The 72,089-nt window shown below is 37.4% G+C and overlaps 1 protein-coding gene and 1 pseudogene across 1 annotated transcript; one reads left to right on the top strand and one right to left on the bottom strand.

The window, feature by feature from the left end:
* Nucleotides 1–15,001: 15,001 nt before the first annotated feature.
* LOC101529783 (ubiquitin-conjugating enzyme E2 variant 1-like) lies at nucleotides 15,002–17,289 on the bottom strand (annotated as a pseudogene).
* A 27,491-nt stretch (nucleotides 17,290–44,780) lies between these two features.
* SLITRK4 (SLIT and NTRK like family member 4) lies at nucleotides 44,781–48,963 on the top strand. The gene has a single exon (XM_004587758.4). It carries the CDS (start codon nucleotides 44,847–44,849, stop codon nucleotides 47,358–47,360), a length of 2,514 nt encoding a protein of 837 aa, XP_004587815.2. The 5' UTR covers nucleotides 44,781–44,846; the 3' UTR covers nucleotides 47,361–48,963.
* Nucleotides 48,964–72,089: the final 23,126 nt, after the last annotated feature.

The following is a 72,089-nucleotide window of genomic DNA, read 5'->3' as shown; positions in this document are numbered from 1 at the left end:
AGAACATATATGTAAAGTGAATGCAAGACTCTGTTCAAGGTTCGATCATGTCGGTGAGGAAATACACAATAAGAAGAGATGAATATATATTTTTCAAGGTAGAAAATATACAGATGGAAAGGAAAGTCACATGAGCACTAATGTCATCTAAAACAGAGAAGTTTGGTATTTCTTAAGTAGGCCAGTAAGATAAAGAAAGGTGCTAGATAATGAATCAACTGGTAGGAAAATATGAGTGTGTACAAATAACAACAACAACAACAACAAAAAACCACTAACCTTCCCTCATCTCATTTCCTTGTCGCCCTGTATCATTTATTTTTCTGCCTAACCATGATAGGCTACAACTACACATTACTCATTTCTCAATCCCTCTTATCCTTTACTTTCCATTCTTCACTGGACACCCCATTCATGCCTTTGGCTGCAATTAATATGCACTCACAGTTGAATTTCATATATACAGCACCATCTCAGATACATATCCTGAAATCTGTAAGTTTCCACTTGTGGGTACCGAAAATGTATGCACCCAAAGCTAAGTTCAGGATTGTCATTGCCTAATCTGCTGCCCTAATAACACTATTTCAGTAAATGTCACCACAAACCATCAACTTGCAGAAGTCAGAAATTGAAAGCTCATCTTCAATATCCCCATATCTTTCATATCTTGTAAGGCATTCATTGGTGTCAGAAGCACACTTTGGAACAATCCGAGGATTTCTAGCCTAAATTTCTACGGTAGTCCATTTTCTCTGTATTAGTAATCAGTACCTGTTCATGATATATTGCCTAAATGGAGTGGCAGGTGACTTCCATACAAGTGGAATTTTGTGCACTATTCCAAGATGAATAACTTTTAAAACACGCTAAAAGTTCTTAACTACTTCGTCTCAAGTTCCTGCATTCCATATTGGAGCTAGTTCATGTCCTGATACTCCATTTCCCATTCACTTCCTTGTCTGTGGCCTGAAAAAAAACAGAGGAGAATGGCCCACAGCCTTAGGATCTTGCAACTACGTGGGAGACCAAGAAGAGGCTCCTGGCTTCTGGCTTCAGATCTGCTCAGCTACAGCTGCTGAAGCTACATAGGGACTGATCCTGCGGATGGTATATCTTTGTCTCCCTTTCTGTGCATCTGCTTTTCAAACAAAAATAAATCATTAAAAATGTTTATAGAAAATGGAATTTTAAGATAAGCTTATTTTGTCAAAATGCTTTTGAAATCTAGGCATTTTTTTTTTCAAAATAAGTACCTTTTGTGAACATTCTGAAGTTCCCTTGTATGTATGGGTTTCAAATATTTTATGTCAAAATAAATATATCTTTTAATTTCATTCCCATAAATTTTTTATGTGCTCTCATATTGAAAGAATCATAACATACCTGGAGAGGAGGGACTGAGGTGAATCCTTACAAAAGAGCACTGAAGGGAGTAGGAGTATGGTGTTAAAATAGTGGCTAATTGCCAGAAAATATGGCAGTATTTCAATATTTCATCAGTGATTCTCAATGGAGGTAAGCCCTTGGCACTGTGCTTCAGTGGCTATCCAGAATGGCAGAATATTTGATATCACTGCTCGTTGGCCAGTGAAAGCTGTTTAAGTCAATCTGATCATCAGTAATATTTTAATGCATTTTAAAAGGTTCGCTTAATATTAGGGCTTCTTTACCCCACCCTGCCACACACACATACTAGAGATCTGTGTAAATAATAAATTCACGGAGTTTTTGTAGTCCCAAAATAGAACTCCCCTGGGAGTCGGTAATTGGATGACTCCATTACCAAGAATGTGGATGACCGGAGAATCTGCATATCCCCCTTGATTACATGCTTTGTCACCTCAGTACACTGGAAATGTTAAGACTTGGAAAAAGAGGAGAGAAATATCTGTATCAAACACTGTGATGTCTAAACTGCTCACCTCCAGTTTAAGCCTGTGATGAGGGAAGAGGATAAGGAATACAAGTAAAACAAAGATTGAGATAGAAAACACAGACTGGATTGAAGCTCAATAACAAAACCATGCCACAGAGTTAGTAAAACTGTCCAAGACTTCATTAAAGGACAGGAAGGGAAGATTCCATAACGATAATGGAAGACAATGACTAGATACAGATTTTATCTAAAAACATTCATGTTTGTATCCCACTGAGTCCAAATTCCTCAATAAACTGATTGTGATTCACCCATACCAGTTTATGTATACCTTTTAGTTGGCTCCTTCTCTTAATGTTTGAGTACACAGTTGGTCTGCTAAAATCTGATTGAAGCGAAAGATGTACAAGTGAGAGATGACCATTTTCCTTTCTCTCAGTCGTTAAGTTTGCAAGATTTATGAAGCAGCATTTTTGATTCTCTTCTTTTCTCTCATTTTATTAGCTAGTAAATACAAAATAAAACGCATACACAACACCCAAATAACTGCCTAATAGACCCTGATGCTCATTAAGAATTACAACATTACTCAAATTTGAACTGTGGTGTAACTGGAGGTACCCCTATGCAATAGCTCAAAATAGTGTAATTATCAATTCTTAGCTGTTTTGCATCAACTCAGAATTTGAAGTATGGTAGACACGTTAGGTATTTAAGTGTATAATGTGATGAAGTGTGAACTAGGCAAAGACTGGCCTATGAAACTTGAATGTCTTAGGTTTTTATTAATAACCTATCTGGTGTGATATTAGGGAGGATAAAACGGCCCCAGCAGAAATCTCCACCATGTTACTTGATTATTGAAAATCCACTTGAATTACTTTATAGTTTAACATGCAAATTATCTTAATATAACATCCCCATCCTTCAATAAATTAGCATTTAATTATTAATCTTTATATTGTAAGTATTTCATTCACATATAACTGCTCATAATTATGGAGTACAGTATTGTTGCCAAAAGAATACCCTAAACCGGTAAGAGACAGTGTTGTAGAACCCATAAACAGAATCGGCACTCCCAAAGTGCAGAAAGTAGATCACTGAGATGGAGGTGATGGAAGAAAGCAGGGTTTTATTGCAAAGTGAAGACCAGGAAGCCAGGCAGCTGTTTCTGAATTATTGGACACTGGAGAAGTCAAGAGTGAATATCCTTACAGACAGAATATTAGGGCTGAGAACTGCAAATCTGCAAGGTTCCTGATTGGTCAGCACTGCTGTGAGCTTTATGAAGTTTGTGATGCTAGTGGGCTCTAACTCAGGGACAGCGGAGGATATTTAAAAGAAGTTATAGGCTTTCCTTTCAGACAATATTGGCCATTAAAAGTCTCCTTTATTGGACAAGCAAGTGAATCATTCCCTTAAGTCAGTGGATTCCTTTTGATAGAAGGCAGACCAGGACACTTTGTGCTAAGGCAGACAAAGACACCTGGGACTGGGGGGAAAAGGCATGGGGCTGGACCACACTCTTACATTGTACGGATTCAGCTTCAATAGGTATTTTATACCCCTAACTTCCAACATTTATCATTTGTTTATGTTGAGAATATTAAAAATCCTCTCTACTACATTAAATTAGTGAATTAATTGTTGTTAAGTATAAGTATAATGATTTAAACTGTAAGTTTTCAAAGTTTTAACAAATGGAGCTCATAAACCTCATTACGGGTCTGGTTATACTTACAGATCCTCTACTGAAAAGATTGAACATATGCAGTTAAATATACACAATTTTGATTACAGCTGCAAGTTATGGACCAGATTCCATATTATTTATTCAATAACCTTGGGTAGGACAAGTGTGTTTTACAAATGTGAAAAAACTGATATTTATCTCATTCTATATATTGCTCTTACAATTTTGAATTGATATTCTGACACTGTTAGATAGACCTATGGACCTTTCTTTAAATCTTGGTCGATTTGTAATGGTTTTGACCAAAGATTAATTACATCTGGATAATTTAAATGGATCAAAATGCTAAATATATAATATAATAACAAAAACTGTAAGACACCAAGATGGAAAAATATATGTGAAGATCTGCAACAATGGATTAAGAAAAGTAAAGCATAAATAGGCCAAAAGGAAGTCACATAAGTAGAACTTTATCAAAATTAATTGCTTTCCTACTTTCAAGAATACCATCAGGGAATGAAAAAAGAAATCTATATGATGGGAAAAAATTATTCAACATAAATTAATGAAAGACAAATATTTCAACTCTTTTTCATGTGGCTATCATAATTTAGATACCAAATTCTAACAAGAAGAGAAGAAGACAAAAAATGTCAATTTGACTTACTAGCACAGCATAAAATTATGAACAAAATAATAGTGAAATTAATAAAGCATGCTACAGTTATTGGAATGCAAAATTGTTCTGTCATTAGAGGAGCAAACATAATGCAAGTCAGCATATTAATAATCAGCAGATAAAAGAAGCAATCATTTTTACAGACAAAAATGTAATTGATAAAATTCAGCATCAGTTTATGATTTTAATAATGAAACCTTCAACAAATCAAAAATAAAAAAAACATTCTCTTAGTCTGACAAAGAGACATATATGAAGACAATCAGAGCAAGAATACATTTACTTATCGCTGGAAAATTGAACTTATTTTCTATGAGCACTGGAGTTAGATAAGGCCATACTCAATAATACAGCAGATATTCTAAGTGATGTAGAAAGCTATCAAAAGGAAATAAGAGACACATAGTGTAATAAGAGATGAGGAGTGTGTGATGAAGAATGATATTGGCTTATCTCCTGTTTAGTGAATCCTGATGAATCTACAAACAAATTATTAAAATTGATAAAACTATTACAAAATTGTACAAAATAGTATTCAAAAATTAATTGTAGTCTTCCCTTCACTCCCATTCTGTTCTCTTTCTTTTCCTCTGTGCAAATAGTAGGATGCTGCACAAACCAAAGCCACATATCAAAGTTAATGAATCATTTCACAAACCAAATGGAGAATGAAAACAGTAAGATATAATACACACTGTTCTATTTAAATAAAGTATAAAATCTGCCAAAGCTAAACTATATATTTCTGAAAGGCAAATATAGAAGGTTACCCTAAGAACAAAAATTCACAAATACATATTTTTTATTCATTTTTTCTAAATGTGTTATGCACCACAAAAACAGAAAATCCACTTCCAAAGAGTGCATGCCTGAAACAACACAGCAGGATAAAAAGAAAGCCTTTTCATAATCGGTTCTGTATATTCGTATTGCTTGAATATATTACAAAGGGAATATTCATTTTTCTCTATCACATACATAGTTTATTTTTAAATATCATTATGGATTTTAAAAATAACTACAAAAATACCCCAAAAGTATTTTGCGCAGAAAGGAGTCTTTCAGATTAACATAGGTTGCATAGCAAATAGAGGTAGAACGAATAAGCAATTCTGAAACCTTTGGGGACCTTCAGGTGTTTTAAGGTAACTGATTCAAATAATACATATAAAGGGATAAATCTGGGTCTCTGGAATGGAATCCAACCTTTAAATGTGGTTTGAGTGCACGTTGAATTGCACAGCAGTGTTCTTTTTACTTTGACCCTATCTGCGCTGGTAATAAATTCCACAATTATTAGCAATTCTAACTACAGAGTGCCGAAGAATTGATGAGGCTAGAGGAAAGGTCTGCCCTTTAACCAGAAGCTATACATTCAGGTCACCTTCAAGGCAATTCTCAGGGGCAAACCACTGCCCAAGCATTTATATGTGGTTAATGAGTAGTGAAAAGACCTTTGGAATGCTCAGAGATCCTTGTTAATGAAATGTGCAGATTAACATTGAATGACATTCGTTGTTATTTTTTTTTCTATCACCTCATGCATGAAAACCAAAGGTCTCTGGAATAATAGGGTCTAAAATTGTTTAATCCATGAATTTATAAACCAGTATTACTTCCCCAAATAGAATTTGTCATGATTTTTTGAGTTCTTGAAACATATATACACATGTGTTCTCATAGATGAACTTTATAGAGGAAAGTGACAATACATTGCAGTATGCATTTCTACTCTTGAATAAAAAGAGGAATATGAATGAAACTTAGATACACCTTGACATTTGGATACCAGATTTTGTACAATTACCTATACCTCCGATGCCATGATACACTTAAATAGCAGACTATTATACTTTTGGCTGTTGCTGAAAGACGATGCTATTTTAATAATATGGGGGAAATAATCTGAGTGTACATGGGGAGAGAGCAAGTGGAGGAAGAGTGGAGAATCTCTATACCTACAAAATTGTATCATGGAAAATAATGCTAATAAAAAATTCCAAAAGGCGTTAACACCATACATTGTTCACATAAGCTCATAATTCGTAGCAGAAGAAAGGTGGGAAAATTTAAGTTCGGAGGATAACGGATGAAAGAAAGTGGCAAATGATTGATTTTTCAGTTGAACTTTAAAGATCAATATAGCCAAGTGTATTGTGGGTATGCATTCTGTGTAGGTTATTATCATCAACATTTAAACCTACATCATCACATACAAGATAAAAAACTAAATTGAAAATAGGATTAAAATATTTCTTAAATCTGAATTCATATGTGATTCTACTTAATACAATGGTTAGTGGTTTCTGTTTGCTTTACATGTGCCCTTTGCAAATCCTTGCAATTCACCTATTTTAAGGTCAAGGGTTTGATATGCAAAATTCCATGGCTTACTCAGAGTTCCTGGACATCTCTATCCTCTGTGTTCCTGTTTTGCTTTTTGGAGCACTTAATAGAGTCTCAGTCTGCTTTTCACTGACAATGGACTTTACCTGCCAATCTCCAGGTGGAAGTCTTTGAGATATACTTTTTCTCAGCTACTTATGCCATAAAGTTAGTATGCAAATCCTTACCCTGCACGGAGTCCAGTATCAAAAGGACATAACACATCCAGGCATCTCCCCAACTTTTGGTCTCCAGCCCCAGAGGACTGCAATTCCTTAAGACAATCATTGTCTTCTAAAATGGAGATTCCCAAAGTACAGCCCTTTTATTGTACAACCCTTTGCGTATTTATATATAGTCTCTGCAAGAATAGATTTCTCTATTTTAAAGGATGGAAAGGAAGGGGCAAGAGAATTGAAGAAAGAGGATGGGGTGAGTAGGATAAGGAAGAAATGCAAAGAAGCATATTCAATAGAGACCAGATTTGTCCTGCAAAATCTGTAACGTTTATTATGTGGCCCTTATAGGAAAAAAGTGTCCTGATTCCTGTTCTAAACCACAAATTTCATCTTTCCAAGCCCTGGCCTAAAATCCTTCTGTAAAGCATAAAATCTACTGTCCAAATTTTATCCTGTTTACTATTTGACAATTATCAAATTGGACTCTCTATTAATACAACCTAAACTACCTAGACTTATGAATACAGATTGAACATTCGTACTGCTGTCTCTTTTTTGATACCCTCGTGACTCCATGAAATTCTATCTCACTTGGCAAATCCCTTCTTGGAGATTTAGCTAATCTTACCTCCTCTCTGATCCGTTTCTTGATTCTCCCAAGCACAATTCTTAATGTCTTCTTCTGTACACTCACAGCATATGGTTATGATGTCTATTGCTGCACTTAATATAAATCTGTGTGAGCCACTATCCTCAGCTGGAAATGGAAAGGTTTTTAATTTCCATCTATTTATTTATATCATGTGCACAATCTAAAATGAAATCATATGTTTGAGTTTACACCTATTTATTGGTTAATTTTGGAAAAAAAATGACCAACACTCAAAATTAGAACAACTGTTAGAAAATGGACAGTGATACAACACAGGTTCAGGAAATGTCTTGAGAAGTCATTGAAATAAAGTCTACACAGTCCAAATTCCCTAAAGTGTTTCTTGGGAGAGAGTACGCTTTATACTTATCTGAAGCACTCCGTTTCAATAAAATTGACAATATGCTAAGAGCTCTTCTAACTGAAATCCCTACATAATTTAAGGGGTAAACTGGCAAATAAGTAAAGATTAAGTAAATATCTGGTTAATAATGTAAAATGAAAAATTTGAGATCAGTATCTACAGTGCACTATATGACATGATCATTCAGTTATGAAATCAATTAAATAATCAAATTGATTATAGTGCACACATACCACTGAATTTCACAGAAGCATTTAATAAGATGAGTCATTAATTTAGATAAAGGCTAAAAATATATATAAACCATGAACTTTGTGTACATTCACTCAAAATGAAAGACAAAACACTCATTGTGTATATATGAACGCATGTATTGAAGCATAAAAATGTGAAAGGTATGCCTGGTTAGTGAAATATTTCTTCTCTTAGTAAGTGAGGGAGTAACAGATAGAAAAAGAGAGCTAGGTGGGCCCAGCACGGTGGCCTAGCGGCTTAAGTCCTTGCCTTGAACTCGCCGCGAATCCCATATGGGCGCCGGTTCTGATCCTGGCAGCTTCACTTCCCATCCAGCTCCCTGCTTGTGGCCTGGGAAAACAGTCGAGGACAGCCCAAAGCCTTGGGGCCCTGCACCCGCATGAGAGACCTGGAGGAAGCTCCTGGCTCCTGGCTTTGGATCGGCACAGCACCGGCCGTTGTGGACACTTGGGGAATGAATCATCGGACAGGAGATCTTCCTCTCTGTCTCTCCTCCTCTCTGTATATCTGACTTTCCAATAAAAATAAACAAATCTTAAAAAAAAAGAAAGAAAAACAGAGCTGGGGGGGGGGGGCTAAAATCCAAGGCAGTCAAAGGGCGTTTTCCTGCCACATTTACATATGTGAATTGTTTCATGTTTTAGAATAAGCACATTTCTTCTTTCATCAGTTTAAATTTAAAGCAACAGTATTTTTCAATTTAAAGTTAAATCTGCAAATTATCCATCAAATCACAATTCCATTTTTCAATAGTACAACAAAGAATGTCTCCATAGGGCCTAAAAATGTAGATGATATGATATATCAAGCACATACATTCATGCATTTAATATAAATATATGTTTTGTGGGTGTGTGAATATGTGAGTTGAAAAAATTACTCCAGGCCTCAAAAAAAAAAAAAGCTGATAAATTTAAGATTAAAACCATAGAGATTAAAGTAGGTTCCGTTGACAGTTCGTAAGACAGAAGATAAAAGGTGGGTAATCATGGAAGCAACAGACATGAGCATGTGTTTGAAAAAAAAGGAGGAAATTTTATGACATATCACAACTAGTGATTTCAACTCGGGATGAATTTGCAGAACCCACATGTCTTTTACCTTTGAGACTTAATAAATCTGAATGGTTAACTTCAGTGTAGATAAACTGTATTATACAGGCATTTTCTCCTCCTTGATTCATTAATTCAAATATTCATTCATCTGTAACAGATTCATTAAGTTCCTTTGATGGTCAGATCCTATGATATGTGTAGATGATACAGAAGAAATATAATTCATGCCCTTTCTTGAACTTGCAATGCTCAGAGCCTTTGTCAGTGTTGATACTGAGGCATGACCTGTAATGCATGCACTAGATATAGATACTGTATCTTTTTACTTTTACAATTGGAAGAGATAAGCATACCACAGCTTAAACTCCCTTTCTGTAACTAGAACTAGCAAGGAGGAAAGTTCCTTTCTACCATTGGTTTATCATCTCTGTTTTCTAAGCTTCTGCATAGGGATTTTCTTTAAAGTTCCAGAAAATAAAAATTTGACATTTTCCAGGTAAAGCACATAATGCTTCATGTAGGCTTCTGCTTAACCATTTCAAATATAAAAATCATTCTCAGCTCTGAGCCATGTGAAATTGTGGCCAGATGTGACGCATAATTTGCCAAATCTCATTCTATCTGAAACATCTGGGGAAAGGGGAAAGGCAGCAAAGTTGTTCTTCCTGTCATCTATAGCCAGGCAGTAGCTAAGCTCTGGTAAGACAAAGGAGAACAAAACAGACATGGTCCTTGCCTTTCACAGAGTTTATAAATTAGGCACACACCTGGTGCATAAGAAAATCATTATATCTAGCAGCAACTGTAACCCCATGAGAATCTATGTTTATCTTATTTTCTCTGAATGTCATAAACCCAGCAACTCTTTGAAAGTATTTCTTATACTTATTCCATTATACTAAAATGAACTGTTTTCATTCTTGTGTCTGCTAGGCCAAAACAAAAACAAAAACAAAAACAACAACAACAAAAAAACAAACCTGATCCATGACGCATATTTTATTTATATTAGCATTCTTAGAGCCTAGCTCTTTCTGCTCCATGTTCATATTCTGTGCTTAATAATTGCTTGTCAGATGACGGGGATCAAAGTGATTTTTATCAGGTTGTTTGTGTGCCTTTTTTGGCGGCCCATTTTCCTTTTACATTTAAAATGTAACTTAGCTGTGTTGTAAGAAAGACTGAGTTCAAAGCCTCCAGGGCTGAAGATGGAAAAGGGTGTATTTTCACTGCACTTGACATCATTATAACACCTAAAAAATCTTAGTGGCATCCTATATTTTCAGCTGGGATTTGCAGAGAACTATTGTTTTTATTTCCCCCAAGAAAAATTCTACCTAGCCATATTTTCCTTGTGGGTTTCACCAGGAGGCTGTTTGTGTACTCACCCCTCTGGTGAGATTGAGTATGTCTGACATTTTTTTTTTTTCATTGTGATTTCCTAAAGTGAGGGGTCAGCTTTTCCTCTTATTGAGTATTCTGACTTTGCTTTCTCTGTGTAAAATGGCACATACATGCACTGACTTCACAAAAACTAATGGAGGTAGCTGAGCCTGACATTTGTCTTCTAGCTGAGGAGATGTTAAACTCAATGTGTGCACCTGTCAGAAGCAAAGGTGCAAACACCCTAAAAGCATGCTATTTTAATAATATAAAAAATGTGTGTTCATTGTAGAAACGTTGAAAAACAAAGTGAAAATTGGGAGGGCACAAACTGCTTTTAGCCTGCCCATATGATCTATTAACCTGCTTGCTCAAGTTTATGCTTACTGCACTTCAGTTTCTTCAGCTACAAAATGGAGTTGATAATAGTACCTACTTAGTGGTGCTGTTTATTTAAAGTAATATTACCTTTAACACCACAACTATTTATTTTACAGTGCTATATAAAACATTCAATTATTGCACATTTCATAAATTTCTCACTCTAACAGTTCCTTAAATATTAACACTGTTTGAAATTTTAAGTGATTAAACCCCATTGTCAGTATAGCCTAGAAACATTTATTCATTAAATATTTACAGTCAACTTCCATGTTTCCAATTATATCTAACTGATTATAATTTCTAACGAAAGAGGACTTTGATATAATTTAAATAAAAAATCTGGAGAATTGGTAAAGCGATATTTCTACGTGTGTTTCTAAGGGTGCTTTTTGAAAAAATTGGCATGGGAGTTAGTGGACTAAGTGGAACAGCTCCACCCTTGGTGTTCATGACCACCACTCAATCAATCATCTGCCAGTTTGCATATAGCAAAAAAAAAAAAAAAAAAAAAAAAGCAGAGAGAGAGAGACAAACTTTCTAATTCTGAAATCTGTGCATCCTTCCTTTGGACATCAGATCTTTATGCTCTCTGGATTTGGGACACAGGATCATTAGAGCATCACTGCATATGTCAACTTACGTGTGTGTGTGTGCGTGTGTGTGTGTGTGCAAACAATATGTTGTATACCAAAAACAGATAATACAACTTACATTTTTCTATTAAATGTTTCAAAACGCACATGCTTTGTTGTTTCGTAAATAAAATAAATATTTTGAAATTAGCAAAATCCATTATCTTTTTTTTCCACTCTGATTTCTCAGGTCTTCTCAGAATCAGAATTGTAACTTGAATTTCCCTATTTTGGATGCTTTTGAACTTGATTTAAACCACACTTTGGACATCCCTGGTCTTCTGGTTGCTGATTGGCCGTATATGACTTCTTAGGTAACTTGATCTATGCATTGATCTATTTATAATGTATCTGTCCATCTATCTTGCCGAAAAATAACATGGTGGGAAAAGGGCAGTCTCTTCAATAAACAGCATTAATAAAACCAGATAAGATGTGTAGAAGAGTGAAGCTACACCACTCCCCTGGATGTTAGAATGTTTTCAAGAACAGCTTGAAATGTAACATTTTCTGTCCTGGTTACTTTACTCGTGGTTCAGCTTCCTACTGATGTGCTCTGGAAGGAAGAGAAGATAACCCAAGTACCTACTGCACACCTGTGAGCCCCAGATGGAGTTGTTGGCTCTTGGCTTTGATCTGCCCAATCCCTGACCATTCAAACAATTACAGGAGTAAAGCAAAATAATCAATGATCTCTTTATATCTCTCCTTCTCTTTCAATGTTTCAATCACTATTTTTCAAATACATAAACAAATCTTCCAAAACAAACTCTGAAATTTAAGATTTGAAGTTTTTAAACTGCCAGGATAAACATTGAAGACAAATTCATCGACACTGACATGAGAAATTGTATTTTGCAAATAAGCCCTGAAAGACAAACATAAATGAAGATAACTAATTGGGATTATGTCAAACCAAAACGCCTCAATACAGTAAAGGAGATAACTTAAATAAAGTTTTTAAAAAATGTGAGTAAGATAAGTATCTAAAATATACAAGGAATTTGAATAGCTCTAGAGCTAAACGTAAATAATCCCATTTTAAAATAAGTGGAGCAATATTTCCCCAGTGGGTTAGGCAGCTGCCAGGGACATCAGCATCCCACATCAAGATGCTGGTTCAGTTCTGTTTCTTCCTTTTCCAATCCAGCTACTTCCTGATGCATACAAGGAGGTAGAAGATGATAGCTTCAGTGGTTGGCACCTAGCAAACACACAGGAGAATCAAACAGAGTTCTGATTAAGCCTGTCCCACTTGTGGCTGTGACAAGCATTCGAGAAATGAACCAGCATTGGAAGACTCTCTCTCTCTCTCTCTCTCTTCCCCCTCTATCCTCTCTCCTCTCTTCTCTCTCTCCTTCACTTACTCTTTCTCTAGGCCTTTAAAGTAGATAAAATAAATAAATGAAGGGAATAACAAATGTAAAAAGAACTGTAAGTGTCCAACGGACATAAGAGACACTGCCTAATATCACTGATCATTAGAAAAAGACAAATAGGAACAATTAAAGCTTATCCCCCAGCTGTTAGACTTGGTATTATTTAAAAAGAAAAGTGACAGGTGCTGCTGAGGATGTGGAGAAATCGGGACCCTATCATATTGTTGGCAGGCTTGCTAATGTTAGAGCCATTGTGGCAAACAGTAAAGGGAGAAATGGAAGATAAAGAGTCTTCCATCCACTGGGCTATCTTCCATTGCTTTTCTCAGGCCATTTGCAGGGAGCTGGATGGGAATTGGAGTAGCCAGGCGGGAGATGGTGCACACATGGAATGTTGGCATCACAGAGAGTGCCTTTACCTTCTTCACTACAGTATCTCCAAGAATAAATATCGGAAAATAGTCATATCAAACCTAAGAATATTTTATTTTCTCTGCTTACTGTCTTGTCATATTACTATAGAGAATTGTGAGTCCAAAACCACTTAATTATTTGGATTTTGAAACAAAGATAGAAGGAGAAATATATTACCGCAAGAGAAGTAGGAAATGATTAGCAGTGTCTTGCCACGTGTCCAGTGACTTTGCTGGCCCCACAAGCTGCAACTTCATAGGTAACTAATCTTTTCTTTTGCATGAAAAGTGGAATAAAAACTGAAATATGCTAGAAAATCTACCTTTTAAAGCAGTACTGATGTCAACACTCTGTAGAATGATTATTTTTGCCAAAATGAGTAATTATCTTCTAATCGTTCTTAAGATTTGAGAAATTTCTTCAAATAAAAGCTATAGTTACCTTTATTTGGTCTAACACTTAGGTAGTAATTTGTAGATTTATTATCATTATTTTTGTTATTATCATTTATAACCAAGGATATAAATTACAATGGAATCGAGAAAACTGATTTTTTTTGCCTTTCATTTTGTGACACTACTTATTTAATGAAATGATTGCCTTAAGTTAGAAATTATCAATTTAAATAATTATGCTCACCAATTGAAAGTCAGTTATACTTTTTTATTTATTATATCTTTCATGGAACTAATGTCTATCCTAAAGCTCCTAACTTTGGGCAACATATTCCTAACTAATAAACCTATTAACATTTAACTATTCGTTTCATTAATTAAATTTATGACAAAACCGCTACAATTATTTTTCTGTTAAGTATGAAAAAACAAGATGCAATTAATCTCTTTAGGATACATCTTTATTATAGTTTAATTGTATATTTTAGCAGCAAAGCACATGCCATCTGGTGGTTGAAAGAAATATTAACATAATAGATTTCAAAAATACTGTGTGGAAAAACAAAGATTCCAAAACATCATTTTAGATATATTTTTAAGTCAGTAGCAAACATGTTTTTGGGGCAAGACACACCACATCAGAATATTTAACATGTCCAAAACTAGATATCTGATAAGTACTGTGTCCAATACATACATTTAATGGCAATTCTCCAATTGAGGATTTTTTTTTCTGAAATACTAAACAACAGGTAGTTTAACTGAAATTTATATGCAGAACTGATTGTTCTGGTACACACTGAGAAAAAGAAAAAAATAGAAAAAATGCTTGCTTTGTCTTCAATTAATTGTGATTGTGAAGATTCGAAACAGTGTTTTGGTAAAATTTTTATTTTTCAAAAAATTCATCATAATGTAAGCAAACAAAATAAAATTACCCTAGTGATTTTAAGTGTGCTCTTCAGCAGTATTGTAGTATAATAAATCTCTAGGACATTTTTGTCTTGTAAATCCTAAATTCTATACCCACTGAAGAACAGCTCTCTTCCTTCTCTTTAAGCCATTGCTAATCACTCAGTGATACTATGAGTTTGATTGCTCTAGAGATCTCATATAAGCAAAATCATGCAGCATTTGCATTCCTGTGAGTGATTAATTTCAATTATTACAATGTCGTCTAGGTTTCCTTTTATTTGGGCATGTGGCAAGATTTCCCTCTTTATCTGGACGGGATAATCTTTCATTATATGTATTCACAATGTTCTTTTTACCCAACTATCAATAGCCATTTGGTTGTTTCCACCTCTTCACTTGTGAATATTGCTGCAATGAGCATGCGACTCTCATACTCCTTCTTGATTATCTTGATTTCAATTCCTTTAGAAAAAGAATTCTAGAAGTGGTATCTTTTAGCAAAATTCTAGAAGTGGCATTGCTAGATCAAATAATGCTACTAGGGCCCGGCGGCATGGCCTAGCGGCTAAAGTCCTCACCTTGAAAGCCCCGGGATCCCAGCTGGGCACCGGTTCTAATCCCGGCAGCTCCACTTCCCATCCAGCTCCCTGCTTGTGGCCTGGGAAAGCAGGAGAGGACTGCCCAATGCATTGGGACCCTGCACCCTCGTGGGAGACCCGGAAGAGGTTCCTGGTCCCGGCATCGGATTGGCGCGTACGGGCCCGTTGCGGCTCACTTGGGGAGTGAAACATTGGATAGAAGATCTTCCTCTCTGTCTCTCCTCCTCTCTGTATATCCGGCTTTCCAATAATAATAAAATCTTTAAAAAAAATAATGCTGCTTGTTTATTCATGTATTTTCAGGAAACTTCACACAGTATTCTGCACAACAGTTCTAGTTTTACCACAACCTTGCTAGCACTTATTTTCTGTAGTTCTGTCAGTTTGTTTGTTTCTTGATACTATGACTTGCTTTTATTTCATTATCATCCATGCTACAGCCTCCAGTGGTCCTGCCAGGTGAAGGGAAAGTGTACCTGGAGCCAGGGACCGGGCTGCCCTTCTCTGGGCACTTCCACCTCTATGCCTCCATGCCTGTGCTGGCCCAGCCCCGCAGTGCAGCTCAGAGTTTCTCTCTGTTTCACTTGTCTGATTCCGAATTCAACCCAAGGCATCATGGATGCCCCAAGCGAAAGCACGGTCTGCAATGTCTTCCACATTGAAAAGCAGAGGCAATTATGGGAGAGGGTGATACATTGTGCTCCTGGGTACGAATGGGTGTCCTGGAGGCCTGTCCCCACATAGAAACACAAAGGGCTCCCGGAACTGGCAGGTCTGGGTCACCACTGCCCTCTAAGAATCTGAGCTGGGAGAGCGCCTCTGCAGCTGGGACCCAGCACAGGGCGGTGGGGAGGCACTTAATTGCGGGCCTGGTGCAGAGTGAATGCAGTTCCCCAGCTCCAGGAGGCCTTCTTGCTGGATGTGTTAGAAGTGTAGGGGTGACAGAGCACAAAGGGCCTGAGGGAGAGGGGAGCACACACCCCTCCATGGAGTAGGGGGGCAAGGTGTGGGCGAACCCTGGAGGCCACACTGAAGATCAACTTCAGAGGTGGCAATCTATGCTTTGGCCTTTGGTGGAGGAGGGAGGGAGGCAGGGGCAGCATGATGACTGGATTGGGCACCATATAAGACTTAAGAAAGAATCCAGGGTGAGAGGCACCCCACACCCCTGCAGTAGTCCCAAGGCCTCCCCTGAAACCTTCATGTCTCCTCTAGGGTGCCAAGTCAAGCTGCAGGGTTGGCGGGTGGTGTGGCAGTAGAGGGGAAGGGAGTCAGGGGCTTAGGCCTGGTCAGCAGCAGCAAAGTGACTGTGTGATGTGTCTTTTCACAGTTGAATTAGCTGTGTCCCACCAGTGAGGCTGGCAGTTGATTTAAATACGTTTTCTTGATCCCGGAAGTTCAACTACGTGGACAGTGGTTATACTTGACAGGATATTATAGCACAATTTATATATTTCAAATGGACAAAAAATTAGTACCATTCACAGTATCCTTGGATAAATTGCTTTTGAATGGAAGCTTCCTTTCCAGTACTTGGAGGTCGACAAGACAAGTACAGAAAATGGACTGCTGTGGAGCAGGTGGCCTGCCTGGCAGCCGGCTTCCTGCGGCCCTAGTTGCCATAGTGCTGTCCTTGGGGCACTGAGGAAGTTTCAGGTCCTCTTTTGCCATCAAGAGATGTCGCAGCTGCTGCAGCACTACTCTGATACAAGTTCTGCCACTTGGCCAGCACTAAATAGCCCTGGGGTCCACCACTCCGTTCATATCAATTTTTGTTACAAATCGTATAAAAGGGGTGGGCTGGGGGGCTTCTGGTTATTTGGGTTCAGGTTCTATTTTAAGGCTGCCTATTCGGTTTTCATAAATTGTTCGTGGAAGCCCAATTATCATCCCCAGCCATCCTGTTAATGTCATGTCTTCTGTGATCTTCTAGACTCTAGCTAACTGTGCCATCTCCTACTCCTTTTTAGCCGTCCTAGAGTTCTTCTAACAGTCGGAAATCACGAGCGACTTTTACTCCCAAGCCCGTGGTGGCGGCCATCTTGCATCGCCAGAGCTGCAAGGCTCGCCTGTGCTTCTGTTGGTTTGTTTTAATAGTGACCATAGTAATGGTTTTGGGGTGATATTTTGCCATTTTTTAATTTGTATTTCTGTAAAGTGACGTGATATTGAACATCATTTCCTATGCTTGTTCACCAAGTCTGTCAGGTTATCAGCCTATTTTCTAACCAAGCTCCTTTCCCTTGTTAAACTGTGAGAATGCTCCCTATGCTCTGCTTACTAACTCCTTTTCAGATACATAATTATTTTCCTCCATTTTGGAGATTTTTTTTCTTTTCTTATATTCTTTCCTTTATTGTAAAGTAGTGTTTATGTTCGACGTAGGCACATCCATGCATATTTGCTTTTGGTGTCTGTGATTCTGGTGTATAAACCAAAAAGTTTGTTTAAAAATGTGATGCAGCTTTTCACTCGTGTTCTGTTCTAGAGGTGCTAGGTGTCTTGTCTTACATTTAGTTATTCAATCCATTTTGAACTATTTCCATATGTAGTGTAAAGTGGAGTCTAGCTTAATTCCTTTGCATGTGGTGATCCATTTTTCCAACACCATTATTTGAAGCAATGGTCCTTTCTCCTTATGTAGTTTTAGCATCCCAGTTGAAGGCCATGTGAGCTTATTTCTGCACTCTCTATTCTGTTTCATAGATATAGATCTGTCTTTACATCAGTGGCAAGTGTTTTGATTTCTGTAACTTTGTAAAATGTTCAGGAATCAATGTGCCTTAACTCATACAACTACTTAGTGAGATGGGGACTCTTATTTATTAGGATTATGGAGGAAGGAGTTGAGGTTTAGGGAGATTAGATCACGGGTGGGCTATTCTGGAAACCTAGTCATCATCAATACCAGGTTGTATTCAATAATATATCACAAAATTAATTTAATGGGACACAACTAGGCTCTAATTGAATCGAAAAGCAATCAGTGCACTCACACAGTTTCAGTATCCTTCCTATTAATTTATAGTTATATGCAGTGATTATAATATAAAACAAAGGCAGCTGACATATAATACCTTGAATTATTGTTACCTGTTTTTGAACTTTGTATGAATAAAGTAATGCAATACTCATTCTTTTGTATCTGATTTCTTTTAGCATTTTTGGTTTTCAGAGATCCAAATGCATAAGTATGTCACATATCATGTGAACAGATTTGACTTTATAATCATTGTCCTGAATATGACATTAGGTTGATTCTGCTTTACAGTTTTCCATCAACAGTCTAGACTATCTCCTTTGGTAGATACATACACACCCCCTTACTGAGTATACATCTGTAGGAGAATCTAGGTCCCTGGGACTCTGAATGTTCAGCATCAGCAGATATCTAACTTTAAAAATTTAATTGTGATGTAGTTCACATATTTTTTCATTCTGGGAATTACCACCAAAGAAGTTTAAAACTAAAAAAAAAAAAAGTTCAGATTTTGGAAATGTGAAGTCTTCATTAATGCCATGCCTTTTTTATCTCAGGTGTGTATGTGTGTGTGTGTGTGTGTGTGTGTGTGTGTGTCTTTGGCATTTGCAATCCCCTGAGAGTCTGTGGACTTTTTGAAGAATTTTTCTTTTTGTTTGTGGAAACATGCATTTTACATAAAATCTATGCTTCAATATATGGAAGTAGGTGTTAAACCCTGGTTCATCATAGTACAGTGACTTGGTTACTTCACATTAATTCAACTTCCCTCACGTATAATTGAACTTTTTTTTCTCAGTTTAAAAGATTGCTCATCGTTCATTACTATCAAGGGAATGAGACAACAATTTGCGAAATGTAGCATTTTTATATTCCCCTTCAGCGACTTACACCCTAGACTCACATTGTATCATTTTGTTTTCTATTTGTGTCTTTTATTTTGACTAGATAGCTAATTTTTTGCCACTGTACTGGTTGTACATAATCTTCTGTTTTATTATCTATTTACCAAACTTTTACTAACAAACTTACCAACCACTAATCTAACCAAAACTTTTCTCATGGGCATCATGCCTTATCAATCTGACTTGAAGCTCATAGTCGCACTATGCTGCTTTCCCTTCCCAAGAATCTCAAGAAGTAGATCTGACTGAATACATTACACTTGCCGCTGGACTAAACAGTGCACTTTTTAAATGGATCATCAATTGAACTGAGAAAACCCCAGCTCTTGTCTCAATAGTCACCCGCGCTTTGTGCTACATACACATGTCTGGGCAGTCTCCAAGGCTGGCTATGTCTCCTCTTCTGTAGGATTCAATAGTGAATGACTACAGACTCAGCAATGAGACAAACACAGTGGCTTCCAAACATGACCAAGACAAGCAGAAGTTTGAATTTGCTTTGGTTTGTAAGGCAAGCCCATAAGTACTGGAAATTACATCTTAATTCATGTAAGTCTAAAGATATATCTTAGTTGATTGCTAATTGATTATTCTGTTATATTTCAATTATGCAATAAAATAAATGCCTAATTTGAAAGTGACAATATATTTACAAACTTAAACAAATTGTGATAATGTCTACTGGTGGGTGATGAGATTTGGTAAAGCAGTGTATTGATTAGTAGCACTAAAGTGATCTGAAGAGCAGTTATAGAAAAATTCAAGAAGAGGGATGGGCATTTTACACATAGTTAAGAATTTGCATAGGAGACCTGCATCCCACATTGAGCTGGAGTTTCAGATTTACTGCTTTCAGAGTCTCACTAATTCACACCATGGGACACTGCACACAATGGCTTGATATTTGGGTCCTTGCCACCATATGGAAGACTTGCATTGTCTTGTGAGCTATTGACTTCATCCTGGGCAAGTTCCAACAGTTGCAGACACTTGAAGAATGAAATCAACAAATGGAAGACTTTTCTATGTCTGCCTCTGTCCATCCTTATTTCAATAAATACTAAGTAAGCAAATTTTAAATAGTGGAAAACTAATGTGAATAGATATTAAAGTGATTGTTGACAAAAAGTTCTGGTAAAAGATTTAGAATTTTCACTATAAAACCCTTCTAGCCTCATATGAAAACAAGTTGTGATAGGATCCAATAAAAAATCTATAATGAGTAGGTGCTTTGCATATGTGATTTCGTTAATTATTACAATAATCCCATGGCATATGATATTAGTATCTCATTTCAAATGTGAAACCATTAAAACCCAAATAGATCTTGAGTCTGCAGTGGCATGACTGGTATAGAAAGAAGTTTCAAAATTATATATCAGGTCTGGATGATGACAAAATTACTTTTTGTTATGTGATAGCTTTAAACAAAAAGACACTGAAGAAACTTAGGCAAAAGATGGCTGAAAAACTTCCTATATGCTAGTCAGAAGATACTGAACAGGTTGATTATTTGTTTTGTAAATCTATATGCAAATATGATTAGTGTATTTGTATTACAAATGTATGCACATAGGCAGTTTATATTGAAGATATATATTATATACGATAGTATATAATTGTATCTATATTGTATTTATTGTATCTATATAGATAATTACATGTTATCATATATAATATATATCTATATAACTGCATGCAGACATAGAACAGATATAGTTATATCTGTTACTGAAGTGACTTCACATCTTTAAAAAACTGATGTGCATTTTCTCTTTCTTTAGATTAATAAGGACAAATTCTATGTTTAATTCATGGTGACCCTCATTTGTGGTTTTTGCAGAAATCTCTGCAAGCAACAGGAAAGCTCAAGTTCCTAAGGGGATAGAGAAAAATACAGTTATAGTCTGTGTACTCTACCCTATTTCCAGACAAACTGACAGATCTTCAACTCCGCAGACACATTTACACATTTTGTAAATTCTTGTTGACTACATATTATACAAATTGATCTAGTTCAGTGAGAGGTATGTAAAACTGAAAACGAAACAAAGAAAAAATCATGCCCTCTATCTGACACACTGATAATTCTGAAAAGGCCCTGTTTCTCTTAATGCTCATCAAACTTATTCTACGTAAATTCCAAAGTAACTTACTTGGTATAGTCATTCATTCACATAAAGCTTGTGGGCCCCACAACATCATCACTCACGCTGTATGATTCTGACTTCAATCAAATTTAAGTATTATTGCTATGACAAGTACATTTTAAAGTCTCTCGGTGCGTTATGAGTAGTAACAGCTTTATCCTTTAACAGTAAGCAGTTCAAAATCCTATTAGGTACGATTTTGTTTTAATACTGGCAATCTGTTTTAATACTAATTAGCTGATAAAGTTATTTAAAAAGTAAGAAATAGATTACTATTATCCTGTATTATGATTTAACTGCAATTGCATATGCTGATGCATAATGTGGAATTTCTAAAAAAATTACATTTAGAAAATTTAACAGTGTATTTAAAATATATCTTATTCACTGACAGCCAGCCGTGATGCAGAAAGCTGTATTTAAATAGTCAAAATTAAAGGTGCCAATATGTTTCAAACAGAACACAAGAAAAGGAACTCTTTATAAACTTTATTTTCCTTTTTGGCATGAAATCTCACAACATACCAAAATTGAGGTGCTAGGTTTATTTTAACCACCTATGTATATTTAAAGTTCTGCAGTGTACTGCTTTCTAAGTGCACCACACTCCGATAATATTCGCTGAAAATTCTCCATGTACCCGTATACCTGTGCCAGATCCTACTCTCCTGAGTGGTCATGAAATTAGAGCACACATCGCTGTGCATGTTGACACAGACACATGAAGGAGCTTCATACTGTTCATGGAAAATGTGCACAATCTTGTAATTCAGTTTTTCAAACTGTTTTGAAACCCTTCATTTACATCCATATTTCATATCTATATCTGTGCCCACTAGTTGCCTGCACCCATATTCATCTCTATATAGTTATATTTATATATTTCTTTGGGCAAGAATCTTGTTTTTACCACATGTAAACTATATTATATTACTGCACTGCTGAGACACCTATTATATTAAGTGTGCAGGCATTTTAGCATTAAAGCAGACATATAATGTGCAATATAATAAATCTATGAAGTTTTTCCTTCCTTTCCTGAAAAAGAAAAAAGACTCTTTAGGACAGTGAAACTATACTGCATAGTCCTAACTGCTTATATCCACCAACAGACGTTAAACTTTTCCTGTTCAAAAGGTACTATGTTATTGGGGGTCCAATTTTGTGTGGTTTTGTACAAAAAAAATCACAAAGATTGTGTCTTTTAACCCACAGATCTACGTCAGAAAAGAGCAACAATATAATGTATAAAAACAGGGCATGGCGTGATAGTATAGCGGTTAAGGTCCTCACCTTGAACATGCCGGGATCCCAGATGGGTGCTGGTTCTAATCCTGGCAGCCCCACTTCCCATCCAGCTCCCTGCTTGTTGCCTGGGAAAGCAGTGGAGGACAGCCTAAAACCTTGGGACCCTGCACCTGCGTGAGAGACCGGGAGAAAGTTCTTCCTCTCTGTCTTTCATCCTCTCTGTATATCTGGCTTTCCAATAAAAATAAATAAATCTTTTTAAAAAAACAAGAATGTATAAGAACAAAAGGGGGCAATTAAAGCATAAAACCAAGATGTGTACCAAGCGAAAGGAATACAAAAACAACACCATCTGATAGCTTTTTTACAAAGTACGTGTTTAGATGGATTATGAGATATGGAGAAAATTCAATGACCAAATGAGGATTAAGGGGTTAAAAAGGTTGGCTCTGGGCCCTAGCGGCTTAAGTCCTTGCCTTGAATGCCCCGGGATCCCATATGGGCGCCGGTTCTAACCCCAGCAGCTCCACTTCCCATCCAGCTCCTTGTTTGTGGCCTGGGAAAGCAGTTGAGGACGGCCCAAACCTTTGGAACCCTGCACCCGCATGGGAGACCTGGAAGAGGTTCCTGGTTCCTGGCTTCGGATCGGCACAGCACCGGCCATTGCGGTCACTTGGGGAGTGAATCATTGGACAGAAGATCTTCCTCTCTGTCTCTCCTCCTCTCTGTATATCTGACTTTGTAATAAAAATAAATCTTAAAAAAAAAAAAGTTGGCTCTTCTTGAGGCATTCTAAGAAAATCCTACAGAAATAGTTTGGCCCAGGATACAGGAAAGCATATAGCATTTAAGGGTGACGTTGAGAAGAAAACATAAATACAAATAGAATTTATTGAAAATAAGAATATGTTGTGCTTCATGATAGAACTAATTGTTGAACTTTCAAATAATTTGCTAAACACAACTGTAGCTGTAAACTAAACCGGTACACATAAATGAATATGACTGTAACCCATGACGTTAACTTTGTTCTCCTACCTATAATATTTTGTAATCTTTCCAGCTGGTCTTGCCTGGGTGATTATCACGAGCTTAAAATAGATGACACAACAAAAGCACCAAAAAATAAATTTGTAAGCCAAAAATATTTTAAAAGAAATGCTGAAACATAAAGATTTCCCAAACCACTATCCTTTTAGTTGCATACAAGATTGTGTAATGCTGGCTAATGAAAAACTATTTAAAATAAAAATGAATAAAGAACATTGAATTTACAACCAGGAATCTTCTACAGCAATTTTCTTGGAGTTACAGTGGGACTAATTTCAGGGGCAGCATGAATCAACATGAATCCTGAAAAATTCTGGTTTAGTTACTGTTATCACCATTATTCACAAATGACTTTGTAAGATATCTTGGAAGCAATTCTTAAATTGTTCTGTGAGGTACCTTCATTTAACACTGTGAATGGAAAGCTGTAATCACTCACTGATTGGCAAACAAAAAACAAGATAAAACTCCTGGAAGGTCACTGGCCAGTGCACAACACTTCAAAGACAAACAAGCTACTGCTTATACAATCGAACCATTCCAGTACAAAAGTCTAACCCAGCTCCACTTGTCTCACTTCAATTCCATATCCTTTACTGTGTCTTTATTATACATCTTGCAACATGTTTCCTAAAGAAAATCCTCCAAATATCCAACAACCACACCCCCCACAGGGGCATATGAGTCTAATGCTTCCTGACCACCTAGTAAGAATGACATGTAACCTTATCTTGAGACAATTCAGAAAACCAACACACACAAGATCAATAGCATGCTTCTGCACGAGAAATGCTCTGAGAAAGAACTTATCTGTCCCAATAAACTATCACGTTACTTCAGTTACAGTGGCTATTGTCCAAATATTTAAAAATATCAAATGCTGGTGATGTTAGGATAGAATCATAATGGAAAACACTATGGAAAACTAAAAATGGATGAACCGGGTAACCCAGCTATCCCACTTGTGGGAATATATCCAAAGGAAATCAAGTCAGCAAATGTAAGTTACCTGCAATTCCATACTTATTGCAGCCCAATTCACAGTAGAAAAGACACAATCACCTTAGATGTTCCTCATCTAATGACTGGGTAAACTAATGTGCATGAAGAGTGACAGCTGTTATGTACCTATGTGCTAGCTGCCTGCCATATATCATTGCATCTCATTGGAAATGTTTACCAGGCATTGTTCTACTTTCTGTAAGTATATGGAAGTTTAATATCTTTGTTTGTAAAACATCACTTTAAATTATTGAGAAGCTAATTTTCTAATTTTTAAACATCTTCAGCCTAATAATACAGCTGTTTTGAAATATTTTATGTTGGAATTTCTGCAACCCAAAGAAAACAAAGCTATCTTTTTTATTTCACAAATGGTGAATGTTTTATTAATAAAGTATATTTGCAATTGTGCTAACTCTACCCATTATTGACTCACAGCAGTCTAGTATTTACTTAATTCTTACAAGGAAAAAATCCATTATATTTGTGAGTTTTCTGATAAACTGTTAAAAAGAAGTCATTGAAACACTATGGCCAGCCACCAGGATCATACATACAACCTTTCTAGAACCTAGAGCATCACATTGCATTCCCCCAGGACCTCATTTCACCCTTCTAGAAATTAAGATAACAAAAGTGTCTTTTTCATCAGATTGTTGCCTCAGTTCAGTATCATCATACAAAATCACTGCAGAGTCAGAGGTGAAAGAGATCAAGCATGGGGACAAAGCTTCATTAACATGAAAGAATGACAGATTTTGTAATCAGTATTGAAGTAAGATTATTAAAAGATTTTTCATTATTTTAGGAAAACACTGAGGGCAGAAAACGAGAAGACTCCAAGACAGCTGCACTGTGTAGGTTTTCCAGGAAAGACAGAATGGAAGTCAGACAGGTAGCCATTTGCCCTATGTAAGATCACAAACACACACTTGATGTGGAAAATAGGTAAGTAACCGAAGAGCTCATGAAAAATAATACTGAAAGACATTGAAGCTTCTACAAAGTGAAATTGTAACATAACTTCCCAAGTATGATGATGGCACAAACCTGAATCTCCCTTGGATCTGAGCCTAAATAGTTAAGCTTAGCCATTGGTAGCACAGGACCATAATTTGCAGGTTTTGGGGACTAGTTCTGCTACAAAATTGCCTCCCTTAATACCAGACTGGGGGTGGACAACATTTTAATTAAAATCCAGAAACACCATCCCAGTCAAATAAGACAGTAAGAGCTATTGGCAAGGGATAATGACTGTAATACCTTTAAAACAGGAGTGGGGACCTTTTTTGCATCTGCCAAGGGCTACTTTGGATAGGCACATCATCCCTGGGCCAAAACTATTAAGCTAAAAATCAGCCTGCTATGGATTTACTGAAATTTTGAGTCCAGCATGCAGTTTCTTTGGCAGAGCCAGAGTGAATGATGACACAGGCTTATATTCCGCATCCATGCTTTTAAGGGTACTTTGACACTTTAGAACCAATATCGCAAAATTTCCTCTAACTGGAATCTCCATGAAGGTGGGACTCTGTAGGACCATTGCTGAAATTTTAACATACAACACAATTTCTTAAACAAACTAAGTGTTCAAAAGTAATTTGTTGAGTAAATAATGCAATGAAAGCTCTGTTCACCTCAATATTTTTCTTCACAGTGATTAAGACAGCACTTTCAGTAAGAATGATGTTTGGGAAGATAGAAATATAAAAACTGGTAAATCTTTCTCTGTAATCATTCTTACTGTGAAAAGGACCCTCAGGGGCTATGATGTATTTCAGAAATGGTAAGAATGAGATAAATACAGTTTAATGCATGAAGCTTTTGTTAAGAAAGAGGAGAGAATAAGAGAGCCTCTCTGGGCCAAAGACACTGAATTTGTGCACTGCAAGTGCATTTTCCTTCAATCTATCACGTAATGGAATTTTCAGATCCGCCTGCTGTAGTATGCTTAACTAACACAAACTTAGTTTCTTATTACCACAAAAGAAAGGTATCACAATTTCATAAATTATCATAATTATTTTAAATTTTAATTTAAAATGTAACAAAAATCAGTGCATTGAATTCTCCACATTTTCCACCAGGCTTCATACCACAAGCATCATCATGCTTCCTCTGACACATTCTTTGGCACATCAGGCAGAGAGATCTGGAAGATCAGCATCAATAAATGTCATAATTTAATAAACTAACTTGGGAGCCAGCAGTATGGCATAGCAGGCTGTGCCCCTGGCTGCAGAGTAGGCATCCTATACCTACACCAGTTCATGTCCCAGTGGCTCCACTTCCAGTCCTGCTCCTGCTTCTGGCCTGGGAAAGCCCATGCCTTTGGAACACTGCTCGAATGCAGAAGATTCCTGGCTTCGTAGTCATTTGGAGGGTGACTCTGCCTTTCAAATAAAAATGCATTGTTTTTTTTCTCTTTTTAAACTATAACTTCACTTATTTTAGCCAAAAGGACAAATAGCGATTTTAAACTTAATGGGGAAATGAGCTTATCAAAGTTCACTTGTCACTTACATTTTGCTATTTCAGGAGGTTAGTCCTTACTATCAAGAATGTTTTTAAGATTTGTTGGTTTAATTGGTTAAGTGAGAGGGAAATAAAAGAGAGAAAAAGAATCATGTGTGCACCTGTTCACTCCCTAAATAGCTGCAATAACCACAGTTGGGTCCGGCTGAAGCCAGGAAGCAAGAACTCCATTTAGATCTCTCAGGTATTTGTGCCCTATTCTGATGCCTTCCCAGGTGCTCTAGTAGTAATCTGCATCGAAAAATGGACTAACTGGGATTTGAGCCAGCCACTCAACAGGGGATAAGCGTTTCACAAGTGGCTTAGCCTGATACTTCACAATGTTAGTCCCTAGTTGGTACACCTTCTTAGTACTTCTATCATCAAGAGAAAAGATGAATACAAAACACACTCCAAAAAAAAAAAAAAAAGGCAGAGGGAGCAGGACTAAAAATCAGGTGTTTTAAAAGGACAATGTGTCAGGGAAAGAGCACCTGCCATGTGATTCCTGGCTTACATGAAAAGAAACATTGAAAAGCTGGTAGAAATAGGTAGTCATAAATATCATTTAAAGCTTTGTTGGAGCTGGCACGTTGGTATATCAGGCTAATTCTCTGCCTGCACTCCCAGCATTCCATATGGGAGCCAGTTCATGTCCCGGCTGCTCCATTTCCCATACAGCTCCCTGCTACTCTCCTGGAAAAACAGTGGAGGCTGGCCTAAAACCTTGCCCACTGCACCCATGTGGGAGACCTGGAAGAAGCTCCTGGCTTCAGATAAGCACAGCTCTGGCAGTTGCAGCCACTTGGAGAGTGAATCAGTAGATGGAAGATATTTATCTACATCTCTCTTTCTGTAAGTCGTTCACGGCCAAGCACGGTATCCTAGTGGCTCAAGTCCTCACCTTGCAAGAGCCAGGTTCTTATGTGGGCTTGTGGGTGCCAGTTCATGTCTGGCTGCTACACTTTCTATTCAGCTACCTGATTGTGGCCTGGGGAAGCGGTAGAAGATGACCCAATACTTGGGACCCTGAAGCCAAATGGGAGACCTGGAAGACGCTCCTGGTTCCTGACTTCGGATCAGTTCAGCTCTGGCTGTTGTGCCTACTTGGAAAGTTAACCAGTAGATGGAAGATCTCTCTGCCTTTCCTTCTTTCCGTAAAATCTAACTTTTCAATCAATCAATCAATCAATAATAAATAAATATTTAAAAATGTTGCCTTTCAAGTAAAAACATTTTTAAAAAGGTATTTTTTTTAAATGACAAAGCTTTGCAAACTAAAAAAGTGAAATAATAAATAACTTAAAAGGGTTATAATGGCTGTGCTTCTCTCGATTGTGACTATTGCATACACACAGACACACATAGTACTCATTTTACATAAAAATGTATTCAATTTTTCAAAAATTGTATGAAGTATATACATATATGTAATATATACATATATAAATACAGTTATACAATTCACACATGAGTTCTTTCAAATTTCGTAAGAAATGTATTATAAAAATGTATGAATGGATTTCAAAAATGGTTTATACCACGGTTCTCTTCATTCCATTTTCCATGAATTTCACCTTGCGAAATATTACTGTACGTATGTGTGAAATGAGCAATCTTTTTGTTTTTAATTCCTCTTCTTTACTGTTTTATACAAGAATTGTTGCATAATAATTGTTGTATAAATTGTTCAATTTCATATTTATATCAATATAGCATCTTAGTGGAAGTAAAACATATCTTCTAAAGATGGATGTCATGATTGTTGGGACTTTGGAGAGAAGAATGAAACCACAGAGTTTTGTTGTACAGTGGTTAAACGTGGGAGGAGAAATACGGATAGGAAGTAAGCAGACTGCGCTGTTACTAAGCTGTGATACTGCTACTCCAAATTGACGTTCTGCTGGCCTGTTCTTTGAGGCTGCCTCTCAGACCTGCACATAGCATTTTTCTGCTAGTTTCTGCCAGCGGAGGTGTTACACAGAGACTGTGACGTTGGAAGGGAAACAAGTGTTCGGATGATCCCTGGTTACTTGTATGACCTCTCAGGAGTATTCCAAACACTGTCCTTTAGCCTGGAAGTGGCAGGAGGTTTTGGTCCTCAGTTTCTTTTATAAAAGCATTTTGTTTATCCATGCTGACTATATTACAGTTATCTGCCTTAGGAAGCTGTAGAACAAATTTTTTGTGTGTTGAAACCAGACCACTCAGGGTTTTTGCTTTTAGTTTTTAATTGCTATTCTAATTTTTGCTTTGTTCCTAACTACTGACTTGCTAATGTAACATTAACAGAGTCAACTTTACGCTTCTTGTACAATAAACAGTGAGGATTTAATGTCTTATAACTAAACATATTTTCAGAATTAATAAGAAAATATCTGAAGGTTATTAGATATGGAATAATAATGCAATTCTGAGCTAAGATTCAATATGGTAGGGGCCCGGCGGCGTGGCCTAGCTGCTAAAGTCCTCGCCTTGAAAGCCCCAGGATCCCATATGGGCGCTGGTTCTAATCCCGGCAGCTCCACTTCCCAGCCAGCTCCCTGCTTGTGGCCTGGGAAAGCAGTTGAGGACGGCCCAATGCATTGGGTCACTGCACCCGCGTGGGAGACCCGGAAGAGGTTCCGGGTTCCCGGCTTCGGATCGGCGCGCATCGGTCCGTTGCGGCTCACTTGGGGAGTGAATCATCGGGTGGAAGATCTTCCTCTCTGTCTCTCCTCCTCTGTGTATATCTGGCTGTAATAAAATGAATAAATCTTAAAAAAAAAAGATTCAATATGGTAAGAGAAATACTTTTCCATATTTTTCCTTTTGGAAAATGTACAGACACCCACTCAGATGAATGACTAATACACTGAAAATCAGTCAAATAATAGGATAGCAGCAACAGCAGTAAAATCTCTTTCTTTTCTTTCCAAATAATCTATTTAAGGAAAAACTAAACTTCAAGAAGCTGAATTTCAGTGTAAGACACTGAGCAATGAACGATTCAGAGCAGCTACTTTTTTCTTGGTGTTCCTTCTTCCTTCCTTGTCGGAAAGGAGTGCAAGATGGAGTCAGAAGGAGGGATATTTACACAGTAAAGCAGTGCAGTGAGGAAGAGTAATGGCAAATTCTGACTACCAGAGGCCCTGTGAAACATTTACTCACACTCAAAGGTAAGATTTCCACAAGAACTGCTGTTGTTGGTGCTCTGAGGAGAAGTACAGATAAAATACCATGATAGAAACACAGAACTCAGAGCAAACAAAAATAAGCGTAAAATCTCTTGACATCCGTGAAGAACAATTGGAAAGCATCACTGCCAGACCAAGGCAGGAACCTCAAGGTTAAATGCCAAATGATGTACAGTTAACAACCCTCTTGACCTATTAAAACAGACAGAAAAATAAAAGAATCTATTTTTTCAATCCTGGTAAAATAATTTCAGTAAGAACCTTGTTTTGCAATAATTTCTGACGACCTATTTCAATGTTCTGGCACCATTTGGGTGTGTGTACTAAAAGTAAGGAATAGTGTAAAACTGGACCTGCTTTTCTTTAGGATACTCTGGCCAGGTGCTGGTGTTTTGTGAGGGTAAGTAGAAGTTTGCTGCTTTGTGCTTACTCTTTCGCTTGATACACATATCGATACACTAAGAATAAACGATTATTATTATTCTTTTTTCACATTCAGTTCTACTTGGGAAGCCAAGTCCTTAACAACTATAAAATGCTTACATTCTTAAAAACAGCACAAACTCCTCTTCATCGTCAAGTTACCCTTTTTGGAATTTTATAATTTGGACATCAAATTTGAGAAGATCCTGATTGTTTTGGTGCTTCCTTTACTGTTTTTCTTTTTGCTTATGTGAGTTATCTGAATTTCTGGCACTTGTGTATGAATTAATTTCTTATTTTTATAGAACATTTCCTGTTAATGTCCTTTCCAAATATGCCTGGCACACTGTAAATTTTGACTTTGCATGCTAGAGTAATATCAAAGCATTGGACTGTGTCATCTCCAAAAGGACATACAAGTTGTTGACCTTACCATTTGATGGAAGACAATGTTCTGATTTTCTTAATTTCCTTGAAAATGTGCCATGAAAGCCTACAATTATTGCTTGCAGCTGTAAGATTTCACAATACTTAATAAAAGTAAGAATTTTGGTAAATTTTAAAAATGAATAGTCAGTAGTTCAAGGACACTTTATTTCAGAGAATTAGAATCATATCTTATATCTTCTGGTTTATCAATGAAGCAAGAAATCTTGAAGGGCACAGGCAGTTCCTTCCACCCTACTATGCAAATCCTGATATGTTATAGACATTCACTGCAGATTGAGTATATTTAATGTTACGGTTGAGAAGATTATCTGAAGTCAGCTTACCTCAGGCTCCTATCTTCTTAAAATTCTGGATGTTCTTGGAGTTCCAAACGAAAAGCAGTTCTCTGTCCCTTGAAATGATGGAGCAAAACACAGTAGCTTGTTTCTAGTATGTGTGTGTATAAAGAAATAAATATATAAATAGATATTTACTTTTTCAAAGTGAAAATATGCAATCAACCACTGGGATGGGGATGAGAGTGACACGCGCCTTGGTTTCTTATGTCTTTGGAGTGCATTCATCTGTATGACACATGATGTAATGCAACTTTCCAGAAATTCTGAAAATTAAATGTACATCTATTTTTATTATTATTATTCCCAAGAAATACTCTGAGTATTTATACCTTCAACATAGAGTTTTCAGTCATTGGTAAGAAAAGAAAAAATGTATTGGTTGAACAAAGGTAATTACCTGAAGTACATGAAGATTTAAGTGGGGACAAAAGAGTTATAAGTAATTGACAAATTGTATGCGTGACTATAATAAAATGAGATTTGTTTCTTCTTTAGCCATTCTTACCCTCCAGGCTAGTCTGTTCTTGCCACTAGTCTTAGTACATGATAAAAGCAGAATCTCTAATGAATTGGAGTTGCCTTATGTAATAATTTTTAATAATGAACTAAAAAGTGATCCACACACATTCACCATTTAAGTAAAATCAACTTAACCAAAAATTGTCAGTAATTTGCTACTCTGAAAATAATTGGGAGATTTTCTCCTTATACAATTTCCTCTATGTTTACTAAATTCAACTTATTTTATAGCAACACACACCTTGCAAAGTTGCCACCCCATATGGGTGCCAGTCTGAGTCTTGGCTACTTCAGTTCCAGTACAGATCTCTGTCAATGGAGTAGAAGAATAGCCAAATGGCTCAAGACCTTGAGTCCCTGCACCCATGTGGGAGACCTGTAGAAAAAAGCTTCTGGCTCCCAAATTCAGACCTACTCAGCTCTGGCCATTGTGATCATTTAGGGAAGTGAAACAGCTGATGAAAAATTCATTCATCTTTCTCTCTCTCCTTCCTTCCCTCCTCTGAATTTCTAGTAAAATAAATGTTTTTAAAAATCTTTACATCTTCTACAACTTTTAACTAATGAGAAGCTTTTGTCTTTACTATGAACTTTAAATGTGAGTGATTAATGTAAAGATATCATAGAAGTCTTTCAGTTTGCTAGATATAGCTAGTCACCCAATCTGCATACATTTCCCGTGTGTTTGTACAGAATTCCTCATTATGGATATAAGAATGGATACAAATGAAAGAACATATTCATAGGACCATGCCCCCTCACACGGTTGCCTTGTCAAGTATTGTATAAGACAGCTTCTCAAGGAGAAAGTCAGAATGGCTATCAAAGGCACTTCTCCCTTTAAGACTCAGGAAGCTTCTCTCATGAAATATAGATAGATATATGAAAGGAGTCATCATTGCATGGTCCATTTGGAATTTCTTCTCACTGCAATGAGTACTTGGATCCTATAGTTTTGGTATTCTGAATATTTCTTCATCCATAAAGATAATAAAAATGAAATTGTATAGGATAGCTTCAGCTATAAACAGGAATAAAATGTACAACTTTACATTGTGGGGAGAAAAAGCTAACTGGAGGTCATTACTTGAACTTTTTTTTTAACCTTAAGATATTTTAATGGTAAGGAGGTAGACATAAAATATAGATAATAGAAGTTAAGTGTTAATATTGTCAATAATGAATATTCTATAAAGTGTAAATTAATGGTAGATATAGTAGACACCGTATTTGTTTGAATAGCTGTTACTTGATTTGATTAACTTTAGAAACTTTATGTCACTAATGTGCTGTTAGGTAGAATCGCATTACATGTATAAAGTTTTCTTAAAGCAGCATATACCACTTTTATGACAAAATAAGCATAGAAGAGTATTAGTTGTGTTAGTCAAGAAGTTTCTAAGAAGACAAATTTTCTGCAGATAAAATAATGAAACCAATGTCGCCAAAGCACTTGAACTGCCTTTCTTACATATGGGGAATCTTCAAAAAGTTTATGAAAAACATGTCAAGAAAAATGAAGCACTGATTTCAACATTCTTTGCAAAAAAAAAAATTATCTTTTAATGACATTTCCACAAACTTTTTGAGGTATCTTTATAGAGATTATAAATAATACTGATGCATGTATCCTGCTTCCTTTTTTCCTTTTTATCTCTCACTTCTTTTCCCCCCAAAATATAATCAGTGATTAGATTCAAAAATAAAATCTTTAGTATTATCTCTATCGCCATTAAGTAAAATTTGCTGAAAAAAATGATAGTGCCCACTTGTTTGGGGTCAGAAGTACAGAGGATGAGATTCTAAACTACCGTCTCGCAAAGAGGATTTTAAAAAGAAGAAGAAATGGATTTTGTAATGCTCACGCCTACAGAGGTTACTCGTGAAGTTCATTGTTAAAATTCATAATAGAAGAAATGAGAATGGAAAATATGTGAAGGACATCAGGAGGAATTCATGAATTTATTTAAAAAAATGGATCTGTTTTTTTGAAACTATTAAAAACAAGCAGAGAAAAAAATTAACCCAAACATACCCTTACTCATAATCCTTAGTCTCGGGTAAGAAATATAGTCTGAAGTCTTTGCTTTTTTGGTTGTCGTTGTTGTGTTTATGAGCAGAAACAATAATCTGGCAGAAGGACGTGGTGTTATGTGTTAACTCCACCAGACCATGGGAGGCTGGGCTCCTGACGTGTATCTTACAGATGAGGCAGGCAAAGGGCAGAGAAGTTAATTGATTAAATCATGTAACTATTAAATATGGAAACAAAATTTCAGTCTAAATCCACCTAATTTTAAATTACATGTTCCTGAAATGCTGGTAGATGTAATTTATGTGCCTTTCACATTTATCAAACAGCAATGATCTCAAAATAATATAATTCATCGTCTGGATGACTAAAGATTCAGGGATGTCCCTGTCATTGGATATGTTCAAGCACTGAGTGCTCATCTGATGAGAATTGATTACTTAAGCAAGAAGAACGTTAAGCTTCCTCCAAACCCTAAATTTCTGATAAAGAACAATACTGGGCTATAGGCAATACAGCTGACATTCTCTGTGATGACAATTGTTGCTATACCACCAACCCTTGGCACAGGAAATAAAATTGATTTTCCCCCATGTGGACAGGCATTACTCAATCCAAGTCAGAGTAGAAGATTTTAATCTCCAGTTTTGAACTTAAAAAAAAAAAATAGGTGACCAACTACAGATACATGACCCTAGCCTACATAGGTATTCTGCTTTTCCCTAACTCACTCTTTGAGTCTTGAGAATGGATCAATTATATTTTGATGTAATAATTAGGGTACTTCATGCCCTTGATCTTGACCCAAGTTTTGTGTTGTCCAAAAGGAGTCTGTGTAACTGAAGTTCTGGAGCTACTAAAGAGATCAATTGTGAAAGAAAGATTTAAGTTTGTATTTCTAAGCAAAATAATTGTTTTGCAAATGCATTGGAAGGAAAGGACTTCAATAGTTTTGCAAATATACATCTCGATAGATAATTCTGTTGGTGAGGCCAGCATCCTGGTTCCACAGACACAGTAGAGCATGAGAAAACAAAAGGGTTCGCATCAATGGTCTCTCTCTCTGACAAAGCTGTGCTTGGTGTTCTGGAAATTATACAGCCCATAAGAGCATTTCTCACAGTATAGTATTGAACTACCCATTTCCTCTTTCTTATTTCACAATCTTTATTTTCTTTCAGCAGTCTGAGGGCAATTGATTTCATTTTTGGCCCCCTAATCTATGATGGTGAATGAAAAAGATGATATTTATTCAGATTAAAGAATTTACAAAAAGAAAAAGAGTAAATAAAACAGTTACTATTATATTGGCATATGTGGCCTAGCAAAAGAATTGCTAGACAATATAGGTGCTACGAATGAGCTATCTACATAAACACTCCTCAGAAGACAAAAACTTCAGAGCGCCTTCAAAACAACACACTGCTTTTGATCACTCTTATGAATAACAATCTTGAAAAAATACATGAAAAATCAGAAAATGCCTACAGAACACAGATTTTAATTCACTGACAAGTAACTTCCTAGTTTCTTTTTTAAAAACTCATCAAACAAACTAGATTTTGAGGAAGTCGGTGGGAAAAGGAAAATTGATATGATAAGCTAATCGGATATCAATTTTTTGGTATCCTATTCAATAAAGATTCTTCTAATTCTTAAATAAGTGTAGCTATCGGACTCTTACATGGCTCCATTTGACATTAGCAAAAGCAATTCTCCCTAATAAGAGACATCACATATTCAGAGTCAGCTCAGGTTTAAGAGTCAGGAGAGAATGACAGATGGAACAAAATTATTACTGGCAGAGTGAAGCTAGCTGATTTAAGATACCTTGTTAGGCATAGGTGAGCAGGTTCTTAGGTTCTTTGCTGATCTATTCCTCTGCTGATTTTGAACATGTTAATACTTGCAAGCATTTATGTCCTATGCACTTATTTTTGGAAAATCCATTATGCTTTTGAATGTTTTTTGTTTGGGTTTTTGTTGTTGTTGTTTTGTTTTTTAATTGCTTCACTCTCCTGTAGAAAAAGAGGTATTGAGCTGTGGAAACATCTCAAAGCTCTATGGTCAGAGCTTCAGGATCTCACTCAATGGAGCGAATTATTTACCTTCCACAAATGTCGCTTTTGGAAGAAGTGTAATGATCCCTATCTTGTTGATAGAACTAAATAAAATATGTGTAAACAATATAGCCCAAAAGAGACCACATATATTAGCTACTGTTTGCCTGGTGAGCATACTGTTTGATTATGATCTGAAACCTACCTTCAAACTTATACATTTGATAAAAGTTGAAGAAAAATGTGTACTAAGCACAGGTTTCCCAAATTATAGTAAAACAAAGGATTTTGGGCCTGGTGCAGTGGCCTAGCAGCTACAGTTCTTGCCTTGCATGTACCAGGATCCCATATGGGTGCCGGTTCTAATCCCGGCAGCTCTAATACCCATCCAGCTCCCTGTTTGCGGCCTGGGAAAGTAGTCAAGGACAGCCCGAGGCCTTGGGACCCTGCACCCGTGTGGGAGACCTGGAAGAGGTTCCTGTTTCCTGGCTTTGGATCAGTACAGCTCCGGCTGTTAAGGCCACTTCAGGGAGTGAATCAATGGAAAGAAGTTCTTCCTCTCTGTCTCTCCTCCTCTCTTCATATCTGCTTTTCCAATAAAAATAAATCTTAGAAAAAGATTTCATGGTCAAATAAATTTAAGAAATTCTATGTCATGTCTCATTTCCCTTGCTTAACAAAAATTTAACACAAAGGCACTGAGAAATCTAAAATTGAAAAACACAAACAAAAAAAAAATGTTTGTGGTGTCAAGAGTCTTTTAAATTCATTTTGTCATAGGGATGTTTCTTCCCAGAAGACATATCAATATCCTAAAAACATTCTTGTATTGAATTTAGAGAAGCATAAGTTTGTAATTGTGAAAAGGCCAGAGTAAAAATGTAATTTCAGTATTAAAACAACTGAGTTATTTGTGATAATTCCTGGATACTGAAATTAAGACTAAGACCAACACATGTCAAAATAAATGAAAAAATACAGGGAAAGTAAAAGGCGATTGACTGGTGTGGAAACTTTATTTTGCGTTACACTCATTTGCTTAGCTGGTAGCACTTGCTATTATTATTTTTAAGATCTTATCTATCTATCCTGGGAAAGTTACATAAGGAGAGGGAGGGAGGATGGGAGAAAGAGAGTAAGGATAGCACGGGAGAAAGATTCTCTGTGTTTTCCATTCGCTAACGGGCCATACTGTCTAGAGCTGGGGCCATGCGCAAACCAGGAGCTCATCTTGGTCTTCCAAGTGGGCCCTGGGTCCAAGCACTTGGGTCATTTGTCCATTGCTTTACTCAAGCCAGAAGCAGGGAGCTGCATCAGAAGTGGAGCAGCCGGGACTTGAAACAGCACACATAAGGGATGTCTGGTCGTGACTACACCACAGTGCAAGCGCAGTTCAGAGCATCTTAAGGACTAAGGCTGCCCTCTTCTTAAAGGATACCGGAGATGTTGATATTCCTGGTACAGTAGCTTACTTGTACTGAGGGAAACACAGGTTCTCAGAGTAGTTCTAAGGTTTCGGGAGAATCTCTGCAAAGGCAAGAATAATTTCCATAGAGCATGTGAAAAAACTGTTGTAACTCACTAGATTTGCATTAATATATTGTAGGAAGAATGTCAACTCTGTTTTTCTTTTAATTCATAAATAGAGCTAAAATGTTAACACTTTCCAAAGGATTTATTTACTTACTGATCTCCTCTTAAAGTTAGCAATTTCGTTCAGCTTACTACTGCTCTCTATGGATGCCGTGTGTAGTTTCATGAAGTGGAAAATAGACTGCAGGCCTCAAGGACTGGAACTCTAAGTCACTTCAAAAGCGGAAGCAATATAAAGCATGAGAGCTGTTACTTATGTTTTATTTCATGAGTGTTGGCTTAATGTTTTTAAGCAGAAAAATACTTCATTTTAAAGCATTCATCTTAGTGAACTGAGTACTAATCACTGAGTTCTTGGCATTAGTATGACTTACAATTCACCAGTGTTCTTGTTACATTTGCTTTCAGATTTCTGTTTCCATACCCATATGAAAAAGAACATTCCACAGTTATTGCAGTTAAATATAGCCAAGTCTCAGAACAGTCTCTAAAGTTGAATAATGATATGTGTTTAAATCATCTGATATTTACTGTCCAAATCTGGCCTTTGCAGCTATCCCAGCATTTGGAATGTGTTTTATTTTTCAGGTAAAATGTTTCTGCTCACCCTATTGAATCTTGTTAACATTTATACTGAAGGACAAACAATTCACCTCTCCTGAAAGAATATAGTGTAGCTTCCTGAGTCTTTTGCATTTAGACTAAGTGTTCTTTTGTTTTGGTATCCATTACCAGTTTCAAATTGCATTATGCGATATAATGCAAATGTGAGTTCTTAATTAGCAGGATCTGTTTTGTTCCAATGTACAACAGTATAGGAATTCTTCAACATACTGCAGCTGTTACCTATGAAGGGAATACAGTTCCCCTTACTAAGAGAAGCTGCAGGAGCACATGTTGTTAGGGACAGGGCCTTCCGTGTTTTCTTAAGCAATCCTGTTTCATAATGGATTTCACATTGAATGCAGCCAATTTTACCACTGCTACCCACTCAGTTTCTGCCTCTATGTTGTTTTTCAAGGAGAAGATGCCGTTTTTCAAGGCAATGAGGAGTTGGGGGGTGAAAGAAGCGATCTTCATGAATGATGCAACATTTACCAAGGTCATAAAGAAATATGAATGTCTAAATATTCACTTAAACATTGCACGTGTATTTCTGCATACATGCTGTAGCCAACAAATATTTGCATGTGTATAAACTGAAAGTAGTTTCACAAAATGACAAAAAAAAGAAATTTACGTATATATGTACATGAATAAACACTACAGACTTTATAGAAGATATGGCATTGTTCATAAATAATGTAATAAACATTTTGCCCATTGGACTTGTTGCCTGGAATTGGGGCCTTTCAACATCAACCAATTAGGGTAAATGTTTAACCACAGGAGTTCAGGCATACAGGCAAATTCTGGTTTGAAGAGTTGTTTGGCTTTAGGTGGAAGCATTTACAGATAGTGGCTTTACCCTACAGTGCCTACAACTACTGGATTTTGGCTAAGTAAACTGGGCAGAACCTGGGTCCTTAAGGAATGGTACAGGCACTGTTACTTGAAATGTGAGAAAGAACAGACTCCAGAAATGCCAGAAAAAATACTTCCCATATATAACTTGGCCCTGTGTAATTAAAACCTGTTAATGATCCCAGACAGGAACTAAAGGGAGTTGTTTTCTTAGCCAAGCACCAGAGAAACCAGGATGCCTAGGGAGCAGGGAATGAAACCACCTTTTAAGCCCCTTTTTGTTTAGGAAAGTCATGCATTTGAAATGCAGGCAAGACATCCTAACTCCTGAGCTCCCCTCCACAGATCCATTTGTTTGCTTAGCAAGCTGGCTGACTATGTTACCACTCTGCAGGCAACCGGTTTGAACATTAGCCCTTTCTTGGGACATTGCTGCTACACCGAAGTAGCAAGCACTACCAAGTGGGTAAAGAACAGGCCCGGATGATCGATGGCAAGGGATGTGCAGCCCCTGTAGATCTGAGAGCAGGCTACTAAAGCCTTTTCATACAGACAGGGACTGTTGAAGTGACTTTTTAGTCCCGTTCCTCTCCTATGCCTACCCAGTTATCTAGTCTCCACCACTCCTCTACAAACCAAAGTCCCCTCCTGGTCACCACCAAAGCCCAGAGAAGTGGGAACGCACACAGTGCCTCCCTTATAGGGTTTGAAGGTGGGAACTGGGCATGCTCAGTAGCCAAAGCATTTCTTTTCCTTTTTTTTTTTTTTTTTTTGTTTCTTTTGGTTTCCAGAGCTGCATCTCTCCATCCCACAGCTCTCTACCCACTACTCCAATGCTTGTCCCCACCCCGGCTTCTAAACCATACTTCTTAACCATTTTTGTACCCAAGGCCCCAAGAGTTCCGAGATACAGAGAAAAACAAAAAACGCATCTTTTGCTAAGCTCCCTACAGGTATCACTATGGCTAAAGCCTCACACTTTTGCCTTGAAATCCCTGGACCCATACTCACAGACAGGTAGGGGGAGTGCGAATACTACTAGATCCCAGGAAATTGGTCCCAAGAAGGCTCCATGCGGGATCGTCGCTGCCAAGAACTATCCCCAGAGCCCTCTGTCTGCCGGGGTGAGTTAGCCAAAGGTATCATACCCAGGATACAAAACCCGAATGCGATTGTTGCATCTGAATGTCATTGCTGGTGACTCACCACTCTCCGTGCTGGAATTATAGAATTCCTTGTTGACTCGACGACCCTAACTAGCTTTCTCAGACTCCCTCCCCCCCAGGCTCTTAAATGTTTCACCGGTTTTTCCTGGGTTCTCCGTTTCTTTCCAAGGAACGCAGTGTGTGTGTATGTGTGTGTGTGTGTGTGTGTGTGTGTGTGTGTTTCTTCTTTGGGGATGTCGGGGAAAAAAAAGATTCCAGTGTAAGTGTGTGCTGTGGGGGGATGGAGGCTAGCGCTTGTGATTGGGAACTGGGGTCTCTGTATGCAAGGAAAGGGGTCGCTCTTCCCTAGGGAGTGTTTCAGACGAAACAGGGGGCGGACGCAGCAGGAAAGCACTCGGTCTTCCTGGTTGTGTGGGTTGAAGAGCAATCAAGAAGGGGTGTCAGGATGGAGGGACCAGGGGCTCCGGAATGTGCGGGGGTCTAAGTGGTTGAGTGTCAGAGGGAGGGCTGCTTTTGTGCAGGGGGGCGGGGGCGGGGGCGGGGATTCGGCGCGTGTATGTAAAGGTGCAGCCCGTGTGCTAGGGGCTGGGTGCGCGCGCGGTGGCTGGCCGGGGACGCGCGCGCGCCACTGCCCGCTTGCTCGCCTGCTGGGGCTGTTCGGTGGGTTTGACCGGGCAGCGGGCGCGGAAGAGCTGGATTTCGGATCACGTAGACCAGCGCTGAAACTGCAGCGCGGGTCCCCAGACGCCGGTCCCAGCACCAGACTCAAGGCTCTAGAGGTGGGTGAATTTCCAGCGTGGTCTGCGCTAGCTCCACCGACATAAGCTCTGCTTCTTCCCGGCTCGGCTCGGCAATGATGTGCGCGCGTGGATGTGTCTGTTGGCGCGAGCGCGCGCGCCGCGGGGGGCAGGTAGCTTATTATTTTTAGTTTGGGTTGTGTTGCTTTGGGGTCCGTTGAGTGGCCGAAGTGTCCATGGTGGCTAACCAAGGCACACGCACACCTCCCACTTGCTGGTCCGCGACGCGATCGCGTGCTGTAAAGACTCGGAGGATCCGGGTGTCGTTAGCATCATACACCACCCCCGCTCTATCCCCCCGGGAAGTGGGGCGGCGGAGTAAGTGTCGTGGGCTCGGGCTGCTGGCGCTGTCGGGGCCGCTGCACCGGGCTGGGCTTTGTTTTCTGTGCCCTATTCGCAGGCTCTGTGCACGGACGTGGATCTGACACTCGAGACAGTGGCCCGCGGGCTGGTCAGAGATTGCTGGAATCCGGCAAGCTGGGGAATACTGAAAGAGGAGCCGGTGGGTAACTTAAAAGCCCCGCAAAAGCCAGGAGAGCTCTGCCTGCGGGACTTTCCCGGGTGCCGAAATGTTGAGCTGTTTTCTGGCTTGTTGAGAGGATGGTGTTCCCCGACCATAAGAAGGGAACAACAGCCTGGGCCGCCAGGCAGCCACGGGATCATTCTGCATGTGGTAAACCGGTCCGTGACGTCCCAGTGTCATCTCCCTTGGGGCCTGAGGTGGCCATCTCTTCCAGTCACCCTCCTTACGCCCGGGTCTAGAGAGATGACGGAAACTACCGCTGCTACCCGGTGTGGGACAGCAGCTCGCCAAGGAATCTGTGTGCAGCTGGGCTGAAGGGCCCCGCGACATTCTGCGTGGTAGCTCGCCTCCACTCCCCGGCCCCAGAGGCTGCTGCTCGGATCTGGGACCCAGGAGGGGGCTGTGTGGTGGTTTCGGGCACCAGGATGCGGCAAAACATTGCGGTACGCACCCGCGCCAACGTCCCCTCCGGCCGCGACGCCACCGCCTCGAGGTAGCGCACGGGGAAGTGGGGGACAGCGGCGCTAGGATTCCAACGCGGAATCCCCCCTCTCCCTACGCCCCCCCCCCCATACACACGCACTGTTGCAGCTCTGAGCTTGTGAACGGAGGAGCCAGCTTGGCCTCCCCACCCTCGCCACCGGTCTGCCCCGCAGGCCTTCACCCTCAGCATGGGCGCAGAGCTCTTGCCGCGGCGCTCTGGTGGATGCCGGATTGGTGGTTTGTGCAACCCAAGACGACTGGGAACAAAACATGCTGCCAGGCACACATAGCGAGATGGAGAGACAGACTATAGGGAGACCAGCCACTCTCAGCAGCCTTGGGAAGGTGGTTTTGGGTACCCAACTTGTACTTTCGTGCGTTTTTTTTTTTTTTTTTGTTTTTCTGTCCTGGTTTTAAATGTACATGTGTTGGTGTCACCACGTGAGTGTGCGGTTTCTTTGGCTTGCATTCGGTGGTCCGTTTCACTCTCTAACCCGCTTCTCTGGGCTGTTTTGATCCGTCCCTCACTTCTCCGTGGTCTCCTGCCCTTTCAGGACCCCATGCCCTCTGTCCTTCTTGAACCCACTGCTTCTCTCTCTCTCTCACCTTTTGCTCCAGCCGCTTAGCTTGCAGCTTTCTCTGATTCACAGAGCTGTATTTGGGAACTTTCTAGCTCGTCCTTGCGCTTTTCCCCCTCTTGCTACTTAAAGCAGAAATATGAGGAAGAGGGCAGCTTCTTATGCATTTTCTGATTTGTTGATGCACCTGGTTATTGTTTTTGTACTGAATTGACATTTTTTCAAATTTTTAAGAATATATATTTGTTGCTTTTTCTTTGTTTTAGGGTTTAGCTTAATTGTTTTTTGGTTTCTTTGTTATTGGGTAGGGGCGGGGGTGGTTAGTAAAATGAAATGACTCAAATGAACCAAAATAGCTCTTCAAATCCACATCCATAACAAGGTAAAAAATCAAATGATCTTTTCTTTTGCAATTAAAGTTGGTTTGGGTGATGTCATACTCATGAATTATGATTTTTTTTTTGCATTGCCAATCATAGTGTCAGTCTGAATAGGGGGATTGCATGTCTACATGGCAGCCAAATAGCATCTCAGTATTGCAGGTTGTATTATGAACCATAGTTCTTAAGATGCAAATCTTCCTGGGTCATGGCTAATGGATTGTCTACCTGGAAACATGTGGTTTTTATCACTAGCTGACTCCTCATGGGCAAAATAAACAATGGAGTTTCTGTGTGACACTTCTTTCTGTGCAGACTAACCTCATTGTGTGTTTCTGATTATTTTATTTATTTGATTAAATTTGTGTGGTAACCATATTGAAATTGCAGCCAGCTTCTCGTTCATAATGGAAGACTCTCGTGGCTAAAATTGCATCATTAGGATGCACATTCTTTATGTTCTTTTTCATCTTTTCCATAAAGCACAAGCTGTGTATCTGCATGTGTGTGTGCAGTATTTAAGGAGTGTGTATGCAGTTTTTAAGCAGTAGGCCACAGCAATGGATTGGTTTGCTAAAGATTAAACTACCAAGAAGTGATTCTTTGCTTTGAGTAGAAACATGAAGTGGTAATATGTGTGTTTGGGGAGGGCACTAATGATTTTAGGAGAAAAAACATGCTATTTGAAGTGTATCTGGATCTGCAGATAAAACTACTTCAGGATTGCAGTGTGTGGCCTCTTCTTCCTTAGCAGTGACAGTCCATGGTCAAAGTGAAGGAGATAAGCAATTGAGCCAAGCCTCAATCAGACATAGATTCAAAATGCAAATACAGACATGAGCGAGGACCAGGAGAGCAGCTTCTGGGGGTGGAAAGGCTGCTTGGGGATCAGCTAAGCAAGCAGCTTCCTTCCCTGCCTTCAGGAGCCCAAAGACAAAAGGCTTCTTTCCCTCTCATTTGTAACAGAACTGACTGGAAACTAAGAAGCATGTATTTACCTGAAAACAAAGCCAGAGCAGTCCATAATCCATAGTTTTTCTAGACTCTAGCAGGATTATCTGCTGTTCTGAAGGCAGCGATGTTCAGGAGTGAACTCATCCATGGAAATGTGCTTACCTGTGAATGAGAGTTACGGCAAATCTCTTCAAGGCTGCCTTCCTCCTACGTATTTTAACCAGACCCTATATAGGAATTCAGTTCACCCATTGCCATCCTCTGTTAAACCTGAGCTCTAATATCTTCTCTACTAAGCTTGTCTGTGTAGTGGAGACCTAGAGAATAGAAAGTCCTCAGTTGAAACACTGTTGTGATACACAGTTGATGGCCTGGGCTCTGGTATTGGAGTTGACAACAAAAGGAAAACTTAAGGCTTGTGTTCCAGAGCAGAGTTGGGTGCTCCATATATAGATACATATAAAAATGTTGTCAAACAGTTAAGGTTTAATATTACTAACAATCCATTTTTTTTCTGCTTTTTTTTCATGCACTGCACATGAAAATTCTGTATTAACTATATGCTTGGAAATAAAATGTATGTCTTTTTTGGTGGGTTTTCTCACATGACTGAATGTGAACACTTGGAGTTTTGAGTGCCCTAAAAAAGCAATACTAGGAATACACTCGTGTGTTCACTACGGAATGATTTAGACACAAATAACTTCAAATGAATTTTTCAAATAATGATCATTGAAAAAATGTTTTCTTTTTTATTTTTTAGATTATTTCTCTTTATTCAGAAGCATAAAGTTGTTTGCTGAATGCAAGAAGATGTTTCTTTGGCTCTTTCTGATTTTGTCAGCCCTGGTTTCTTCGACAAATGCAGATTCTGACATATCAGTGGAAATTTGCAATGTTTGCTCCTGCGTGTCAGTTGAAAATGTGCTCTATGTCAACTGTGAGAAGGTTTCAGTCTACAGACCAAACCAGCTGAAACCACCTTGGTCTAATTTTTATCACCTCAATTTCCAAAATAATTTCTTAAATATCCTCTATCCAAATACATTTCTGAATTTTTCACATGCAGTCTCCTTGCATCTGGGAAATAATAAACTGCAGAACATTGAGGGAGGAGCCTTTCTTGGGCTCAGTGCATTAAAGCAGTTGCACTTGAACAACAATGAATTAAAGATTCTCCGAGCTGACACTTTCCTTGGCATAGAGAACTTGGAGTATCTCCAGGCTGACTACAATTTAATCAAGTATATTGAACGGGGAGCCTTCAATAAGCTCCACAAACTGAAGGTTCTCATTCTTAATGACAATCTGATTTCGTTCCTTCCCGATAACATTTTCCGATTTGCCTCTTTGACCCATCTTGACATACGAGGGAACAGAATCCAGAAGCTCCCCTATATCGGAGTTCTGGAACACATTGGCCGTGTCGTTGAATTGCAACTGGAAGATAACCCTTGGAACTGTAGCTGTGATTTGTTGCCTTTAAAAGCTTGGCTGGAGAATATGCCATATAACATTTACATAGGGGAAGCTATCTGTGAAACTCCCAGTGACTTATATGGAAGGCTCTTAAAAGAAACCAACAAACAAGAATTATGTCCCATGGGTACAGGCAGTGATTTTGATGTACGCATCTTGCCTCCATCTCAACTGGAAAATGGCTACACCACTCCCAACGGTCACACCACACAAACCTCCTTGCACAGATTAGTGACCAAGCCACCGAAGACAACAAATCCTTCCAAGATCTCTGGAATTGTGGCAGGCAAGTCGCTCTCTAACCGCAATCTCAGTCAGATTGTGTCTTATCAAACAAGGGTGCCTCCTCTGACACCTTGCCCGGCACCGTGCTCTTGCAAAACACATCCTTCAGATTTGGGACTGAGCGTGAACTGCCAAGAAAAAAATATACAGTCCATGTCTGAACTGATACCAAAACCTTTAAATGCCAAGAAGTTGCATGTCAATGGCAATGGCATTCAAGATGTGGACATTTCAGATTTCACTGAATTTGAAGGACTGGATTTGCTCCATCTGGGCAGCAATCAGATTACAATGATCAAGGGGGACGTATTCCACAATCTCACTAATTTGCGCAGGCTGTACCTCAATGGCAATCAGATAGAAAGACTCTATCCAGAGATATTTTCAGGCCTTCATAACCTGCAGTATCTATATTTGGAATACAATTTGATCAAGGAAATTTTAGCAGGCACTTTTGACTCAATGCCAAACTTGCAGTTACTATACTTGAACAATAACCTGTTAAAAAGCTTACCTGTTTACATTTTTGCAGGAGCTCCCCTTGCCCGACTGAATCTGAGGAACAACAAATTCATGTACCTACCTGTCAGTGGGGTGCTTGATCAACTACATTCTCTCACACAGATTGACTTGGAGGGCAACCCATGGGATTGCACTTGTGACTTAGTGGCGTTAAAGCTGTGGCTGGAGAAGTTGAACGAAGGGATTGTTGTGAAGGAGTTGAAATGTGAGACGCCTGTGCAGTTTGCCAACATCGAGCTGAAGTCCCTCAAAAATGAAATCTTATGTCCCAAACTTTTAAACAAGCCATCTGCTCCATTCACAAGCCCTGCCCCTGCCATTACCTTCAGCACACCATTGGGTCCCTTTCGAAGTCCCCCTGGTGGTCCAGTGCCTCTGTCTATTTTAATCTTAAGTATCTTAGTAGTCCTCATTTTGACTGTGTTTGTTGCTTTTTGCCTGCTTGTCTTTGTGCTGCGACGCAACAAGAAACCTGCTGCGAAGCATGAAGGCTTGGGAAATCCCGAGTGTGGCTCTGTGCAGCTGCAGCTAAGGAAGCATGACCACAAAGCCAACAAAAAAGACGGACTGAGCACAGAAGCATTCATTCCCCAAACCATCGAACAGATGAGCAAGAGCCACACCTGTGGCTTGAAGGAGTCGGAAACTGGCTTCATGTTTTCAGATCCGCCAGGACAGAAAGTCATTATGAGAAATGCTACCGACAAGGAGAAAGATTTATTACACATGGATAGCAGGAAGAGACTGAGCACAATTGATGAGCTGGATGAATTATTCCCTAGTAGAGATTCTAATGTGTTTATTCAGAATTTTCTTGAAAGCAAAAAGGAGTATAATAGCATAGGTGTCAGTGGCTTTGAGATCCGCTACCCAGAAAAGCAACAAGACAAAAAATCCAAAAAGTCACTGATAGGTGGCAACCACAGTAAAATTGTTGTGGAGCAAAGGAAAAGCGAGTATTTTGAACTGAAGGCAAAACTTCAGAGTTCCCCTGACTACCTACAGGTCCTTGAAGAGCAAACAGCTTTGAACAAGATATAGGTTATGCAATCTTACTTTGTGCAGAGGACATTTATTTAATGATGAAAGTGCCTTTTGTTGACTTCTAACTTCCAAATATCATATTATCAATAGGCATAGAGGCAAGTGTTTCCAAGAGTGTCTCATTAACTGTAGCTACAAAGATGTGTCAACTAGAAGAGAATTTCCTTAATAGATTTTGCTACATAAAACCTATACTGTGGAGTCCTGTGGGGATACTGCAAACTCTATTGCCAAAGGGATGCTTTATACACATAATAGACTGAATTTAACCTCAAGAGGCAAGTCTGTTTTGTATCCCAAAGCAAAACCTTCGTCTCTTCGTGCTTTGTAAAGCAAACTCAAGAAAACTGGTACCAGTGTTTGTACCTCAACTGGGTTCTTCATCTTGCACGTAGACTAAGTTGGTGGAACTGGAATAATCCTTTTGATTTGTGGCATTGTAACAACTCTGTGTAAAGATAATCTGAAAAGTAAAAAAAAAAAAAAGCATGCAAAGAGAGAACATTCGATAGTATTTATAAATCGGTAATCTTTATGACCTGCATCTTGAAATCGCTGGATTTATAATGTTCAATTGTGCAAATACTTGTTGAAAATATACCATGCATTACATAACTATAAAATAAATTTGAACACTTTAAGCATTACCTGTCTATACATAAAGCCTAAAAGAAAATAATCAACGTGAGTTACATAGCATTTGTGGTGATAAAAAAAAACGTGATATTTATCATAATTAAACATGGCTCAAATTATTACTAGAGTTTGTTCTCAGTTATGTGAAATACCCACAATCCTAAAAGGTTGTCCAAAATTAGTGAAGTGCTTACCATGTGAGCGCACCCAAAGCTATTTTTGTAACATAATTCATATTTATGAAGTACTTTGTATACTAAATAGGAAAATATGTACTCCTTAATATGTATTTAATATGCCTGACTTATTTCCCTGATCACAATGAATTTATCAGTAAGTACAAATTTGGACAGAAAACAGTACTAAATGAAACTGAAACTGGTGTGTACAGAAATAGTCTGGTCTTTGTGATCAGGTGTAATTTAAAAACAGAAAAAAACATAAAAATACATAGAAACAACTAGTTCTGTGCTATTCTTGTGGATTTAGCATATTACCTTCAGATTTGTTACCAATTGTGCATTCTAAAATAGGTTCCTTAGTTTTATAGTATTGTGTCTGGGGCAATTGTTACTTACCATCAGTTGTCTTGCTTTTCAGGATTCTATGAGCTTAATTCAAATAGTTTTCACTACAAGTATTTAAAAAAATAGTGAGTAATGTTAACAGTATCTTGTATGCATCAGTATCCTGTTCTTTCATTATTCTGACTACTATCAGATAATCTAGTAGAACCGTAAACATCATGGTGATCTTGGCTCTGAAAGCCACACTGTAAAATGCTTACATTGGTCTCAAATGAGTCCACAGTCTGCAGTTACTAATGATATGCCCCCGTGTTTGTGTGTGCTGTTAAGTCCAAGTGAAAAGTGGTCCAAGGAATGAATTGTTCGATAATGTGTGAAATCCAATGACTTAGGAGACCTTGACTAGCAAAATGATAATCCTGAAACACATTGCCTTCGATCATAACTTATTGTACTAATTAGTAAGACACCCGAGAAGGTGAATGTAGACATTCTTCATGAACTTCAAGTGGCAGATATTTTGGTGCAGTTTATAAAATGTTATAAATGGTGAAAGTTATAATAGCCCCTTATTAACCACTAATTTCAGGGCTTTAGGTGGTGGTTCCAAGTTTAAAAAAATAAGCTTGGCTTTCTGGGAAGGGTGTGTGTGTGTGTGTGTGTGTGTGTGTGTGTGTGTGTGTTTGGGTATATATTCATACATATAGGTAATTGGGAGATCTTTTAATAGTAAAATATGTCTCCATAAGTATGTGCTGGTGCTCTTAAAACCTTAATGTATAATTTTAATTTTCATGACAATATCTGTGAAAACTTTATATAAATATTAAAATCCAAACAAATCATTGCTTTCTGATCTTGAAAGAAAGTATGTGTGCTCCACAGCTTGTTTTCATCAATAGTTTCATGGAGACTTTTAATATGCCATTATCATGCACACATGCATTCATGGATTAAAGGGCTCCTAATGCATACTGACAAGATAAAGATGCAAAGTCTTAAAGAAAGTACTTTAGTTTATCCTGTCAATAAAGTATGGATTGAGGAATCTTAAGTAGACACTTACAGGAGGAACCAGAAAGCTGCATCCATGATCTAGGGATAAAAGCTCGTTGGAATGATGCCTTTCATTCAATGTGGTGATGCTTTGAAAATGTTTCAAAGTTTCTATACAATTGTCAACGGGAGGCAGTGTACCTGCCGCTGTCTCAAAGGTTGCTGTATTATACTGGCTATCTCATACTCATCTGCTGAAAGGTGTACATGTTTATTTTTTAAAGAAAACTTTAAGTATCTGTGGTTATTTGGAGATTCTAATTGTAAGTGAAAGCAACAGATCCTTGGTTAAGGAGAATATATTTTATTCAAAATCATTGTGCCTACCTTATACACTGTACACTATGTTGCACCTGTCTCATTAGCTGTACTTGTACATTTGACAATGTAGTTAGGCAGTTAAAATACAGTACCTGCATTTTGTTAGCTTCAACTATAATTTTGATGTTAGCTTAACCCCTTTAGGTGCGGTAGTAGGTCGGTATTGCATTTTTAGAATCTTAGCTCAAATTTTGAAAACCCAAGAAGTTCTTATTTTGGATTTGGTCTGAAACATCACAGACTTCTTGGCATCAGAGTCACGTGTATGAACTGTTTTAGAATGATTGCAGAACAAATTATATCTCATGAAATCAGTAAGGGGGTTGAGATAATATATTGTGTCTGTGTACTATAAATCAACTTTTAAATTATTTTTTTATGAAATCAATAAAGATGATTGAATTCTTTAAATCTTTGTGCAGTTTTATGAGAAAGCAGCTATTAAAACACAGTGATTGAATCTATAAGGCAATTTATAATCTATATTTAGTTTTCCATTCTGAATAATATACTGAATAAATATATTTAGAAAAAAATTAAGGCCATCTTTCTTTTTTTTAAGCATTCAATGTGTTTAAGCCATAAGGATGCATAAATTATGCAGGGCATGGCATCATGACTAACATTATTCAACAAATATTTCCAAAATAACAGAACACATCTAGAAATGTGTGGTGATAATATTTATCTATATCTTTTGCATGATTTGTACATTGACATTGTATAAAATGAGCACAGTTAGTTATTTTTTGTTGTTGTTATCACTGTCATATCCAAAGATGGAGAGAGAATATATTAAGAATGTATTTATAATCACTATTTTGAAATAAACACATTGTATTGTTTTTAACCTGATTTGATTATGAGTATTTTAGGTTAGTTTATAAGACAAAATCAATTAATGCTGTTAAAGTATTGTAAATCAGAGAAAAACTGTTCCAATGATTTTGTTTGTTTTTAATAACATTAAAGATATGAGAGACAAGTTATTAAATGCCATTTTTTATGAAAGTACTAATAAAATTGTTTGCTACAATGGTATTTCTGAAGCCATAGTTTGTTAAATATATCTGTCCACTATTTTCAGAAGAAATGGTAACCAAAGTGATTACTTCAGCAAACTTGAGGGTAGCATATATAGCTTTAGAAAATTGTTTGAATCCAAACCAACTGTTCAGTCTTGGTTAAAAGATTTTCCTATCTCTCTCTCTCTCCAAAACATCTTTGCAATCTGTTGCTTCCCACTGGCAGCCTGTCTGAAGAAGAGTCAGATGGCACCGAGTCACCATGCTTTGATTCTTGCTCATTCTCGTTAATCAGCTGCAATGTGCTATAAATTCAGATAAGCGAATATAGCATTCAGTTTTAATTGTTTACTCAACTATTTTTTAAAAACCTTCACAACTATCATATTCATTACCAGCTTCTCTGCTTGCTTCTTATTTAACCATATGTGAGACACATTTGGTTTTTCTTTTGTTCTTTAAAAATAACTGCAATTATAACTCCGTGACTTTATACAGTTATCATGATTGAAGAACATGGGTCAACTGCATTGTCATTCATTTGAAGGAAGAGAAGAATATAAACAGATTGCACTACCCAAAAATGTGAACGAAAGATACTTTTATTTAGGGGAAGGGAAGTAAGTCTAGAAGCAAAACATATGATTGTGTGGCCTTATATTTATACATACCCATTCTGATATTGTGAAGAGTCTATACAGGCGCTTTTGGACTAAGTTTCTTTTGTGTCACAGGGAATGCATCAAACATGTAATCTTTTACGTCGTGAGCACAGAGTTCAGGGCTTTGGCTCCAAGTATTTTTGTTATATAGACAAATGGCATCAAATCAGGGTCTGGCCTGATTTTCAATGCTCATTCAATTAGTCGTTTTATGGTCAAATGGGCTGAACTAAAATATCCTGTTTGTGGTGTCATTTACCAGGAATGACTGCTGATATGTATCAAGTTCACCTGATAGCTATTAACTGTCAACTTTAGATTTGTTGAGGATCTGTCCTTTTCTAAATTAAAAGCAAATGAGAGGTCAAATGAATTTTAATAACTTATTTTGCAGGAAACTGCCCTTAATGTAATTTTGAGTTCCATTTTGTTTTCATTTCATCTTTGTTCTCACTGATTGAAAGGATTAAATTTTAGAAGGGGAACTCAAGGAAATGAGTCACTGGTGTATGTTGCACTTGAAACAAAGTGATTTTTATCTTTAGTAATTGTCTTTTTCTTACTTTCTGCCATATCTGCATTACGAAAATAAAGTGGAATCCTGAGATGTATAAAGATGTTTGGCCAGAAATTTGCTACTGAGAATAAAATGATTTAAACTGCCTATTAATTCGAAACTACAAAATCCACTGAGTGTGGAGATTAAATCAGGAACTAGTTATTGAAAATTCTACTTTAGTTTGTTTCACGGGCAATTCCTAAATCCAAATCCAAATTCTGATGATTCCAGCAACATATCAAAATGAGAAGTTGTTTAATTTACTTCCCTTAAAATGAGACCTTAGAGAGAGAATGTACACTTGTAATTAATAAACATAACATCACTTTCGAATTAACTATAGAAATGAAATAACCTTTTAAAGTTCCTGAGCAATAGACCTCTCTTAGTTGGTACCTCACAAATGCTAGATCATGTGAGATGCTGCTTGGTAACAGTCTGAAGAAGTCGTGTTGTGCCATAATTATTGCACATGAAAGCACTTGAAAATCACTGTAAACTCTAGTTTTCCTAAAAAGAAATGCAATGTATATCCTCACCACTGTTTCATGTAAACAGAACTATTGTGGTAAAGTTCTGGAGTTGATATTCAGTGACTTTAAAATGCTGTTTTCGTGAATAAAATTCTTTTCTTATAGGTCATATTTGTAGCCATTCAGTGTGTTTATTAGTGTGGAATAAGTTAAGCTCAAATTAAAAAAAAATATAGAGAATCCAAATAATGTAATTCTTAACTGATGCAATAATTCTATTAGTTTAAATGGATAGGTCAAATCTATCTAACATGTTAACCTGCCAGTCAACCTACACACACACACACACACACACACACAGAGCAATATATGCAAGTAGTGAATTGTGCCTCACTGGAAGTATATACTTGGTTTAAACAAATGCAATGTTTATTCTTTGACTACCTAAATTTTTCAAATCCAGGTAGATTCTGAGCTTTAAATGACCTCAGATCAAATTTATGCTTTTATTGTACATTGAAACTTGCCTGATATATCACACATAGTAGAAATTATGCGCAGTTAATTTCACAAGGCTACCTTAAATTTCGTAATGACTGTTGTCCTGAGATTTGATGTTAATTTGCTTTATGTATTAATCTTGCTATCCTCATTCTTGATCTATAAGTTTATTAAATTATATGTTGCCACATTCTGCTACTCCCAGGTAACTAGTCATGATGCAAATCAATGTTATTATTTTTCATAAACATTTTCAGAAAATCATGTAGGGGAACACAGCTTCACAATAAAGAAATTCAGGGAAAAAGAAATTGTAGGAACATGGATTTCAAAGTGAAAAAAGACAAATTGTTGGAAAGTTATGACTCAGAGATAGATCTAAAAGAGCATACAGAATAACATCAAAGAAGTCTGCTTTACAGAGAGGAATCAACTCAATCATTGAAAAAGAACCTTGGTGAAAGATGTCAAATCTTCAAATTCTTTTTCTTCATTCTTTACCTCTGCTTTATTTTTTCAAACAGATGTGAAATCCAGCCTACATCAACTTGACACTGGAGATGCATAGGTTTACCAAACTAACTGATCAAGCAAAGCATCTTCCATCTCCAGGAAATGTCCTGATTGACTAATATTGCATGTTGACTGCTTGCCGTTAGCCTCCAGACGTAATATTAGCTGTTAGAAAAATAAGAAGCAGCATTTGTGTTCAGTGGGAAGAGTCGGTGAGACATGTGCATCTCACAAAAAGCATTTTGATATGGAGAGAAGCAAATCAGTACAAATATTTTTGTTCCAAACCTGGTGGTATAAAGCTGCTAGGCTTTCTGGTTTGTTTTCTAAAACTCTGTTCGGATAAATATTATCAAGTGCCTATTTCAGAAGCCATTTCCTGTAGGAACCCCCAGGATATCGTGTAACTGCCATGTATCCCCTGGTTCCATAGCAGGATGTGTCACATTTGCCAAGTCCTCACTGTTGGACATCTCTTCTCTTCTGCTGTTAGGAATAACCAATGCCATGTACCACATGGACTATGTTAGGGAGAGGTTTTACACTGTTTGGCTGTTAATTACTACCATGTACACACTAAGGATAGGATTGAAAATGCAAGTATATGTTGTCCATTTTAATATTATCACACTAAAAAGTATTTTGGTTGTATACATTTTCCACATTAATTCTTGGGTTTTTGTAATCAATTATCCTGCAACCACAGATGCTACTAGTCTATTTATTTATTTCTGTGTATAACTCTCCTTCAATGTGAGATCTATTTTTCCATCCTGGAAACTCAGAGCTATTTATAGAAGCAAGCATCACAGTAATATTTGCTATTTTCTTATTAGCTTATCAAAAACAAAAAAATGTAGTAAAGTAAGTAAAATATTTTAAAGGAAAATCTGTTAACACAATACTAATTAGAAAAATAGAGTCAGGAAAAGAGTCAACTTTTGAAAGATATTTCTTTTACTTTATTTCTCTTTGTATTATACTTAGAATCATATGTGTTAAATCATAAACGTGAGTCAATGAAAGAGGTTTTCACACTGGAGATCTCACAGTAACTAAAAAGCATATTATTGCTGACATGTGGGCAGATTTGCCATGTGTTGTCATAAACATGGCTGTTATATTTTTCTTTGCACTGTCTACTTCAGAAAATACTCATTTGCTCAGATTTGGCACAGCTGCTGAAATGCTGCTGTATCAAGTCTCACCATGAAAATCACAAAGCATTTTTTTTTTCTGTGTGTAACTAAGCCGTTACATAAAATGCATATTAGAAGCTGGATAAAATCATCAGGATTAAAAAGAGAATGAGTGTGTCCTTAAGAAATGAAGGTTTTTTAAAGGAATCAAGATATAAACAGTTTGTAGAAATTTGATCACCCCCCCTTTGAACATACTGATTGTTGTAGGCCTTAGTGTGAATGATGCAACAGAGGTAAGACTCAATTCATACGCAGTGTTTCCTGTCTGTGCAGTTTTTGGATTGTGGTGTAGAGAGGGTGAGTGCTAATTTTGCTGTTTAATCTCAGATGAGTATAAAACTTCAGTTACTCATTGATATATAATTACATGGGACATCACTAATTTCCAGTATAATATTCTCTGCAATCAGGTTAGACAGCGCTAAATGATTCATATTTAATCTTAAACATTATTGGAGCAGGGTAAACCTAGATCTTGTTGATGTACAGTTGCCTTAAATTTTCAAAGACTATCCACAGGAGATGGACAATATTTATTCTGTGAATTTGCAAGTCAGATAATTTGACCTCAATATCTTCTCCTTTGAAGTAATGCATGAAATCAGAGAGCAGAATTAACTTACTCAAGGTCCACAATGCATTATGGTCAATCTTATCTAGGACCTGATTATTTGCCTCGTGTTGCTCTGTTTGGAAGTAAGAACTGTGTGTAAAGCTTCAAGGAGACATTTCATCCCAACCTACAGACTTTACCCACAAAGCTTTGCGTAGTTTATAACTGGAATATACTAAATATTAAGCAGCAAGTTCTTTATCCGTAGACGTGTCCAGGTGACACCGAGTTCTCACAATGATGATGGATGTTGCTCAGGAAAATTTGTTTCAGTGCTAGCATGGATAGATGATCTTGGAAATTCTACTCAAAGATCCACAGGATTCTCTGATATACATGTGAAAATAATGTACTAGTCAAGCAGTATTTATCTGTGACACTTAATTAGTAATAGATGATATCTACTAATTTCTAAAAAAAGAAATCAATAGCACCCAAATATAAATTAGATATCAGATATCCTATTAGAAGACAAAATACAATTCTCCCATTTTTAGTGTTTTCATTTTAAGGGTCAAAATACCTAAAATTCTAAAATTCTTTTAGGTATTTTGATATTTTATGAAGAAAAAAAACTTCGCTTGTACATTGCAGTAAACATGGCAGTCTAGGAACAATCTCCTGGTAGTCATTATTTTACTCCTAAAGTTCAATTTTGAGGTTATTTTTAAGTTCAGCATATGCAAAATAAAGGTTAGCTTACTGTAATATCATATTTACTAAGAGTTGTGTTCACTTTTATTATTTACCCTCAATTAGCTAATTTGGAATTTATTCCTAAGGATTATACTTCAATAAGAAGTTTTACAGACTGCATTAGGAATATCAGCTGAAAATGAGCTGAACTATAAAAAAGAATTATCAAGAATACTTATTTGAATTTCATTGCAGAGATGAGAAAAATTCTTTATAAAAATAAATAAAATTTCAAGGGTGCTTATTTACTTTGGATAACCTTAGTTTTAAAGTTTATGAATCAAAGAAGACTTTGAAATGAAGCTCCAAGTTTGTCTTACCTTCAGTACCATTAGCTAGAACTTCAGCAGTTGTGGCTTCTATGCATTTTCTTGGCCCATTTAATTACAAAATGCATTCCTTCAGGTACTGGTAACTCATTCAGATTTACCAGTTTCACACTTTTGGATAACACTTCACTTCTAAATAGTCACAGTGTTATAAGTACAAACAACTTCAACTTAAATATTTTTATGTTTTGTTAGAGAAGAAAGGAAGCTAATAAATAGTTTGGTTTACAGCTTACGTGTTCCGTATTAGAGCACGGTATATTGACCCTCAGGCCTTCCCTGTATCCTCAGTTCACATCATTTTGCCAACTACCCACATAACCCGATAGCGCCTGACTCAAACATCCTTTCTTGTGACAATGACCATTAAAACTCTGATTCTGTTCAATGTTTTATTTTTCCTATTTACTTCGTATTCAGATTTCAGATTTAGATATGCCTCATTTACACACACTTGAAATGTGCCAGTAATTCTCAGAGGCTTGTAATTTGTTAGAGAAGATACCAAGGAGTTGGAGAGAAAACTGCATTAGCTGAACAATCACATTTGAGGCTGGCAGGGTGGACAAAGGAGCTTTCTTTGCTATCCTCCGGTCTCCTCACATACGAAGCTAATACAACTCAAATCAATGGTAAGTAACCACTCACTGTTCTTAAAGATGCATTTTGTTTTTATTTGACAGACAATTACAAGGAGGAGCAGAGACAGAGGGATCTCCTATCTACTCTTATTCACTCCCCAAACAGCTCCAACAGCCAGAGCTAAGCCAATATGAAGCCAGGAGTCAGGAGCTTCTTCCACACTGTCCATGTGGGGCAGGGTCACAAGGCTTTGGGCCATCCTCTACTGCTCTTCCAATCTGTAAGAAGGAGCTGGATCAAAAAACAAAGCAGCCAGTATACGAATCAGCACCTAATTGAATGCTGGCACTTCAGGTGAAGGTTTACCATACTACAACATAGCACCAGCCCCAAAACTGCTCTTTTGAAGTTGCATCTGAGGTTCTCATAATGGCTTTTCTTCATTGAGTTTTAATCATATTGAACTGGCACAAGGATTCCTGATGTAAAAGCACTCCTGTGGAACTGATATTTAAAATTAAAATCATGAATGGTGAGTTCAAGCTAATTGTTGAAGAACAGGGGCCAGGTGCCAGAGCCTAGTGGCTGAAGTATTCTTTTTGCACACCTGGGATTCCATATAAGTACTGGTTCATGTCCTGCCTTCTCCACTGCCCATCCAGCCTCCTGTCTGTGGCCTTGGAAAGCAGTCGAGGATGGCCCAAAGCCTTGGGACCCTGCACCAGCATGGGAGACCTGGCAGAACCTCCTGGCTCCTGGCTTCATGTCAGCTCAGCACAGGTCATTGTAGACACTTGGGGAGTGAACCAGCAAATGGAACATTGTTCTCTCTGTCTCTCCTTCACTCTGTGTATCTGCCTTTCCAATAAAAATAAACAAATCTTTTAAAAGTGCTGAAGAACAGTCCTAGGGAAAGCATGTGAAGCTGAGAACCTGGTCTAAGAACCTAATATGAGGATTTGGTTATTATGTGGTGCTATTGAGGCAGCCAGGGGTAAAATCAGGAGTTGTAAAACTTTTTCTGCCAAGAGTAGAACAAGTATTTGAGGGTTTTCAGGCCACATGGTCTTTGTTGCAACAAGTCAGGTAAGAATACAGCCATCGAGAATTAACAAATTAATGTAAATCAATTAGGCTGGGTCCCAATACTACTTTATTGATAGAAACTGTCTGAAGGATGTAATTGACCTGTAGATCTTTACTCTCTGACCTGTTGAGACAATGCTATGACATTTATGTCTGCTTTGGAAAATCAGTGGACGGTTTCAAAAATGATTTAGGTTATGTGATAAGGTTTGTTTCAGACAGACTTCCATATGTTATGTGGAGGATGGACAGCAGGGATTCCAATAGAGTATCAGTAGGCAAATAAGTAATAAAGCTTTTACAATAGCACTGAAAAAAGAAGACAAAGTAAACTGATGAAGAAAACATATGCTTACAAGCTTTTCTTTAAATATAGACTGCAAAACTTGCCAACAAACTAATGAATAGCAAGAGTGACAGTGGAGCCGAGGAGAACTTTCAGTGCTAGACCATAAACAATTTGATTGATAAAGATGATGAGAGAAAATTAATGTGGAGAGAATGTATCAAAACATAATATTTTCTACATATCTTGTTGCAAATTTCCCAGGGTCTTCAAGTTGCTGAGTAGGTGACGTTGTCCAAAAGGAGCTCAGAAGAGAAATTAGACCATAAACAGGATTGAGAATGACTATCATGGAAAATGAATTCATAAGAGGAAGTTGATGTAGGAGAAAACAAGGCCCAGCGGTAAAGTGTAGGTGACTTAGAACTTGGGTTTTCAGTGTAATGTGTGCTGTGCACCTCTCAGACTCCTCCCAGAATCTATGTGGGTAAGGCCTAGGAATGTGCATTTTGGTGCTTCTGAAGTAATAGCTACTTACATTAGATTGTGAGAATTCCTAAGGCCAAGGAAACTTGTAAGATAAAGCTCTTACATAATATGGAAACTGTAGGCTGCTAAAAACAAAGGAACAAACAAACAAAAACAGGAGATTATAGATTCTTGGGAGAAAAGAAAAAAACACTTTATAGGAGAGACTTGGTACTTGGCTATGTGTAGTGTTGTTGAGACAACAGACTCAAGAGTGTTTTCTGGTGCTGGTCCTACTTGGATCACATACAGGGCAGATGTCATAACAGCTGGGGATTCCATGCCCTAATAGGAGACAGATCTGAGACAAAAAAAAAAAAAAAAAAAACTGTACAGAGAAGGGATGGTCTGAAAAATGGGGGATAAGATTCAGGGTCAAATTACTGGGCCAAATGGAAGTAAAATATCAGTGCAAGTAGGACACAGGTGTTCCCTACACAGAGAAATTGGCTCAACAAAGCCAACAGCAGGATTTTACACAGAGCAAGAAGTACAAGTTAGCACCCAGAGTCAATGGCCCTGGGTAGCAGGATTAGGCTTTGTTGGATGGTCACCAAACTCTGGTAGATTTTGAGATGTTTTGTTTCCAGTTGTTCTGCCCCATCCTGGAAGAAAACAAAGGTATCTTAGAACATAATCTTTGCTTTAGTCTTTTAATTGGAGCAAATCCAGCCTGAAAATCTACACTTCTACCTCATGATGCTGTATTTTTTTAAATCTGCTAATGCACACACTTAGTGAATCTCTCTCTCTCTCTCTCTCTCTCTCTCTCTCTCTCTCTCTCTCTCTCTCTGTGTGTGTGTGTGTGTGTGTGTGTGTCTTTGTGTTTTCCTGGGATGAGAGGTAGAAGAGGGAGGAGGATGGTTAGACCATACCCTAGTCCCTAGAAACTCACAAACTATGAGAAGAGGCAAGTATGAATATGACTGAACAATGAATCATACTGTTGGTTTGGTATGTTTTATCCTGGAAGGACTTGGTGATCTAATCGTTGAAGGATGGCTTCGATGTTGAAAAGAAAATAGGAGAGTACCAGGTGAATAACTAGTTTGTAACAGAGAGAAGTGAGGGTACATGGTGTTCACAGCAGATTGAATTGTTTAGCACGGCTGGCTCATGTGCCTTCTGTGGGATACCTCCCATTGCTTATCAACCATGTTATCCTAGATGACTCAGGGATCTGTCTCAACATGTGCCAGACTGATCATACTTATGTACACAATGTTCTTTTAATCATCGCCATCTAGTAGACAGTCCCCATCTTCCTTACTGTCATATAGAGATTCTTCCTATCTTTTCTTCCACATCAGGAAACTCTTGGCACTGTCCCTAGGTTCTTTCTTTTCCATGTTGTCTTGGACTATCTTGTAGCTTTGCCGATGTCTACCTGCTACCTACCCCATCTTGCAGCCTCTGTTTTATGTGCTTTCAGCACAAGATCAGTTTGTCAGATTAAATTTTAAGCTGCAGTCAAGTTCCTTCCAAGAGCTTTGATTGTGGTTAGGAAAAGATCGAAATAACTTAGAAATTATTTTAATTTATTGCTAAGGTCACTGTTCCAAGTATTTAGTCAATGGCATGTATTTTTTTTTCTTTTCAACTTTACCTGTTTATTGGACCACATATCATCTTCATTGTGTACATTTAAGATATACAACATGATGTTTGATGTACATATATGCAGTGGAATCGCTATCATGGTCAAGTTAATTATTCATCCCTTTCAGTGTTACATTTATGTACATGTGTGGTAAGAGTTCCTAAGTCTATTATGTAAGCCACTCATGAATGCTACAATACCATTACCCATGACCTGCCTTCTGTACATTTGATATGCTGAATTATTCATCCTATGTAGCTAGCAATTTTATAAGATTTTCATCAAAACTTAATTTGTTCCACACCTTGTTCCTGGTAACTAAATTTGTGTTTGTATGTATCTCATATTATTTTAAAATTCCACATGTAAGTCATGTAATATGTATATACTGTGTGTATATACTATAATGTCTTTATCCACTATTTTATCCACAAGTGCTTTGGCTGTGTTCATGTTGTTGGGTATTGTGAATAAGGCTTACACAAACAAATGATTTTAGCTATCTCCATGGGTGTTGATTTCATTTCCCTTGGAAATCTAGTCAGCCAAGTTATAGTTGAGCCATGTATCATTTTTATTTTCAATATATTTTTAAGAACTTTAATATTGATTTTCATAATGGTCACACCAATTTACATTTAAATAAACAATTTGTAAGGGCTCACTTTTCTTCACACCATTTCCAACATCTGTGTCTTCTGTCTTTCATAATAGGCATTTTGAAAGGTGGGAGGAAATACAACATGGTGGTTTTGATTTGCGTCCCTGGTGATGATTAGCTCCATGGAGCATCTTTCCATATTGCAGCTCAATCTTTTCGTCTCCTTAGGAAAATAAGCCTATTCACATCCTTTGCCCATTTTTAAATCAGCCTATTATTATTCTTTTGACTGAGTCTAATGAATTGCAAACATTTTGGATATGATACTAATAATACAAATGTTTTGAAAAGATGTTGCGCCAATGTATAGGATGTCTTTTATAGTTGTTTTTCTTTTGATATGCCAGAATGTTTTAGTCTGAAGTAATCCAGTTTGTTTATTTCTGCTTTTGTTTTCTTAGTTGTTAGAGTGATATCCAAAAGATCATTGCCAAGGCCAATATCAAACAGTTTTGCCCCTGTTTTCTGCTAATGGTCTGTGTTGTAAGCATTGCAATTGACTACCATTTAAATATTAAGAACTTGAGGAAAATATCAGATACTAAGTGACAGAACTGAGAAAAATAAACCTAGGAGTTCTGGCTATAGATCCCAGAGTTTACTATGCTATGTGAGTCCCACAGAATCTAAACTGTTTGCCATGATCTGCACAGCTGGGATGGCTGAATCTACACAGGTCCTGCCAGCCCTAATTCATGCCATTGTTTCCTTCTCTCCCTTAATATTCTATGTGGCATACTGAACTAAATTGTTGCAATTATGTGAACATGCAATATGCTCCTCTCCCCAGGCTTTTGGGCAAGGCAGCTGCATCCCTCTGCCTAAAGCACACTTTGCTCCTCTGTGCCAAGTTGAATTCTATTTTTATCAAAGATCTCATCTTACTCATCACCTCCCCCAGGAAGCCCCTTTTTTACACCCTCATAGCTCTCTGTGTTCATCCTGATTTCAGCTCTTTGCATCGAAGTCTCATGTGTTCTTATCTTTATCCCCAGGAAAAATAAACTTGAAGTTGAGGATCTATAATCCATTCCCCTTGCATCCCTGGTACCTGCCATAATACTTGGAACGTAGGATATGGTGAACATATGTTTCTTAAAACAATAAATATAGTTATGCATGAGACAGTACATGAAGTCTAAAAGAGATTTTTGGAGTCAATTTTAAGATGTTGGATGCCATATCGAGATGCTTACATTTCTTTTTCTGCAGGCAATGAAAACCAGTGGAAATTTTCTGAGAAGAGAAACACAAGATCTACATCTTTTATTTTAAGAAGGTGAATCTGACACTCTTTGGATATTAGAGATAGAAAAAAATTGATTATTAGGATGGGATTAGGAAAATCACTTAATTAAGATATTGGTTGTTACTGCACTCCTGCCTGCAAACACAACTATGTTCATCATGGAATAGCTGGTTCAGGCTATGTGTCTATGAGTCAGTCTAAAACTAAAGGTTGGGTTGGTGGAACTAAGCTGACGTAAGCTGGCTTGTCTCCAAACTCTGGATTTAGCTCACTCTCTTCATGTGTCTCTCATCCTTCTGGACCAGCTGGCCACCCATAGGAACATTTCCTGACACTTTCAGAGACACAAAAAGAGAAGCTCAACTAAACAGTTCTGTAGCAAGCTCTGTTTGTAACAGATCATTGATCAAATCAGGTTTATCAAAGCAAGCCCAACATCAATTGGTCAGGGGAAACTCTTCTTCCTGTGCATGAGGAATGCGAGGCAGTGACTGTTAAAAATAATCTAAGTTCCACAGATGCTGTTGATATTGTCTGTATCATTAGTTTTCAACTAGGAAGTAAGTAGGTAGGCCCCACCTTGGAAGGGGGGACAAAATTTAAACGTGTGTGTGTGTGTGTGTGTGTGTGTGTGTGTATGGTGGGGAGTGATTTCACGTAGTGCATGGGAAATGGAATTGAAGGAAAATTTTATTTTGGTACAAAATTTCTTGAAATCCATGTATACAGTGAATGTTCAAAAGTTTACTAAAAATGTAACCAAAACACTGCACGTAGATTTCAGTTTCTGTATCTAAATAAATTTATCTTTTAAGTCTATTTTTCCAAAATAATTTTGAAAAGCCATTGTGTATGTATGTATGTATTTTTGTATCCATGCATTTATTTATTTGAAATAGAATATCTTCCATCTGTTGGTTTATTCCATAAATGTCTGTAACAGCCAAGGCTGGATGAGGCTCAACAAGTGCTAAAAACCCAATCCTGGTCTTCGCTACGGACAGCAAAGATTCAAGAATTCAACTGCCTCCAAATGTGCACCATAGGAGGAAACCAGAATCACAAAAGAGGTCAAGACTGTGTACCAAATACTATCTTCATTACTATGCCAAATGTATGGCCCTTCTTACACGTATTTTAAAATCCTACATTCCTCTTCCCTTCATAATCATTAGCTGTATGAGTAATTTACTAATAAGACTACTGTTTCCCTGAGATCTGGTAGGGTGGAATAGAAACTTAGGGAACACTGTTGCATGTGGCAGATGATGTGGTCCCAGAAGACGAGAGGGGAAAGAAACAGGGCAAATGATTGAATGTAGAATATAGGGAGAAAGAATATTCAGTGATCAATCAGACTGTTAGAGATAAATTACTAACAGAGAGCTGGATTCAATGTGGAAAGAAGTAATTCATGAATTGGACAACTACTAAAAACACATCTGTTATATATGGATACCTCCCCCCTTTCAAATCTATAAAAGAAACAGACTTCAGGTGATTTACTTGCACAGTTTTAAGAACATAATGGTACTTCTCATACTCCCTCTCTCATTCTTACTTTTCCTTCCTCTTTCCTTTCTTATTTTTCTTTTAATTTTTGTGATGACACACTTTCAAATTACTTTATAACCATAGTTTAACCTTCAGTAAATGAATAATTCAACAAGTGGCAAATGAAAAAAAAAAGCAATGTTTCTCAGAAGCATAGACAGGAGATATAAACAAAAACAACTTTGCAACTATCCATTTTACTCTTATACATTACATTTTCTGTACTCTGCATGCTAGTTACCACAAATCAGATAAACATATATTTATCTTTTGAAGACCAGCTTATTTCACTAAATATGATGGTTTCCAGTTTCATTGATTTTATTGCAAAGAGAGCATCTCACTAGTTTTATGACTTAGTAGTATCCATCAATTATATGCACCACATTGTCTTTATCCAATCACCAGTTGCTGAACATCTAGATGATTCCATTTCTTAGCTATTGTAGATTGACCTGCTCTAAACATATAAGTATAGCAAATCTTTGATATGATGATCTAATTCCCTTTGGGTAAATTCACAGGAGTGGAATGTCTGATTCATGAGGTAGTTCTATTTTCAGCTTTCTTTATTCACAGACATAAATAAGATGTTGTTTCCTCCATGTATTACCTAGATGACATATATGAATAAATATTATATATTCTACAAAGAACTAGATGTTATATGGAGGAGAAGAAATTGTGAGGGTTTAATTCTACCTGTAGTGATAAATACTGGCAAAAATGTCAATACATTTAAGCCTGAAAAAAAAGTGGGACTTGACCATTGACAATGGAGGAGACAATGAAAGCAAGGATAGAGTTAAGAGTGTCTGAAATGTGTGTCACAGTATATAAAGGGTGAGTGAGTAATAGTGCTGGGAACATAGGTACTCTCCAATCTCTTTTGAAAGCAAGAGACAGAAATCCAATCCAAATTAGCTTACATGAAAGGAAAGTTCTAGAATGTATTCTAACATGTCTGAGAAAAACAAGGGTAGAGAAAGAATGGAGTTGTCCACAACATAGCTGTAACTGCAGTACCACCAACTATCTCTCCAAGACTCACATGCCTTTGTTTTCCTTTCCTGGCACTCTGTCCTTAATGCAATCTTCTACGAAGTTATATAAATTTGGGTTCAACGATTACCAGAAATCTTCCCACCACCTCAAACTCTATGACCATCGTATCTTCAGCATTTCTTTGTCTTTCCTGGATATTGAAGTGACATTCTAATTGGTCTCCAAATTTCTATCGTTGTACATCTTTAGTCTGTTCTTAACATGGGAGTGAAAGGATCCTTCAAACATTGTATAGCATTTTGATTTCTAAAACCAATCAATGTTTTCCAATTCCTTCATGATCAAAAAACCTGCAATTCTTCAAATGATCTCTAAGGCTGGGTACACTCTACCCTCCATTACCATTTTCATGTTATCACCTATTACTTTCTCCCTTATTTAGTTTATTCCAAGAATCCTGACTATTCTTCAAATGTTTGAGACATATTTTGATCTCCCAGAAAATCTCATAATTCAATCCTTCATTTCTTCAGGTCTTAACTAAGAATTATCTTCTCAATTAAGTCTATCATGATTGCTCAATTTGAAGCTGCAACTGACTGATGTACTCCAAATCCTCCTTGCACTGCTCCACATGTCCTTCTTCTGCATGCTGTATGTTTATTATTGTTCATCGACCCTTTTGAAGGCACAAAGACCCAAAGAGCCCAGTTGTTCGTGTAGGTGCCTCACTCAACTTCTGTGGTACTTAGGTCACTGCCTTGCAAGAAGTAAAGGTTTAATAATTTTATCAAAAGGTGTTAATGATACTGTAAGGTGGCAGTTTTCATTTGAATATCATATTTAGAAGGTGTGTGAGTGAAGGCTTTTAATTGAAGGAAAAACAGAGCTGCAAAAAATGAGGATGATTCCACAGACAAGGCAGTAAGTCAACAAGGCTCAGCTACAATGTGAATTTCCAGTGAAACTTCCCTGAACTATAGTTGCTGTATCTCTCTTCTCTATTCCCAAAGATGTTTGGAATGCTGCGTGAATTGGGATGGATCTAGTGCATATGAATTGGTTATGCACAGGTCTTTTGCTTTGATAATGTGAAATTTCACCTGAGTCCAATGGTCCTGGAAGAGTGATGTTTAAGATGGACTTGCATCATCCCTTTTGTTCCTTGAAATGGTCTACTACAAACACTGTTTCCTATATGATAAGACTCATGAAATACGCCCTTGAGTATCTGTGACAGGGTCAGATGTAGAGCCTCCAAAATCGCATCCTTTGTTTCACAAATCATCAGCTGTTTGTTCCCACTGACAGATCAGAAGGAAACTCCTGATAAGTTGATACAAGCAGATTTTGAAAGGTTTCTCTTCTTTCCCCGGGCACCTGACTTTTGAGCCAGGCTTACTTCGCCTGAGCCTGGTATGCTGGGATCTTATTGGGGGAAGAAACTAGCTTCAGTATCAAAAGGTTCACTGAGCTCTTTCCACTCATGCCACCTTTCCTCACCCACAATCAGGTCCTTTTAGCTTTTTCAGTATTCTTTATTTAACATTTATTTAAATTTTTTTTTTTTTTATTTTAAAGACAGGATTAGAGAGAGAGAGAGAGCAGTAGATCTTCCATACTAGTTAGGCTGCTCTGAAGCAAAAAGTTTCCTCCTGGTCTCCAGTATGGGTGCAGCAGCTCAAGAACTTGAGTCTTCTTCTGTTTCTGCCCTAGACATTTTCAGCAAACTGAATTGGAAGTATGTCAGCTGGGACTTGAATCAGCGTCCGTGTGAGATGGTGTCATAAGTAGTGGGGTGGAGTGCAAGGTGTTTAGAGCCTAATATGCTACAGTGCAGGATCCTTTTAAAAATCCTTTCTATAAAAGAAAGCCCTTCCCCATCTGACCACTGACACATTTCACCACTGCAGCATATCCACATTGATACACAGCTCTCCGAATTGCAACAGCCACTTCCTCCTTTCTCCTAATACTTGGTTTGAATAAACTGTCTCCTTGACTAAACCCAGATTTCTTTATTTTACAGGGTTGACTTTTGTTTTTGATTTTCTTATGGATTGTGCTCATGTATAATTCAGCTCTACACATCCTGTACCCAGCATCATGTCTGTGAGGGTAGGCACTGTAATATATTAGCTCAATGAATACACACAAGTGAATAAATACAATAGAGCAGGTATTGAAGGAATTGTTTTGCAAAATAATAAAGCAGATCTGTAAGTCTTCTCCTTCACAAAAGATCCTGCATCTCTGATGGTTCCTGTGGCATTTATCCCAATACAGAACTTTTACCTTGTTTAGGCAAGACTCTCACTTTATACCTAGAACACAGAATTAGTCAGACTTATACCATTGGCCTGTGTTTCTAGTTATTCATCTCTAATCTGAATTATAATGGGCTGAATATTAAGTGTTCTCAGTTGAGTTACAATTTGTATTTCTTTCAAGTTTGGCAAAGTCCTTGAGGGAGTTTGGGTTGAATGCATTCAAATCCTTGAAAGCTAAGTTGGCAGGGCATTACTCCTACATCTATTGGTAGGTGTACTATGCTAAGCTCAAGTAAAAATTTGTGTTGTTCTAATTCTTCACAGGCATCTTGTGGTTGAAAGAATTGAGTATTTGCAGATTTATTTCAACAGCTCTCAGAAATTTCATTCAAGGCAAAGGCTTTGCACCTTCTTAAGTGGTTTCTATATATAATCTTTATAGTTTCTTACCTTGCCACATGGCATTGATGATATTATTCAATCTCCTTTTATTTTCCTCTACCTCTCTCTTTTCTTCATAAGCAAAAGCCACTATGCATTTTCAGATTTGTATGCCTACTCTTCTGTTTAAGGAGGGCCGCCTAGGATTTTTGTTTTTTTGAGAGTGGAGCTCACATTTGGAGTGTGGCTTCCTTGTTCCACTTTGAAATGAAGCAGCAGGTAGGGTGGAGTATTCTATTGCAATTACATTCCAAAAAGAAAAAAAAAAAACAAAGAAGAAAGAAAGAAAGGAAGGAAGGGGGGAGGGAGGGAGAGCCAAATGTTATCACAGTGAAGAGAATAAGTCCATTGCTTCTAAATTGAAGATGTGTTTGTTTCTCTACTGTGTCCAAAACACAGCTAGAAAGAGAGTCATCCTCATTAGGGAAGACTCGAGGTCTAACCTGTCCTTTCCACAGTTCTGTTGATAGAGGTGGGATCAATAACATTCCACAAGAACTGGATTTGTAGGAGAAGCAGCCTTGATACATAATTCTGTACCACAGGAGGATACAGCAGAGAAAGTCAGAAATCCCAGACTCCAGTACAAAAATCAGGAGGCAGCCTAGCTTAGCATCTAAGCCTGAATTGACCAGTGAGGAGAGGGATCAGAATGCAAATGGTGGATAGAGATCATGTCATCCTTTTTTTTTCTTTTTTTTTCAAGCCTCTGAGATTTTTATTTATTTGTTTTCTATATTTTAGATTGGGAATGAGCAAGCATAAGAAATATACCCATTGTCACGTGAATGTTAAATGACTTGTTATACTGTCAATGAAAATATGGAAATTTTTGACAAGTATTCTGGCATTTACCATGTTATACTCAGCAGTGGTTGTCCTCTTAATGACTTTTATAGGAAAATTAGCCTGTAACTAATAGCAGAATTGAGAAAACAAACATTTTGTAGTGATAGTCTCCTGTGTAGTAGCCCAGCAAAAGGCTGCAAAATTTGGGAAACAGCAAGAAGGAGAAATGATTTCCAGCGTTTTCCGCCATTAAACGCCACATACTTTATACAATGAAATTGGGAGATTTTGAGCAGCACTGAATTTAGATTTTGCTGACAGAAGAAAAATGAAAAGTATCAAAATTTATTTGCAAAGTGACTGAGTGTAAATGACATAGACATTAGTCCAGGGACTTAACTTCATAGGATATTTAAATGTAATAAAAAGAAAAATACACAAGCTCTTTTCTTTTTTTAATTAAAAAAAATGCAACTGGAATTTCCCCCTCTATTCTTCAGTTTTGCTCTCAAATTCCATATATATTCGTTCAAGCACTTCAGAATTTCTTTTGTGACCTACTATGTTCAGACATTGTTGTTTATTCGTTTGTGTTTCCTTTCAGCTTTCACTATTGCGTACCTTCATTGCAGTCCAGCCACATCCTGAGCTGTTGTCAACTATCCAAGGGAGAAATAACCTAAGTGAGTGTAGAAAACAGTAATATAACACTTGAAAGGTCAAGTGCGGTGATGCCTTTATCCATCTGGTGATGAATCTTTTTCTTCTTTCTCCCTTGTCTCTCCATAGGAGTGCTATGAAGAAAAACAAAACAAAACAAAAACAAAAATAAATATGATTAAATGCACTGTCCTGTCCAACTCAAAGACATTTCAGGATATTAAAGATGCCAATAAACTCCTTGCATATATCTAAACCCTACCAAAACATGAACAATTATCTAGTTAGTCTGTAGTTCAACTGGGAAAAGAAGCAACTTTAGAAAAGTCTAATTGACTGTGCTGCCTTCCAGAGGCTGTAGAACTCTCTCGATTGCATAGCCTGGCTGGTTGTTTGCTTTTTGTGCAAAAACAAAACAACTAATCAATTGATCTAATTAATCTTTTCCTCATCTGCCATTCAAATGTTATACAGAAATGTAGAAGTTAGTGCTTACTGGTCCCTAGTATGGGTCAGTTCCACACAAATAACTTTTTAGTATCATCTTGTTTAATATTCTTAGCAACTTTTTTGAAGGTGGGTACTGCCATTAGATATTGTACCTGGGATTTTCATAATCTGATTTGTTCTAAATTTCACATTATTTAAATTATGAATATGGTGATACTTAAAAAATTCCAGAGAATTTATATTACTGAAAAGTAAATAAGCACTTTTACAGTTTGTGTCTTACTATTGCGACCATGACAACTGTCACAGGGACTCCTTATTATAATACTTCCTGTCATGTCCCAGTTGTACAGATGACTTGTGATCAGGTGTAATATTGAAAAATTGCATCTGCCTTGGGCACAGAACAAATTATTATTTTTTAATCCTTAGGAGAGCATTGTTTTTTGGTCTGGATAACTGCACATGAGATCTACCATGCGAACTGTCATTTCAAATATATAATATAGTGTTGTTGAGTATAGGCAAAATGTTATACAGCAGATCTCTAGACTTAATCCAATGGCATAATTGGAACCATTTGAACATCAATAGCAATTTTTCATTTTTCCCTCACTCCAACCCCTGGAAACCTGTGCTGAACTCTCTGGTTCTATCATTTGACTATTTTTAGATACCTCTTATAAATGAAATCATGCAGTATTAACTCTTTTGTGACCAATTTATGGCATGTAGCATAAAGTTCTTCAGATTCATCACTGTTGTCACATTTAATAGGAATGTTTCTTTTCTAAAATATAAACAATGGTCTTGTGTGTGTATCAGAATTTAATCTGTCAATGAAAATTTAGATTATTGGCACCTCTTCTCTACTATGATGAACATAGATGTGCAAATATCTCTTTGAGATACTGTCTCTATTCTTTTGAATAAACGCCCAGAAATGGAATTTCAGAATCATACAGTAGTCCTAGTCTTAAGACTATAAAGAATCACCAAAAACTCCATGGGATCTGCACCATTTTGTGTTCCCGTCAACAGTGTATAAAGTTTGCAGTTTTTCCCTATCCTCACCAGCAAATGTCTTTTTAAACACACAGTAGCCATCTTAACAGATGCCAGGTGATATTTCATTGTGGTTTTGATTTTCATTTTCCTGGTTGATGACATTAAATGTCTTTGCATATACCCATTGATTGTTCTTGTATGTCTTCTTTAAAAGAGTATCTTTTCAATTCTTTACACTATATTATGATTGGGTTACAATTTCCTATTGAGTATATAGATAGTCCTTACATGTGATGGAAATTAGCCCATTTATAGATTGATTCTTGCAAATAGTTTCACATTCTAGAGAACGTCTTTTCATTTCTACTGATTTTCTTTTTTTCCTTCTCTGTACAGATTTTTTTTGCCTTGATGTTATTCTATTCATCTAGTGTTGCTTATTTTGCTTGTGATTTTTGTGTGATGCCTATAAAATTATTGCTGTGATCAACATGAAGCTTTGCTCCTATATCTTCCTTTAGTTTGATAATTTCATATCTAACATTTTTCTTCTATTTTCTTTTATTTTTTGGCATGCAGTTCAAGATACAGGAACATTTTAATTCTTTCGCACTTGGAAATCCAGTTTTTTCAACCATTTGTTGAAAATACTTTGTCCATGGTTAATTCTTTATATCTTTGTCAAAGATCAAAATGGTCTGCCATCACATTAGTGATATACTCTATTAATTATTGATGTTTTATAACATGTTTTAAGATCCAGATGTCTATTGGTTCCAGTTTTGCTCATTCTTGTGATTGTTTTCACTGTTTGTGGTCCTTTACAGTATCATTTTAATTTTGGAAAATTTTTGTTTTTGTTGCTGTAAACATGCCTTTGGAGACTTGACAGGGATCACTTTAAGTATTCTAGACATTTTAACACTGTTAAGTTTTCAAGTTCATGAATATGGAAGTTTTTTCCATTTATTTTTATTTCATTGCACCAGCATTATTAATTTTTAAACTATGGTTAGTGAGATTGGTTTTCTAGTTGCATTATGGGATAATTTGCTGTTAGTGTACATTAATACAATTAATTTTGTATATTACTTTTGTGTCCTGCAACTTTGTTGCTATTTTTCCTAGTTTATACTGTATTTTCCTGGAATCGGTATATTTTTCGGTTTTTAAGTTATTGTTTCCTGCAAACAGGCCCAAATTTAGTTCTTTTTTTTCATTTTGGATGGCTTTTATTTATGTCTCACTGCCTAATTGCTCTGGCTAGCACTTGCAGTACTGTGTTGAATATAGGTGGAGCAGGAGCATGCTTGCCTTATTTCTGATTTTAAAGGAAAAATTTTTACTTTTCATCACTGTATTTAATATTAGCTGTGAGATTTCCTTATATGGATTGTATTAGATTGGCATGACTTCCTTCATCTCCTGGTTAGTTAGGATTTTT

The sequence above is a fragment of the Ochotona princeps genome, chromosome X (assembly GCF_030435755.1).
Source record: "Ochotona princeps isolate mOchPri1 chromosome X, mOchPri1.hap1, whole genome shotgun sequence".
In the NCBI taxonomy this organism is placed as follows: domain Eukaryota; kingdom Metazoa; phylum Chordata; class Mammalia; order Lagomorpha; family Ochotonidae; genus Ochotona; species Ochotona princeps.
The sequence above is the reverse complement of the archived record's forward strand: the minus strand, read 5'-3'. Positions and strand labels throughout refer to the sequence as shown.

Coding starts and splice junctions, on each gene's coding strand:
- SLITRK4 (XM_004587758.4), top strand. CDS start 44,847: ATGTTTCTTTGGCTCTTTCTGATTTTGTCAGCCCTGGTTTCTTCGACA.